At 16.0% G+C, this 67,255-nt stretch overlaps 13 protein-coding genes across 13 annotated transcripts in view, besides 121 other annotated features; 8 read left to right on the top strand and 5 right to left on the bottom strand. All coding sequences in view use genetic code 6, as the record gives it.

Annotated features, from left to right (window-relative positions):
- Positions 1-747: 747 nt before the first annotated feature.
- Positions 748-828: a microsatellite.
- Positions 829-891: 63 nt separating this feature from the next.
- Positions 892-949: a microsatellite.
- Positions 950-1,085: 136 nt separating this feature from the next.
- Positions 1,086-1,121: a microsatellite.
- Positions 1,108-1,152: a microsatellite.
- Positions 1,115-1,182: a microsatellite.
- Positions 1,183-4,174: 2,992 nt separating this feature from the next.
- Positions 4,175-4,207: a microsatellite.
- Positions 4,208-4,599: 392 nt separating this feature from the next.
- IMG5_020770 (hypothetical protein) lies at positions 4,600-5,241 on the bottom strand (the record flags this gene model as incomplete). The annotated part of the gene is made up of 2 exons (XM_004039469.1): positions 4,600-5,052; positions 5,104-5,241. Coding segments are annotated over 2 exons (591 nt in total), but the record flags the coding sequence as incomplete, so codon positions are not given.
- Positions 5,230-5,261: a microsatellite.
- A 981-nt stretch (positions 5,262-6,242) lies between these two features.
- Positions 6,243-6,302: a microsatellite.
- A 232-nt stretch (positions 6,303-6,534) lies between these two features.
- Positions 6,535-6,582: a microsatellite.
- A 1,144-nt stretch (positions 6,583-7,726) lies between these two features.
- Positions 7,727-7,761: a microsatellite.
- Positions 7,762-7,801: 40 nt separating this feature from the next.
- Positions 7,802-7,849: a microsatellite.
- Positions 7,804-7,853: a microsatellite.
- Positions 7,812-7,855: a microsatellite.
- A 247-nt stretch (positions 7,856-8,102) lies between these two features.
- Positions 8,103-9,154, bottom strand: IMG5_020760 (hypothetical protein). The gene is made up of 2 exons (XM_004039468.1): positions 8,470-9,154; positions 8,103-8,376 (listed from the first exon to the last, which is right to left on the bottom strand). The coding sequence occupies exons 1-2, from the start codon at positions 9,113-9,115 to the stop codon at positions 8,120-8,122; spliced, it is 903 nt and encodes a 300-aa protein (XP_004039516.1). The 5' UTR covers positions 9,116-9,154; the 3' UTR covers positions 8,103-8,119.
- Positions 8,388-8,438: a microsatellite.
- Positions 9,155-9,200: 46 nt separating the features above from the next.
- Positions 9,201-9,256: a microsatellite.
- Positions 9,257-10,271: 1,015 nt separating this feature from the next.
- Positions 10,272-10,320: a microsatellite.
- A 513-nt stretch (positions 10,321-10,833) lies between these two features.
- Positions 10,834-10,869: a microsatellite.
- A 210-nt stretch (positions 10,870-11,079) lies between these two features.
- Positions 11,080-11,112: a microsatellite.
- A 539-nt stretch (positions 11,113-11,651) lies between these two features.
- On the bottom strand, positions 11,652-13,696 carry IMG5_020750 (ubiquitin specific peptidase 8, putative; the record flags this gene model as incomplete). The annotated part of the gene is made up of 5 exons (XM_004039467.1): positions 11,652-12,086; positions 12,282-12,395; positions 12,451-13,262; positions 13,354-13,483; positions 13,542-13,696. Coding segments are annotated over 5 exons (1,644 nt in total), but the record flags the coding sequence as incomplete, so codon positions are not given.
- Positions 12,111-12,193: a microsatellite.
- Positions 13,291-13,335: a microsatellite.
- Positions 13,598-13,651: a microsatellite.
- Positions 13,697-14,246: 550 nt separating the features above from the next.
- Positions 14,247-14,290: a microsatellite.
- Positions 14,291-15,605: 1,315 nt separating this feature from the next.
- Positions 15,606-15,630: a microsatellite.
- A 951-nt stretch (positions 15,631-16,581) lies between these two features.
- IMG5_020740 (protein-l-isoaspartate, D-aspartate o-methyltransferase, putative) lies at positions 16,582-17,877 on the top strand (the record flags this gene model as incomplete). The annotated part of the gene is made up of 4 exons (XM_004039466.1): positions 16,582-17,051; positions 17,189-17,380; positions 17,501-17,565; positions 17,771-17,877. 4 exons carry the CDS (start codon positions 16,582-16,584, stop codon positions 17,875-17,877), a joined length of 834 nt encoding a protein of 277 aa, XP_004039514.1.
- Positions 17,433-17,730: a microsatellite.
- A 22-nt stretch (positions 17,878-17,899) lies between the features above and the next one.
- Positions 17,900-17,967: a microsatellite.
- A 1,558-nt stretch (positions 17,968-19,525) lies between these two features.
- Positions 19,526-19,568: a microsatellite.
- A 2,947-nt stretch (positions 19,569-22,515) lies between these two features.
- Positions 22,516-22,565: a microsatellite.
- Positions 22,566-22,680: 115 nt separating this feature from the next.
- Positions 22,681-22,725: a microsatellite.
- An 18-nt stretch (positions 22,726-22,743) lies between these two features.
- Positions 22,744-22,798: a microsatellite.
- Positions 22,799-23,959: 1,161 nt separating this feature from the next.
- Positions 23,960-24,007: a microsatellite.
- Positions 24,008-24,350: 343 nt separating this feature from the next.
- Positions 24,351-24,428: a microsatellite.
- Positions 24,360-24,428: a microsatellite.
- Positions 24,429-24,487: 59 nt separating this feature from the next.
- Positions 24,488-24,546: a microsatellite.
- A 108-nt stretch (positions 24,547-24,654) lies between these two features.
- Positions 24,655-24,695: a microsatellite.
- Positions 24,696-25,513: 818 nt separating this feature from the next.
- Positions 25,514-25,550: a microsatellite.
- Positions 25,551-26,425: 875 nt separating this feature from the next.
- Positions 26,426-26,476: a microsatellite.
- Positions 26,441-26,541: a microsatellite.
- Positions 26,470-26,514: a microsatellite.
- Positions 26,513-26,579: a microsatellite.
- Positions 26,580-26,844: 265 nt separating this feature from the next.
- IMG5_020730 (hypothetical protein) lies at positions 26,845-27,605 on the bottom strand (the record flags this gene model as incomplete). Its single annotated transcript, XM_004039465.1, has 2 exons — positions 26,845-27,493; positions 27,534-27,605. 2 exons carry the CDS (start codon positions 27,603-27,605, stop codon positions 26,894-26,896), a joined length of 672 nt encoding a protein of 223 aa, XP_004039513.1. The 3' UTR covers positions 26,845-26,893.
- Positions 27,606-27,919: 314 nt separating this feature from the next.
- Positions 27,920-27,967: a microsatellite.
- Positions 27,955-27,989: a microsatellite.
- A 287-nt stretch (positions 27,990-28,276) lies between these two features.
- Positions 28,277-28,325: a microsatellite.
- Positions 28,326-28,371: 46 nt separating this feature from the next.
- Positions 28,372-28,442: a microsatellite.
- A 116-nt stretch (positions 28,443-28,558) lies between these two features.
- Positions 28,559-28,617: a microsatellite.
- Positions 28,618-28,661: 44 nt separating this feature from the next.
- Positions 28,662-28,707: a microsatellite.
- A 55-nt stretch (positions 28,708-28,762) lies between these two features.
- Positions 28,763-28,788: a microsatellite.
- Positions 28,789-28,845: 57 nt separating this feature from the next.
- Positions 28,846-28,880: a microsatellite.
- Positions 28,881-29,055: 175 nt separating this feature from the next.
- Positions 29,056-36,440, top strand: IMG5_020720 (ubiquitin carboxyl-terminal hydrolase family protein, putative; the record flags this gene model as incomplete). Its single annotated transcript, XM_004039464.1, has 8 exons — positions 29,056-29,391; positions 29,439-29,663; positions 29,859-30,266; positions 30,335-32,084; positions 32,213-32,439; positions 32,566-33,010; positions 33,122-33,541; positions 33,646-36,440. 8 exons carry the CDS (start codon positions 29,056-29,058, stop codon positions 36,438-36,440), a joined length of 6,606 nt encoding a protein of 2,201 aa, XP_004039512.1.
- Positions 29,780-29,850: a microsatellite.
- Positions 32,060-32,138: a microsatellite.
- Positions 32,060-32,146: a microsatellite.
- Positions 32,087-32,173: a microsatellite.
- Positions 32,120-32,195: a microsatellite.
- Positions 32,447-32,550: a microsatellite.
- Positions 33,579-33,626: a microsatellite.
- Positions 36,289-36,341: a microsatellite.
- Positions 36,292-36,355: a microsatellite.
- A 266-nt stretch (positions 36,441-36,706) lies between the features above and the next one.
- Positions 36,707-36,792: a microsatellite.
- Positions 36,766-36,809: a microsatellite.
- A 948-nt stretch (positions 36,810-37,757) lies between these two features.
- Positions 37,758-37,813: a microsatellite.
- Positions 37,773-37,813: a microsatellite.
- Positions 37,806-37,861: a microsatellite.
- Positions 37,862-38,512: 651 nt separating this feature from the next.
- Positions 38,513-38,562: a microsatellite.
- Positions 38,551-39,222, top strand: IMG5_020710 (profilin family protein, putative). Its single transcript, XM_004039463.1, has 4 exons — positions 38,551-38,720; positions 38,784-38,853; positions 38,911-39,023; positions 39,081-39,222. Exons 1-4 carry the CDS (start codon positions 38,604-38,606, stop codon positions 39,219-39,221), a joined length of 441 nt encoding a protein of 146 aa, XP_004039511.1. The 5' UTR covers positions 38,551-38,603; the 3' UTR covers position 39,222.
- Positions 38,553-38,584: a microsatellite.
- A 783-nt stretch (positions 39,223-40,005) lies between the features above and the next one.
- Positions 40,006-40,061: a microsatellite.
- Positions 40,062-40,874: 813 nt separating this feature from the next.
- On the top strand, positions 40,875-43,163 carry IMG5_020700 (hypothetical protein; the record flags this gene model as incomplete). The annotated part of the gene is made up of 1 exon (XM_004039462.1): positions 40,875-43,163. One exon carries the CDS (start codon positions 40,875-40,877, stop codon positions 43,161-43,163), a length of 2,289 nt encoding a protein of 762 aa, XP_004039510.1.
- Positions 43,164-43,229: 66 nt separating this feature from the next.
- Positions 43,230-43,266: a microsatellite.
- Positions 43,252-43,326: a microsatellite.
- Positions 43,258-43,344: a microsatellite.
- Positions 43,279-43,344: a microsatellite.
- Positions 43,287-43,345: a microsatellite.
- Positions 43,346-44,327: 982 nt separating this feature from the next.
- Positions 44,328-44,379: a microsatellite.
- Positions 44,380-45,495: 1,116 nt separating this feature from the next.
- On the top strand, positions 45,496-51,915 carry IMG5_020690 (small GTP-binding protein, putative; the record flags this gene model as incomplete). The annotated part of the gene is made up of 8 exons (XM_004039461.1): positions 45,496-46,675; positions 47,105-47,841; positions 48,243-48,244; positions 48,376-48,742; positions 48,817-49,437; positions 51,160-51,301; positions 51,567-51,658; positions 51,856-51,915. The coding sequence occupies 8 exons, from the start codon at positions 45,496-45,498 to the stop codon at positions 51,913-51,915; spliced, it is 3,201 nt and encodes a 1,066-aa protein (XP_004039509.1).
- Positions 46,937-46,988: a microsatellite.
- Positions 48,760-48,790: a microsatellite.
- Positions 48,762-48,808: a microsatellite.
- Positions 49,815-49,840: a microsatellite.
- Positions 50,510-50,573: a microsatellite.
- Positions 50,523-50,584: a microsatellite.
- Positions 50,523-50,588: a microsatellite.
- Positions 50,524-50,590: a microsatellite.
- Positions 50,533-50,581: a microsatellite.
- Positions 50,826-50,867: a microsatellite.
- Positions 51,310-51,359: a microsatellite.
- Positions 51,531-51,565: a microsatellite.
- Positions 51,707-51,755: a microsatellite.
- Positions 51,762-51,840: a microsatellite.
- Positions 51,770-51,845: a microsatellite.
- Positions 51,778-51,844: a microsatellite.
- Positions 51,916-52,646: 731 nt separating the features above from the next.
- Positions 52,647-52,701: a microsatellite.
- Positions 52,678-52,715: a microsatellite.
- Positions 52,716-52,742: 27 nt separating this feature from the next.
- Positions 52,743-52,866: a microsatellite.
- A 176-nt stretch (positions 52,867-53,042) lies between these two features.
- Positions 53,043-53,081: a microsatellite.
- Positions 53,082-53,277: 196 nt separating this feature from the next.
- IMG5_020681 (Ras-related protein Rab-2) lies at positions 53,278-54,229 on the top strand (the record flags this gene model as incomplete). The annotated part of the gene is made up of 5 exons (XM_004039460.1): positions 53,278-53,323; positions 53,382-53,521; positions 53,589-53,655; positions 53,816-54,105; positions 54,155-54,229. 5 exons carry the CDS (start codon positions 53,278-53,280, stop codon positions 54,227-54,229), a joined length of 618 nt encoding a protein of 205 aa, XP_004039508.1.
- Positions 53,470-53,503: a microsatellite.
- Positions 53,539-53,578: a microsatellite.
- Positions 53,670-53,725: a microsatellite.
- Positions 53,721-53,813: a microsatellite.
- Positions 53,735-53,810: a microsatellite.
- A 124-nt stretch (positions 54,230-54,353) lies between the features above and the next one.
- Positions 54,354-54,431: a microsatellite.
- Positions 54,357-54,424: a microsatellite.
- Positions 54,432-54,670: 239 nt separating the features above from the next.
- Positions 54,671-54,705: a microsatellite.
- A 536-nt stretch (positions 54,706-55,241) lies between these two features.
- Positions 55,242-55,335: a microsatellite.
- Positions 55,336-55,388: 53 nt separating this feature from the next.
- Positions 55,389-55,463: a microsatellite.
- Positions 55,404-55,484: a microsatellite.
- Positions 55,485-55,550: 66 nt separating this feature from the next.
- Positions 55,551-55,582: a microsatellite.
- Positions 55,583-56,231: 649 nt separating this feature from the next.
- Positions 56,232-56,270: a microsatellite.
- Positions 56,232-56,271: a microsatellite.
- A 169-nt stretch (positions 56,272-56,440) lies between these two features.
- Positions 56,441-56,500: a microsatellite.
- Positions 56,501-57,192: 692 nt separating this feature from the next.
- Positions 57,193-59,614, top strand: IMG5_020680 (hypothetical protein; the record flags this gene model as incomplete). The annotated part of the gene is made up of 4 exons (XM_004039459.1): positions 57,193-57,917; positions 57,960-58,643; positions 58,891-59,253; positions 59,347-59,614. The coding sequence occupies 4 exons, from the start codon at positions 57,193-57,195 to the stop codon at positions 59,612-59,614; spliced, it is 2,040 nt and encodes a 679-aa protein (XP_004039507.1).
- Positions 58,469-58,493: a microsatellite.
- Positions 58,556-58,587: a microsatellite.
- Positions 59,615-60,003: 389 nt separating the features above from the next.
- Positions 60,004-60,049: a microsatellite.
- Positions 60,005-60,057: a microsatellite.
- Positions 60,058-60,592: 535 nt separating this feature from the next.
- Positions 60,593-60,632: a microsatellite.
- Positions 60,633-61,240: 608 nt separating this feature from the next.
- Positions 61,241-61,282: a microsatellite.
- Positions 61,283-61,845: 563 nt separating this feature from the next.
- On the top strand, positions 61,846-62,458 carry IMG5_020670 (hypothetical protein; the record flags this gene model as incomplete). Its single annotated transcript, XM_004039458.1, has 2 exons — positions 61,846-62,205; positions 62,255-62,458. 2 exons carry the CDS (start codon positions 61,846-61,848, stop codon positions 62,456-62,458), a joined length of 564 nt encoding a protein of 187 aa, XP_004039506.1.
- A 1,003-nt stretch (positions 62,459-63,461) lies between these two features.
- Positions 63,462-63,554: a microsatellite.
- Positions 63,463-63,551: a microsatellite.
- Positions 63,555-63,897: 343 nt separating the features above from the next.
- Positions 63,898-63,974: a microsatellite.
- Positions 63,975-65,272: 1,298 nt separating this feature from the next.
- Positions 65,273-65,332: a microsatellite.
- A 37-nt stretch (positions 65,333-65,369) lies between these two features.
- Positions 65,370-65,441: a microsatellite.
- Positions 65,395-65,422: a microsatellite.
- A 1,316-nt stretch (positions 65,442-66,757) lies between the features above and the next one.
- Positions 66,758-66,823: a microsatellite.
- Positions 66,771-66,822: a microsatellite.
- Positions 66,774-66,836: a microsatellite.
- Positions 66,776-66,823: a microsatellite.
- Positions 66,837-67,220: 384 nt separating the features above from the next.
- The window catches only part of IMG5_020560 (hypothetical protein), a gene marked incomplete at both ends in the record, with an annotated part of 673 nt that continues 638 nt past the window's right edge, over positions 67,221-67,255 (bottom strand). The window contains one exon of the mRNA XM_004039457.1: positions 67,221-67,255. This exon is cut by the window's right edge and continues 89 nt beyond it. Coding sequence (XP_004039505.1) covers positions 67,221-67,255 — 35 coding nt within the window.

The raw sequence follows: 67,255 nt of genomic DNA, 5'->3' as shown, positions 1-67,255 counted from the left end.
AAAAAAAAAAATACATATTAAAGAAATAAATCTTTAATATTTTTTTTTTAATATAAAATATGACAAAAATTAACATTTTATAAATTAATTGAGTAAATGACAGCTTTTTTTAATAATAGAATTATAAAAATTTATAAAAAAACTATATTTTTTATATATTTAAAAGCAAAAAAAATAACTTTTTAAATTTTATTTTATAAAATATTAAAAATTTTTAATAAAACAAAAGTTAAATAACAATTTTAAAATAATGTCATTAGATCATTTAGGAAACAACAAAGATTCAGATAAAATAACTAATGAATTTTAAGAATAATTAGATCTAATTTAAGAGTAATAAATAAATGATATTTATAACAAAGAAAAACACATAAATCCACATGATATAGCAGGATAAGTTGGAATTGTTTAAAAATAACAAATTGATGTTGAAAAGAAAAAAGTAGAAAATATAATTAATAAAAATTAAATAAATATAAAAAAGGTTTAATTTAGAATGGCAAATGAAAATTATATAAGAGAACACCCAGAACTTAATACAATAATTAGTGTTTTTTTATTTAGAGTATTAGAAGAAAAACCTGAAAATATATTAGCATATTCAGGAAGATATTTTGATAAGTAAAATAATATTTATTTATATTATTAGATTTAAAAATAAAATTATGAAAAGACCAAATTTGCAACAAATTATTGAAATAGAAAAAAACCATTATTTAGAAAGCAATAAAAATTGATAAAAATTTTTATATTATTAAATATAAAAATAACAATTTATATATATATATGATTCTAATATAAAAAATTAATATATATATATATAATATTTTTATTTGTTTAATATATTAATTTAATATTATAAATTATATAAAGAAATATAAGAGAAAGTTTAATATTATATTAAATATATATAATTACTATAATAAATATATATAATAAAATATTATAAACAATATTTTTATATTATATATTATTATATTTTATTAAAATGTTAATTTTATATATATTAATTTATTTTATAAAATTTAAATAATAGAAATCTAAACTATATTTAAATTATTAATAATGATAATTTTTACAAAACTTTTTAAAAATAAATATATTTTAATAAATTAATATATGATAATTATAAATTAAATATATATAATTATACTAATAAAATATTACATTAATTACTAATAATTTATAATTTAAAAACTATTAAAATATATTTAATATTAATAAAGACCTCAATAAACTTAAAAAAAAACAAAAAATTTAAAATATATTAATAATAAGAATAAAAGTTTATTCGTATTTTTATTTTAAATAATAAAGACATTAATTTAATAATTTTATTTATAATATATTTTTTTTTTTATTCAAAAACTTTTCAATAATATACGTAATTTCTCGATATTTTATTTAAATTACTAATCTTCCTATTAATAATATTAATATGAAAAAATAAAAAATCAATTACCTTTAAATATTGAGTTTAGTTTTTATTATTTAACATAAGTTAGCTATATTTAATATTCTATAAATTTTAATTATTAAATTTAATCTTATTTATACTTTTTTCAATATTAATTTTAGATTTGTTCTTGAACTTATTAATTTAAGGTTTAAAAGTGCATTCTTTTAATCCAATAGTTATTTCTTATTATCTTTATTAAATTAATTTATTATGCTTTTATTCTACCCAAACATCATTTCTTTAATAAAATTAATTATTTTCATAACTAATATATCTGTCGTTTTTCGAAATCATTTTTGGCTTAAAAGTACATTCTTTGTCTTATTCATTCTTTTTTTATTGATGCATTTCAACTTTTTTTTTAAGCAATTCTACTCCCTATTTTTATTTATATATTATTAATTTAAGTAAAATATTATTATTTTTTACTTTTTAATATAGATTATCCCATACTGTATTATTGTCTTATTGTTTAAAAGAATAATCTAGATATTAATTTGTACTTAATTTTGTTTTATTTTTTATATTATAATTTAGTTTTGGTGTTAATTATTAATCATCTTTCATTTAATAAGAATAATTACATAAATTATCGCTTTTATTCTAATCTTTATATACCCAGAAAATTTTCTTATTTTTATTTTTTTTAATTTAAAGAAAATATAATAATAATTAATATTATTTGAAAAAAATACTAATTTTATTCATACATCGTCTTCATCGTTATAAATATTCATTTTTTGTTAATTTATTTATTATTTTTATTTATAATAAAAAAATTTTTATTATTTATTTGTTTGTATGTTAAAAAATAATATTTTCTTTTATATATATATATAATAATAAAATATAGTTATTTAATAATAAATATAGAAGTAAATTTTATTTTATTTTATTAAAAATTTAAATAGTCTCTTTATATTAATTAAACATTATTATTAAATTATATAAATTAATAATATTAAAGAAATATATTTTAATATAATTAATATTTTGTTTTTTATTATAAATAAAAGAATTTAACTCTTAATCTAATTTTTTTTATAATTTAATAAAAATTAATACTTTAAATATTCAAAATATACATTATTTTTTATTTTATTTTTTAAAAAAAATATTTAATATTTATTTGTATTTTTTCCAATTATATAATAAATAATTTCATTAATTTTTTTTTATTTCGAAAATCAAAAATTACTCGAGATTTAATATTTTTTAATAAATTAACTTTATTTTTTTAAAAAAAGTTGATTTCATTTGAAATAAACATCATATAACTTTAAAATATTCTTTCTATTTTATCCATCTTTTATATTTTTCTTTCTATTTCTTTATCTTCATTTATTGATTATTTTGAAAATATTTCTTGAAATCTTCCTTTTTAATTTGATTATTTATAATTATTGTAATAAAAATTTATTTTAAGTCTAATATATGAATAACTTTTTTCTTTTTTTTTGAAATAAAAGCTAACAAAAATCTTCATTATTTTATCAAATACTAACATAATTTTCTAATTCAATATAATTTTATTTAATTTTTTTTTTCATCCATATATTAAAATCTTAGATAAGAATTCGTTTTCTTCGCCTTTTTACTTGTTAGTTTTTTCAAAATAAGTCTATAATAAGCTCCATTTATCGAAAATATAAATTATGTATTTAAAATGAATATATCTGCTTTCAATTTCAAAATTTAATAATTTCTTTCAGGATTAAATTATATATATAAAACATAAATTTTAAATTAAAGTATTTCTTGCTATTTTTATAATTTTGTTTAATTTTTCTTATTTTTACAATACTTGCTTTGTATTTTATTGAATTCGGTAATGGCAAATAGACTTCTATTTTTTTTACGGTTTTTTAATTTGAATTTTCTTTAGTTTAATAATATGCAATACATATAATTAAATATAAGAATTATTTCTAATTAATTTTGAAATTACTTTTAATTATTTAATAAAATTTATTTAGTATTTTTTTTTTTTGGGGGGGGGGGTATTTAATAGTTTAAATATTAAAAATTTAATATATATAAAAAAAATTTATATTTTTGTAAAAACTTATATGTATTTTTTTTATCTATTATCGAAGGCTATCATTTATTCAATTTTTTTATTTTTTTTTAAAGAAATTAATTTAAATAAAATATTTTTGTTATATTATGTATAATTTTCTTATATTTAATAATATTATATATTTTTCATTCTTTATTATATATAGATTTTTTTCTTATCATATTTTTTTAGAATTATTTATTTAGTTTGGCGACTAAATAATAATATTTTTTTACTATAATGAATTAATTTCTTAGTTAACTTAACTACTTTACAAAATAGTATTTTAATTATTATTTTAAAGAATATTGTAATTGCTTGTTTAAAAAGATTTGCTTTTATCATTTAACTAAGACTAATCATCTAATAGGCTTTATTAGTTATTACTAAATTCTTTTTTTTCAACATTAATTTCAAAAGACAATATTAAATTTTAAATTTTTTATACTTATTATTCTATTTATTATTATGAAATGTTATCGAATTAAGGAATTGTATAAACTAATTTATTTTCCCATTCTTTTTCATCTCTTAATTAATATAATTAATTTTAATTAGATGAATAAAAATCTAAAAATGCTATCTTTATAATTATTTTACATTTTTATATTTTAAATATTTTTACTTAGTCTTATTGGCTTTATTGCTTACTAACTAAATTCATAATTTTTTAAAATTCTAATTGTTTTTCATCTAAACTAAAGTTAATGTTTTCTATTTATTTTATATTTTATTAGTGAATTACATCACAAACTTAAATAAGTTCTTTTTCCTTTTCTTCAAGTTTAATTCGAACTTCCTAATATTTTTTTTTGTTTAATTTTTTTTATTTTTATTCACATTAAAACAAAACTATATTTGATTTTTTAGTGCTTTATTAATAGAAAATAATTATTATGTTATTGTATCTAATTATTATTTTCTTTAGTTTATATGCTTAATTTTATAACCCATATTCTATTAAAATTCGTCCATTTTTTACATCATTATAGGATAAGCTTTTTTAACTGTTTTAACATCATGAGTCTTATAATGTTTATTTTATTAAATTTTATATAAGAAAATATAATATAAAAGTTACTTAATGAGACCCATGTATAATACATTCCGGGCATATAGATTTAGATAAACATTAAAAACAATAATATGAAATATCTTCTTCTGGATGATCTTAGCATTTATATTTTTTAATCCTTTTATTTTATATTTTATATTTTTTATTTAAAAATAAATATGAAGAACACAATTTACTAATATAAAGGAGATAAAGGTGATTCTATAAATAAATTGTAATTTTCCTTAATTGGGAGTTTTTCTTTAATTATAGTATTTTTTTATTTTTAAGGAGATTTAAATTAGATATCTTCTAGTTGTTTTATATTTGAATTATATTTTGAATAATAAAAATTTTTTATTAGTCTGCCGATTATAATATTTTTGTTTGGATTTAATTATCAATATTTATTTTTTACAATTAATATACTGTTTATTTTTCTAATTATGTGCATTTGCCACATGTTAAACAGGTTATAATCTTTTTTTAATTTATATTTTTTGTTAAAAAAAAAAAATTAATTAATATTACTTTTGAATCAGGATTAATATTTTCAGATGTAAATATTAAAGATGCACAATTTAAACATAAATCATGTCTACATTATAACATTAATATATCTTCTGGAAGTTGTCTACAATTATTACAATATGATAATATATTTTTCATTTTTATATTTTTTATTTTTAAAAATGTAATTTTCTAACGATTTCCTATAAATGTTATTTTTTTATTTAAAATAATTTAATATATATAAGAATAAAATTGTTAAAATAGATTTTTATATTTTATTTGATATTAAATATATGTATATTTATTAAAAAGTACTAATATTATTATTAATGTAAGCAATTTTTAGAAAAAAATTAGTAATAATAAATAAGTAAATTAATATTAAATTTCCAATATAAAATAATAAATTTTATTTTTTAATTTAAATAATAATATTTTTTTGTTTTGTTTTGTTTAGCTATATTTAAATTTAAATAAAAAAATTATTTATAATTATTAAAAAAATAAAATAATAAATAATAAAGTTAGTTTTCAAATATGAGCCTTCCTTTATCAAATTATGAATCCATATAAAAAAATAAAGAATAAATAGAAAAACAAATAAAATTTAAAATTTAATAATAAGACTAATAAACATATCAAAATTAGTAAAGAAACAGTTAATCTTTAATAATTAATTAATAAACAGATTATCAACTATTAAATTAATTAAAAAAAAATGCTTAGTTATTAAGCAAAGCACATAATATAATAAATAAAATTGATACAGATGAATACTTAGATGTATTAACTTAATAAATTAATTAAAATATTAGTTTAAATATTCCTAAATATCCTATTACAAATAATAATGTCAATAACAGTTTTAAAGATTTAAATTATTAATAAAAAAAGATATAAATAATATTTTAAAAGAATCTAGTTTACAATCAAATAATTAAAGCTTTTAAACAAGAAGAAGAAATTAAAGTTTATGTGAAAATTGTAATTAAAACAATTACTAAAATAAACTATTATATAAAGCAGATGTATAGAAAATGATTAATAATATAATTTATGTAATAAATTATATGAAAGTAATAAGAATTTATAGGAAAATTTATTATAACTTAATTAAGCTAATTAATAAATAAAATTATTATAGGAATAAGAAATAAAATATAAAGAATAAATTAATTAATATTCAAAAAAATATAATAATATTAAAGATAAATTAAAAAACGTTATATAGAAATTATAAGTAAAATAATATCTAGTTTATATGTTTATTTATTTAAATTAAAAAAAAAGGAAAATAAAAATGTAATATATACTTATTATAAAAAATAATAATAAATCATTTATTTATTAAAAGTACGAAAATAATGAAAAATTATAATATACAATAAAATATAATGAAGATTTGATATTAAATAATACAAAATTAGTAAAATAAAATAAAATAAAGGAATATAAATATATATATATATATATATATATATATATATATATATTATAATAGAATAATCAATGTAACTTATTATAATCAAAAGTTCATGAATTTGAATAAGAAAACCTTTTTTTATAAAATTAAATTTTATAATTACGTTAATAAATAGAAGTCTTAAAAATAACTGAATTTAAAGTTGATAACTTAGAATAAAATATAGATAAAATTGAAGAAATTAGCAATATGACTGTTTCTGAATTACATTATAAAATTAAATAAGTTAAACAAGAATTCGATTAATAATTTGAAATTATAAATTATTCTACTTAATGTGTATAAAATTAATTCGAAAAAACAGTTGTTGGATTATAATAAATTTTAATCAATTCTGATTATAATCAAGTTTATTTTAAAAATTAATTATATTTTAAAGAACTAAAGGATATTTAAAAAAATATTATATAAAATCATATAAAAAACACTATTAAAAAACTTGATTGTAGTTAATATATCCAAAAAATTATGTAGTTTATATTCACTATAGCTGTAGCTGTAGCATAGGAAAGCATTTTTAATAAATTAAATCCAATTTTAATTATATTAGAAAAAAAGATTATTGTTTTAGAATAATTTATAAATAACTAAAAGAAATAAAAGTTTAATATATAGAATTCTTATAAAGAATACTCTATAAGTATTTTTATTTATTTATAATTATAATTTATTTTTTTATATAATAAGATTAAAATAAAATAAATATAAGAGTAGATAATAATAATAATTAAAATGATATTTTTTATAAAATTTAAAATTTTGTCAATTAATCATTAGGGTATATTATATATAATATATATATTAGAATTATATTTATATTACAAATATATAGAAAAATTAATTAAGTTTAAAATATATTGGATTAAACAATTAATAAATTTGAATCAATTAGTTTTGGTAATTATGATTAAAATAATTAAATTATTAATCTTTAATAAAAATACATAAATTTAGCTAAAAATATGTAAGTTATTGAAATTTATATGGTATTTATTTATAAATATTTAATTTATTAATTATTATTAGAAAAAAGAATTAGGGATTATAAAAACTGAATTAGAATATAATTATAAATTTTAAAAACATTCAGAATTACCAAAAATAATTTGAATATTAATAATAATAAAAAAATAAATTTAATATGTATATGTATATAAATATATTTATATATATTTTTATATATATATAAATTTACGTAATTTTACATATTTATTTAATTATTAAATAGTTTTTATATATTTTATATTTAAAAATATTATTATTTATTTAAAATATTTTTATTTATTTTTTTAAAATGAATAAACTTTTTGATATTTTTTTATAAAAATATACAATTTTATGTTTGTTTGTTTTTTTTTATTTATATATTTTTATAAATTACTAAAAAAAAAACATAAAAAAACATTTCTTATTTACTAATATTTAAAAAAAAAAAAAATATACATACTAAAAAAAAAAATATTAAAAAATAACATAAGAGGTGGGGAAAATTTAAATTTTCCTATATTTTTTTTATTTTCGAAAAAAAAAAAAAAAAGAGAAATATTTCCTTCATTTAGCTAAAGTAAAAAGCGCGCTAATTAAAAGAGAAGTACATCCCATATATAAATAATTATTTGAATATTTATTTAAATTCCAATACATTCTATCTCCTTATTAAAGAATTCCACTTCTAGTGAATATATAAGGATAATCTTCTCTATAATCACTATTAATATTTAAATGTTAACAATTTTTTTCATTAAGTTCTGTATTAGGATTAACTTATTCTAGTATAAAAGACTGACATTATTCTTAATTTTTGAATTCTTTTTTGTTTTATAAATATATATATATATATATATATATATATATATATATATATATATATTTTATAACAAAAATTCAAATAAAAATAGAACCTGTAAACTATGTTAATTATTTTAAATTTGCATATTCCCATTTGTTTTTTTCAAGATCATTTTTTGCAAAAATTCCTCCCTATTTTTATAAATGTTAAGAATCATTAACTACACAAGTAAATTCTTAAATTTCAACATTTTCTATTTTACATCTTTAAGAAATTTCAGCATATTCTTGAGGAATAAATCCTAAATTTAAAATAAATCCTTCTTAATGTGATTCATCTTCATTCTCAAATGTTACTAAAGGAACAAGATATTCATATCCATATAAACCGTATGATTTTACTGGAATCATCATTCCTTTTCTATGGATAGGTCTTCCTTTTATTTTTATTGTTCTATAAAGACTGTTTGGTCTAGTATTTTCGTCAAATAGTTGTTTTGCTTCTTTTATTTCTAATTATGGAAGGGCCATTTATTCTTTCATTTATTCGACTTTTTTATGGTTTCTTTTCGATTCTAATTTTGTTAAGAAACCCATACTTAATGAAAAAACTCCAAATATACCTAAATAAAGTGATCTTTTAGGAAATGCTCTTCCTGTATGACCTATTCTATTCCAGAAACGAGATGCTTAGGTCCTTAAAAATAAACTGTTAGGATCGTTTGTTTTTGTTATTGGTAATTCGACTTCGTTTTTCATTATTTTATATAATGGAGCTTAATTAAAAGAGGTGCTTTATGGATCAGTCGGTATTTGATTCATTTTATTTTTTTTCAATTATATATTTTTGTTTTGTTTTGTTTTGTTTTTTTCTTTTTTCTTTTCTTTTTTTTATTTTTTATATATATATATTTATATATAATTAATTTATTTTTTTCCTTATATTTTTTTATTTATTTTTATTAATTAAATAAATGTATTTTTATATGTTTTTAAAGTATTTTTTTTTCTTTTATTTACATATTTATTTAATTGAAAATAATTTACATATATATTTATTTATTTATTTCAAAATTAAAAATCTATTAAAAATGCATGTTTCAATATACAAATAATCTCATATATACTATGAAATATATATATGATTAATAATAAAATTATTTTATGGTTACAATTATATATTGTTTTATTAAAATTTAAATAAAAAAAATGAAAAATCAAATATAGAATTAAAAAATAATATATATATCAGTAAACGTTAATGCATATTTAAGCATATTTAATTTAGAATAAAAATAGAGTCAAAAATAAACAATATCTAAATAAGATAAATATAAGTTTATAAAAATTTAATTAGAATATAAATAGATTAAATTAATAATAATTATAATAAATATATATCAATGTACTATAATAATTATTATAGAAAATTAATTTAAATTATATATATACAATTAAGGCATTATTTATTTAGGAATCATATCATATAATAAAAATAATATTAGAATACTTCAATTTTACTAACAGTAATATTTATTAAGGGAATTATAGTTTATTGAACAGTAAAAGAATTGTTTTAAAAAATATAGTTTAATTTTATTTAAAAAAAATTAAAAGATTCTTTTTATGTCTTTGATTGTTATTTTTATAAATTTATTAGGAATTATGGATTATAAAAAAAATTATATATAAATTATTTAAGATAAATTAGTTGTTCTTAATAAAAATATTTATGCATTTTATAAAAGTTTTTTAGTTATAATATATTACTAAAATTATCGAATTTTGTTATAAATTATTAATAATTGTCTAATTTATAAAAATTATTAAAAAAAAAATTCATGATAAAAATGAAAATAAATGAGTTTACTTCAAATTAAAAGTATTAAAAAAATTATTAATTAAAAAACATTTTTATATATATATATATAAATATATAAATATATATATATATTTATAAATATTTTTTTTAATTTTTATATTTATAATAAAAAAAATCAATTTATTTTTAAGATTATTATATTAAATACTTGTATAAAATATGATAAATATATAATAATTTAAGTTTGAGAAAATATTAAACAACAATACATATAATAATTAATTGGCTTTATTAGGATATTTTGATGATGTTGAAAAAAAAGCTTTACTTTTAGTATAAAAGTGTTGTTTTTAAGAAAAATATAATAATAATTTATTTTTAATAGAATAAATATAATAATATTTTTAAGTATCATTTTTTTTTTTTTTATTGAAAAATATTTTTAAAAAGAATGATATATTTTATAAATATCTTATTAATTTAACAAATAACTAATGGAATTAAATCGATTTATAAGTTATTTATCCTGCTTCTACGAAACTTATTAATAAATATTAAAAATCTGAATTGGTAATAATAAAAGAGAGTCCTTAATTATATAATAATGTATAATTTATAAATAAAAAAATATAATTTAACTTTTATATATTAAAAAAAAAAAAAAATATTAAAAAAAAAGATTATTAAAAAACATATTTTAAATATCGAATATGATAGTCTATAATGGGTTTATAATATTTTAGATGGATAATCAGAATAAGATTAAATATTATATTCTGATAAAGACGAAAATAATGGATTTGTGATTTTAAAAGATTATAAATTTTAGAATATTGAAAATATAGATAATTTACATTTAATTGCTATAGTTAGAAGAAAAGATATAAGATCATTGAGAGATTTAGATTATTAAAAATTAGAATTATTATAAAATATTTAAAATAAAGGAGTATATTATATATTTTATAATATTTTTATTTTAAACAAATATAAAAGATTAATGTTATTTAAGATAAGTTTGGAGTTAGAAAAAATTAATTAAAAAACTATATTCATTATTAACCTACTTTTTATCATTTTCATATACATTTTACACATATAAATTTAATAAATGATTCTATGAATTGCGATAGGGCACATAATTTAAATTAAGTCATAGATAATATTAAAAATTATCCTAATTATTATCAAAATGCTACTATAGAATATTCATTATAAACAAATAATTAATTATATAAATAAATATAAATGTATAATGAATTATAAGATTGATTTTTTTTTTATAAAAAAAATTAAAAATATTAAAAAAATTAATAAACAAAATTAATAATTAATTTTTTACATGACATAACAATATTTTATTATGAAAATTAAAGATTAGAAAAAATATGATTGAGAAAAAAATATATATGTGATAAATAATTATTAATCTTTAAAAAAAATTAATTTTATATTATATAAATGCAAATGCAATCACTTATTTCTATTTATTTATATAACGGAGGATTTTATATAATTATTAAAGTTTCTAAAATCATTAACTTTATTATTATCTTACGAAGGAGTGATATCAAAATTAGCTTGATATAAATCATATTATTATTAATAATTTGATTATTTAACCTCATTTATTTCCTTATTAAATTAATTATTTTAGACTAACTCATTATTAAGTTATATAATAGTCTAACTTTTTTTCTAACTGATTATATTTTATAGTTTACTATCATATTATTCAAACTTGTCATGTTTAAAATTATAAGTAAATTTTTTTTTTATTATTTAGGTTTCTTAGACTTCTTTTTTAAAAAAATGGGGCCAACTTTCAGGAGTTGACAAAGTTTATCTAAAAAACTCATCTACAGTAGTTTTTGAATAAAATAAGACATAAGCTTTTTCACTTTTAATCTTTTTTAAATTAATAATTATAATTATATATAGATATATATGTAAATAAAATATATATATATATATATATATATATATATATATATTTAATTATATGAATATATATAATTTTTTTAAAAAATAAAACATTATCTTTATATTTTTTTTTCTCAAAATAAATATAAAAATTAAATTATAAAAATATATATTATTTACCTATTCTTTTAGACATTATTAAACATTACAATCGTCAAATAAATACCAATTTTAATTTGCTCTATTTTTCGCATAAGCAGTATAATGTCCAGAACTAAGGTTACCTTCATGATTCTATTTTGTTTTTGTTTTTTTGTTAATATACATTTATTTTGAAATAATTCAATACTGATATTGCAAAAAGATCATATATAGGTTAATCTCTTTATCTTCCTATAGTATAAGGTTATAGATCAAAATTTTGAATAGGAAAATCAACAAAGTTTTTAATTTTGGCTTTAATATTTTTATCAAATCTGAATCTTTTTAAATGAATAATTAAAATATTAGGTAATTTCCATAAATCGATTTATTTGGTTGATTTTCTATTTTTTTTACATTTAAAGCAATACCACCATTCATTTTAGTCTAAATATTCTTCCTTTGTGAATTCTTAAATACATTCACTTAAATTAATGATTTCATTATGAGATTTATTTGCAGGAACAGGTACTGAAAGAAATTAAAAAGCCTCAAATTTATGTGAAACGGAACCACAAACTAAACATTTTAAAGTGGATTTTGTTTAACCTTAAAATAGATCAACAATTATAGATTTATTCCTCATTAAGTATTCTTTCCAGGATTCTTTGGAGTATTCTTCATGCTTTTCACAATTATAGTCTTTTTCTTTTATATAAGGCTTCTTTATTACTCTATTTAAATCTTCGTGTAATATATCTAGGAGAAAAGCAAGAAATTCATGTGAGTCTTATTGTGTTCCGTCGGCAAATTGTTCCGCAAATTGGCCTATTTCATTTATAAAATCTATTGGTTCTATAAAGTTTTAGTCTGTTTACCATAGATCGAGTATTAATTTCCCGAATTAGGATGTTATTTATCCATTAGAACCTAAAAATGCATTTGGATTTATTTCTTTTTCATGAAGTTGGCTCAAAAAATAATCGCATAATGGAGGTGTATTTGATAAACATTATAAGGCTGATATTTTATTTTTTTTAATGTAAGTTTTTTTACTGATTTTTATTGATTTTTAATAATTTTTTTTGTTTTTGTTTTTTATTTTTTTTACCTGCATTAATATAACATGTGTTTCCTAAATTATATAATCCTACTAATCCATATATTTATAGATTTTATGAATTTTAGAATAATCGTGATTCTTGTTTGTGGATTTTATTTGGAATTTTTTTGTAGTTTATCTTTTTTTTTTTTTTTATATATATATATATAAAAAATATGATTTTTTTTTTTTTTTACACTTAATTTTCTTTTTCTATCTATTTCGTTTGATTGTTTTACTGTTTATTAGGAAATTTACTTTTTTGAATCTTTTTCTTTTTTATTTGTAAGCTTTTTTTATTTTATTTTTTACTTAAAATTGAACTAGAGGAAATACAAGAACCCATTTTTATACTTATTTTTATTTTATTTTTTGAAATTAATCCAATATAATTTATTAAAGAAATTAAAATTATAAAAAAAATTAATTATTATGTGAATTTTCTAACTTAAATAATTAATTTTTAAATTAATTTTTTTATTAATAAATATAAAATTAAAAAAAAAAAAAAGGGTAAAAGAAATAAAGATTTAAATTTTATTTAAATAATTATAAAATTTTATAAAAATCTTAAAAGACATTAGAAAAATATATAAAAAAATTAAAAATTATTAAACTTATATTTTTGTTTTTGTTTAAAAATGTTTCTATTCATTTAATTAGATGTTAGTTGTACTTTATTTGTAAGATATTTTATTATTAATTGCTATTTATTCTATAAATAATCTTATAAAAGCTAAAAAAAAAAAAATTAATTTATATTTATTAATTATTAAAAAATAATAATAATATAAACATTTATAATAAACTAATATTTATTAATATAAAATTATATTATCTTTTATGATTTTATATATCAATCATAAATTTATTTGTATTAAAATAAACAAATGATAAAATATAAATTAATTTTTTATTAAAATTATATTTTCTTAAAATTATTTTTATTTTTTTGTTAAAAACTAAAAATTCTGAATATATCTCATTTAAATTTAAAAATAAAAATTTATTTAATTTTTATGTTATTTACAATATATTTATTAATACATTATACCATTTTCATATAGTAATTTTAAAATGTCGTTTATAATTAATATTTATTAAATATTGCCTATTAAAATTTTTGTAATTTAAAATGTTTATCATATATATACAAAATAACTTTATTCAAACAACAGTGCTTTTCATGTACTTCATGCAACTTTTTATATAGTTTATCTTGCCAAACTACATGTTCGGCTAGTAAATAACTAAATTCAAAGGCTCAAATATGCGAAGATTGTAATTTTTGACTTTAAGAATACACTAATTATAACCCAAATAATTGCTCAAAATGTGAAAAGGATGTTTGTTTTTATAAACCGGAATTTCTATTTGTTATTATGTATAGATTTTTCTATATAACGGATTTGGTGATAGTTTAGATAATATAATTAAGGCTTATTGTGGAAATTTAAATATATGTATAAACTTGTTTTATTTCAATATAAATAATTGCTATTTAAAATATTTTAATGCAATCTATTATTAATTTCACGCAGATTATATATGTAAATAAATTTTATTCATTAATCATATATATATATAATTGTAAAATTTAGTTAATTTTTAGTATTTTTTATTAATAATTTCAATCAATTTAAACTTTATGTATAACAAAAATATTTTTAGTTTTTATTTTTTTAATTTAAATAATTCATTAAATATAAAAATAATTATTAAACTATGTATTTATGTAAGAAAAAAAGGTTTTTTTTATGATATAAGATATTCGTTTAGGACTATAAAATAATTAACGCAATATAAGGCGTTTATTTTTATGGTATAAATAATAATATGTTTATAATTGCATTTAAATTAAATATTTTGAAAATTCAACTGTTTAATAATGAACTATGGGACTTATTTTCAAAATTAAAAATGCATTATAAGTACTCTTTATATTATTTTTATTTGATATTATTATTTTAAATAATAAAAATATAAAAGAAAATTACTTTTCTAAAACTAAATATGTTTATAATAATTAATTTATAAAAATAAACATTAAGATTTTAAAGTATTTTAATGTTTTTTTTTTAAAAAAAAAAATTGATTAAATAAATTCAAAATAGTATATTTTTTTTATTAAAACTTATTAATAATATTAAAAAAATTTAAATAGATTATTCAAATTAAATAAATAGAAACTTAATTTAATTATTACAAAGAAAATTAAAATTATGAAAAGTAATAATAAATATTTAATAATAATATATAAAATACTATTATATATACTATTATATAATTTATTTATAGTTCTATATCAAATTATCATACTATTTAATTTAAAAAGAATGATATACTACTAAAATCAAAATTCAAAAAAATACCTTAATACAAAGATTGTTATTATAATAATATATATAATATTAGTTTTTGTTTTGTTTATAATAAACATACCTTATATTTACTTAATTATAAAAAACAAAAAATTATAGTAATATTTTTATAATTATTTATTATAAATATTCAAAAATATTAAAATACTTATATATATTTATTTATTTTTTGCAGATAAAAAAAATAATAATAATAATATAACAAAAAATTTAAAATAAACAAAAATGAAAGTATAATAAAACGAAGAAGAAGAAGAGAATAATATCTTAAGAAAATATCGAAAAGGCCGCGAACAAAATGCACTAAAAGTGCGCTAAATCTAAAAAAGTGCCAAGAACATCCAAGAGAACTTCCAAATAACTAAAAAAAACATGATAAATTATTTAGAATAAATCGAATTTCTCCTCCAAGATCGTGTCGAGGAAATAACAATTAAAATCTCTGAATTTGAACAATAATGCATTATTCCTGACCTGGAAAAAATGGATAAAAATTTAGATGAAAATCTTTTAATTGAAGATGAAAAAAACGTCATAAATAAAATAAAAATAGAAAAAAATCTTACAGGTGATTTTTCATACTTATAAAATCAAAAAACAGAAGAATATAAAGAATATTTAAACTAGGCATCTTAAAATATATTAAAAATAAACCAAATTGCATAATCTGATGAATATTCTTTACTAACCTAATTAAAACATATATAAGATATTAAATATTCTAAACTATTAAAAAAACTTTATGAAAAAAGTTATCTTAAAACTCCAGAAATAGAATAAATTATGTTAAAAGTTGATCGTAAAGATTTTACATAAAATCCGTAATTTTTTTATTTTATTTTTTTAATTAAAAAAAATGTATATATAAAGATATGAAGATATAGCATAAAATATAGGCTTTAATACTACTATAAGTGCCCCTCATATGCATGCTTTTACTTTAGAATTAATAAAAGGATATACCAAAACAGCTGTAAAAGCACTCGATATAGGAGTAGGTAGTGGTTGGATTACTGTTGCTTTATCAGAATTAATGGAAAACAAAGATTCTATAGTATACGGAATTGATCATTTATAAGGAGTTTTGAATATAGCTAAGAAGAATATTATTAAAAGCCATAAAGATAAACTTGAGAAAGGAAAAATAGTACTCTGTTTAGGAGATGGAAGACATGGATTGGAGGATTTTGCACCTTTTGATATTATTCATTTAGGTGCAGCTGCTACTATGAAAGCTGTAAATAGGTTTATTCATTAATTAGCACACGGAGGAGTATTAGTTGGTCCTATTATTGTAGGAAGAGAAAGCTTTAATTAAGAATTCATGTTAATCAAAAAAGATTAGAATGGGGAAATTCATAAAGAGTTAAAATACATTATTAATATTTATTTTTTTAAATATAAAAAATTATATAAAGGAGTATTATTTAGGTTTCTTATGGCGTTTTACAAAAAAAATAAAGATAATTCAGAGAAGAAGATGAATAAGAATATTTCGAAAATGAAAATGACCATATTACAGTAGAACAATAAAATATTAATTTAGGAGAAAGTGAAGAATAAAGTGATGAAGAATATGAAGAAAGTGAAGATAATTTATATGATTTATTAGATGGAAATTCAGTTCAAATATCATTATTATAAAGACATAATTAGTATTTTAGAATACCTATTACGACCTTTATTTTTAGAGGAAATCCAAATATAAATAATAATAATAATAATAACAATAATAACAATAATAACAATAATAATAATATTAATAATGATAATAGTAATAATAGAAATAATAATAATAATGGTAATGTTAATAGTAATATTGATAATAATAATAATAATGGTAATATAATTAGTATTATTGTTAATAATGATAATAATAGTAATAATAATAGTAATAATAATAGTAATAATAATAGTAATAATAATAGTAATAATAATAATAATAATAATAATAATAATAATATTTATGAAATTAATAATAAGAAATAATAATTAATAATAATAAGAATTATATCTATAGCAATATCAATAAGTATAATAATAAGGTGAATAATAATAATAGAGAGAATAATTATAAAACGATTTAAATAATAATGATGTTTAAGATTAATCTAATGGAAGTATAAGAGAAGAAGAAATTCAATAATAATGAATATATGTTTCTATAATTAATTAAAAATTAATATTAATTTTAATATATAAAAAAAAATTATATTATTTTTTAATTTTTTAAAAAAATTATTACTACTAAAAAATATAATTTATAATTGTTTTTTATTAATATTTTTTTTTAAAATGAAATTTTTTAAAAAAATTATATTTTAAATATATTAAAAATAGATAAAAAAAAAAAAATTAAATTAGTTAATTTATTATTATTGAGATAGCTATTTAAGACAAAATATAAAAATGTTTATATTAAAATAAAAATTTCATTTATGCATATAATATATTTATTTATTTTTTAAAAAAAAAAATTGATGTAAATTAATTTCAAAAAAATTAAAAAAAGATATTATAATTTTTATTTTTTATATTAATTAATATGCTATATTTGAAAGTAAAAATTTAAATTTTAATATGAAGTCTTAAATTAATATCAAACCAAAAATCAACAAATATTATTTATAAAAATTAAAAAGAAAAAAAATAATAATTAAACTTATAAAAATTTGTACAAAAATTATAATTTTCTCCATATAGTAAAAACATTATAATATATAAATATAAATCTAGTCATTTAAAAATTTATACAAAAATATAAACTAAAACAAATACTAATCCTAATCCAACAAGTTTTTAATCCCAGTTTTTGAATGCATCACACATTTAATTACTAGCATCAGTAAAAATTCTAATTATTATCCTTATATAGCTTATTTATGATTCTACATTTCGATTCATACAAAATTTCCAACTTTAACAATCTTAAATAAATTTTTTATTTACAGCACAATTTTCAGCCCCTATTTAAATTGGATTTATACAAACATTTTCATTAAGCCTTCCTTCACAATCATTATTTTAATAATTTATTTTGCATTGATGTTAATTCATAGAGATTAATTCAACATCTGAGTTAATTTATTTTTTAAAATCTAAAAAGTACAAAGAAATAAATATTATAATAAAAAAAGTAGCAAACAGAGTTTTCATGAATTGACTTGCTTTGTTTACACTCAACTTTATGATTTTTTGTTACAATTGTTCAATCACTTATAATTAATTTTATTATTACTATTATTATTATTATATTACTAATTAATTTTAATTTTTTGGATTATCCATTTTTTTTTCTTTTTTTTCTTATAATATATTTTTATTTTGTGAATTTCTTTTTATAAAAAAATTAAAATAATCATAATTTCTCGTTTTTTTTAAATATATTTTATTAAAAATAATGCAATTTTTTTATAATAATTAAAAATAATAAACACATTTAATTTTTAAAATTTATATTAAATTATAAATATAAAACTAAAAATTTATAATTTTTTTTTTTAATTTAAAAATATAATATTATTTATTATAGATTAAATATTAATTATATAATTTTTAAGAAAAATTATGAACTTTATTAAATAATATTTTTTTTTCTTAAAAAAAAAAAAAGAATAATTTTGTAAATTAAATTATTTAGTTTTTATAAAAAAATATTTTTAAATTTTTTTTTATATATAAAATTATATAATAAAAACGCCTTTATAAAGTAAATAAAAATAAAATATTATAAGAAGAAAAATATTTTGATTAGAAATGGAGAAAAATTATATAACTTTAGAAACAATAATAGAAGTAAAATATATAAATATATAATATATATATATATATATATATATATATTTTTTTTTTAAATTTATTTTAATATTATATAGGTATATTCTTATATAAATTTATTTAATCCTTTAATAGTATTTTATAATACTCACAAAACAAAAATATTAATCAAATTTAACCTAATGTTTTTATGGCAACATTTTTAATGAACTTATCATGGTTAGTATTAGGATATTTATATTAAAATGACATACTTATAAATGTTTGTAATAAAAACTGTTTAGTTATGTTTTTTTATTTTTTATTTGTGTCATGATTAAAAAAGAATTTAAAAAACTTTTATTAGTACTTATCTTAGCGCCTATAGAATTTTTAATTTTACTCTAATTTCCTAAAGATATAATAGGATTAACATGTACTATAGTATAATTAATTTCCGAAAGTTCGTAATGGGAACCAATAGTAAGAAACAATTAAATATTAATTATATAAAAAAATTATTAATAATTTTTTAATTTTTTTTGTTTATGAAAAAAAAGCTTAAAGGATATAAATAATGGGATAAATCTTTTTTTAATTTAAATTAGTTAATAATGAATTTATTTAACAGTTGTTTATGGGTTTTATAAGGATTAAAAGACTAAAATATATTTTTACTTATTCCAAATATTTATTGCAGTTTATTATATTAAATTTAAATAATATTAGTATTCTTAATAATAAAAGATAAAAAATAAAAGTAGTTATGAATTTCTAAAAAAATAGAAATATATATTAATATTAAGTTTTTTATTTTGTTTTTTTTTTAACAATTAATAATTAAATAATATCTCAAAATAATTTTTTTTTTTTTTTTTTCATTGATCTTTAAATTATCCATTTATTTATTCATTTTCTGTATCTACTTTATCTACAATAGTCATTGTACCTGATTATTTAAAATTTTACTAAATTTAATTATTATTACTATTATTGTTGACTTAATATTAACTATCTTAAAAGTCCTAACTTTTAATTTTTTGAGTACGAATTTCTATTTAATTTTAATAATCAATGTCTTTTTATTTATCTTTATTAAAAAAATTATTTATTTTTTTCTTTTTAATTTAAAATTTCTCATCTTTTTCCTATTTTTTAACTTCTTATTTATTATTATTTTTAACATAAATAACTTATGAATCTTATTATTATGATTTTAAAAAAAATTATTAATCCGTTTTTTATGTATTTAAATTTTCTAATATTTTTTCTGTTTAAATTTCTTCAAATTTGTCGGCATTTTCAATTAACTCTTAAATTTCTTAAATCAAAATAAAATTCTAATTATTTTTTTAATCATATATATTTTCAAAAGTTTATTATTTAAAACATTATCTGCAATATGGACAAGACTTTTTTGTTTTTATTATTATTATTATTTTTTTTTTTAAAAAAAAAAATATATTTTACTTCCTGTTTTTTTAACCATTCTTTAATACATTTACTATGAAAAACATGCTTACAATAAGTAATATTTATAGCATCTTGATTTTCAAAAGTATTTAAACAAATAATACATTCCTTTATATATAAGTTTTTTATTTTCGAGGTTATTTTTATAATTTATTCATATTTAAATTCTGGCATGTATTTTTCTAAATATTCAAGGTTTTTGTTTTGTTAATTTATTATTTAAGTTTAAATATTTTAATTTGAGTTTATGTTTTGTATTTAATTACTCCTAATTTTTGTTATCCTATCTTTTTTTGCAGTACATAAAATATAAATAAATAAATATATTTATTACATTCAATATAACAAAGAAATATACATAAAATAACTAATAATATACAGCCTACAAATACTAAAATTATCCAAATTTACCATTTATCGTTAGCTTAATTACTTAAAAATTTAATTTAAAATTAGTTATTTTATGGAGTTTAATTTTTAATATTTATTACAATTCTATTATCTGTTGAATTTTCTGATTAAATCTTTACACTACTAATATTATTAATTTAATTAAGAAAACTTTAATATTAATTATTAAATATTGTAGGAGGTAATAATTAATCATTATTTATAAAACTAATAAAAACATCAAAATCAAATTAAATCCTTTCAAATTATAAAATAATTGTTTCATCTAATTCTAAACTTAATTCGAAATAAAAGTTTTAATTTGGTAATATTTACTAAATTATGTTTTTATTTCTTTATAGTTATGTTAATTAAATACTACAATCAGGACCAATATACTTATCTTTACAAGCACATTTACCATGACCTGTACATTTCCCTTTATTTTATTCATATGAGCAATTATTTAAGCAAACATATTATTTTTTAGGTTAAACCTTAATATTATATTTTACTTAGCTTTTTTTAAAATTAAATATGTAGAAATACCTAATTTTTTTATATAAAAAAACTTTTAGAATTTTTTTTAATTTTAAATTATTACAATTTAGAGTATAGTTAAAATTCTGAAGTATTTATAAATAACTATTAAGTTAACTTTTATTAAGTAAATGCTATTTTATAAGAAAAATATGTTTATTTGAAAATAAAAAAAAATAGATATTACAAAATATATCTAATGTTATTTATTAATTAAGTTGTTATAAAATCTGTTCATTAAACATATAATAATTATTAATAGTGTTTCCGTAGCCTAATATTATTTTATTTAATTATGTTTGATCATAAGTTATTTAAACTATCAAATATATATTATCTTTATCTATTTTTGAAAGATCAAAAGCAAATATTTATTGTAAGGATTACTTTTATTTTTTTTATACTATTTTATAATTTGGTTTTACTTGCTTGACATTATATAATTTGTTTAAAATTAGTTCTTTGAAAGATTATGATAAAATATAGTGAATTTAAAAAAAATAAAACAAAAAAATTAACATTTTTAAAAAAAAATTATTTAATTTATAAATTTAAAATGAAAAAAAATATATAATAATAATGTAATTGTTTATAATGATAAAAATATAAATATATGAATACAATTGTAATAATATATATTTATATAAATAATTTAAATATATATATATATATATATTATATTAATTTGTATTTTTTTATATATTTTATAAAATATATTAATGATTCAAATTTCATTATTTAATTTTTTTTAAGAAAAAATATAAAAAATTAATCAAAAATATATATTAATATGCGTTATAATTTTTAAAATAAATTAATATAAATTTTAAAGATATAATTATATTTTTTTTTTATTTATTTTATATATATTAAAATCACATATTTATATATTATTACAATATAAATATTTATATTTATATAATATCATAAATTAATTATTAGTATATCTTTAAATATTTATTTTATCTTTAAATATATAATAATAATTATTAGATTTAATGTTTTAATTTTTTCATTTATTTATAATAAATATTATATTATTTTATTGAAACTTTATTTATACTTTTTAAAATATTTATTTTAAAAAATCATAAATTACTATAAAAATTATTTATATTATATTTAATTTATACTTATTTATTATAATTTCATATAAATATAAATTTTATATATTAATTTAAAATTATACCAAAAATGTATCTATTTTTCCTATTAATAAAAATCAAATATTTTTATTCTTTTTTATATATATATATATTAAATTTTTAATTTTTATAATTTTTTAAATATTTCATATATATAATTTATATTTTTTTTTCTTATATTTAATATTATTAATTTTTATTTATAATATATTTATTCTTTTATTTATTATTTTTTTTTTCAAATGATATTAATTTTATTTTTCAAAAATTTCAAAATAAAAAATAAAATAATTACTTTTATAATATTTTTATTATTTAATATAATTTTATTATTAGATAAAAAAAAAAAAAATCTGTGTTTATTAAAAAAAATTATTAATATATTAGTATTATATATAATTATATGTTTATATTTATATATATTCTTTAAATTTATATATTAAAATTATTTTTTTATAATTTTATTCATTTTATAATGTTATTTGGCATTTTTTTAACAAGTTCTTCAATTTATATATTAGTTTTATTAACTTATTATTATAAATGAATTTCGTTTTCGTCTGTTTATCTTAAATTTTTCCATTTTTTTCTTTTCTTTTTGAATTCATTACTATTATTAATTTAATATTTTTTATCCTTTTGGATTTATTTATTTTTAATTTAAATAAATTTAAGATCATTAAAATTATTTTAATTTTTTTAAACTTCTAACACTTTATCAATTTTTTTTTATATTTATCCATTAATAATTTATTTACATTAATTTAACTCTTCACAAACCGATTCTAGTTTATATTTCAAATATTGAAATTAAAATAAAATTTGGTTTTAATCTTCCTCTATTGTAATTGTTTGTGTACTTTAATCTTTATTTCTTTTTTCAAATTCTATTTTATCATCATATTCTTACTTTACAATCTATTTTTGGTCTATAATTTATTCTTCATTTAGAATTTATTCTTAATTTATAATTTATTCAGTTTTTATTAAAAAATTTTCAATTTATTCTATATGTTCATATTATTCTTAATCTTAATTTATTTATTATTCTTAATTTGTTTAAAGATGATAATCATTTATTTATTTGTTTCCCATTTATTGATTTTTAAATAATTTTTGTTTTTTTATTGTAACAACTAAAGAAAAAAATTCAAATTTATATGAAAATAAAAAAAAGTGTTTAAAAGATATATTTTAAATTAATAAATATTTAAATAAATTTATATATCAAAACAAAAATTAAAAAATATATATAGTTTTATAACTTTTTATTATTATTAATTTATTTTTCATATGTATTAATAATATTTAAATTTGAATTTTTAATATAATAAAAAAATATATATTTATTATAAAAAAAACTCATATAAATTATAAAAAAAATATTTGTATTATAAAATTCTAATTTAAAAATAATAATGAAAAAATTAATATGTTATAAAATATCTTAAAATTTATTATATATATATATATATATATATATATATATATATATATATATATATCTATATAAATATTTTTTATATTTATTAAATAAATATTATATATTTACAAAAACACAATTACTAAAAAAATGTTTTAAAGATATTTTAATAAGTAATAATAAGATTTAAATAAAGAAAATGTTAAAATAAAATTTAATAATAATAATATTAACTAATAATAAAATAACTTAATATACAATTCTTAATAATAGATGCAGTTTTAAAATTTTTAAAGTCTGTCAGCTCTTTAAAAATATCCTAATATTGATAACGAAGATTATAATATTACTAATATAAATATTGAAAAAGAAGAAAATGATTAAAATCGATTATATTGTCCTGAATGTATTCAAAATAATCATTTTAAAAAAACAGTAACATGTAAAAGAGTTTTAGATAGAAAAATTAAAAGCAATATATGACCTCCTTTAAGTTAAAATATATAAAAGGAGGCCGAAGCAAAAATATAATTATTAAAAGATGATCATTATATGTTAATAATAGAATAAAATTACAATTAAATGAAGTAAAAAATTTTAGATATAATCGAATAATAATAATAAAAAGATATTTCTTTTATTTAAAATATTATGATTATAGGAAAAGAACTTGAAAGCTATTTCTTAAAAATAACCTATTATGAGGAATTCGCTTAAATTTTGGAAAAAAACTCTAATGATTTAGATAATATGAATAAAGAATTAAATAAATATATTACATTTAAATACTAAAATCAATAAAAAGATGAAGAAACATTATAATAGATTATTAATTAATTGTAAAATGGTTTAAATACTTTTACTTAAGTTTATTTTGATTAAATTGATAATAATATATAAAATTTAATGAAATAAATTACACATAATTAGACATAAATACCAGCCTATATTTAAAATATTTAAAAATAATAATTACAATAAGAACTTTAATAATAATTAAGTTTATTATAAAAATAATGTATGGAATATCAATAATAAGATAATGAAAATAAATAGAAATAATAATAATACTAATTATAAATTACTTAATTATAATAAAAATGTTAAAAATGTAATAATAATATGATTATTAATTTATAGAAACTTAATAATATATATAGTAAGTTTAATAATTATAATAATAAAATTAAATTTTAGATAAAATCTTAAATAATAAAATTAGTTTTTAATTTAAGGCTTAAAATATTTTAGACTAATAAGAACAATAAAATAATATAATTATTGAAAAGTTATATGATTTATATAATAATATTAATACTAAATATTTACATATTGATTCTATATTTTAAATTAAATCATTAGGATTTGAATGTTCATAAAAATTCCCAAATATAGAATATGATAAGTTAACTAATTCATTTACAAAATTAATAAGGGAAGATAGAGATAAAGGAAGTCAAGCATACTCTAAATTTATTCTTAATAATAACTTAAAATATAAATTTACTTTTAATATTGGAAGAGCTAAATCTCAAGAAGATCATGTTGATTTAGATTTGATAACTATAGGCCTTATTTAATAAAATTGCGAAAATAATATTTTATGTCATATTAAAAAGTCTTTAAGTTATATAATATTGTTTAGTTAAAATTAAGCTTTAAATTTAGGAAGTTGTAATGTAATAGAATAAGGTGTTAATATTAATAGTCTTAATAAAAATAATTAAGAAATTATTATAGAAGTTAAGGTTTCTTAGAATATTTTAAGGTTTCATGAAATCGATTAATATAATAATGTTTCTATTAATAGAAATAATTAGGATAGTTAAAAACTAGATATTAATAAATAATATAGATTAGGTTAATTATATATTAATGAAAGATTAAAAAATATAGATAACTTAGTGTGAAATTTTAGTAAAATAAAAATATTTATTTATATATATTTTTTTTTATTTAAATAATTAGATATTATAAAAAAAAATTATTAATAATAAATAAATATTAAATTAATTAATAAATAATAATAATATATAAAATATAATTATATTTAAAAAATAATATTATATATATATAAATAAATATATATAAATCTATATATTTATATATATATATACATATATATATTATTTTTTATTATAATTTTTTTTTTAATTTATTTATATATTATTATAAATTTTAATATTTATTTTTTCAGATTAATTATATATATCTTAATTTATTTATATAAAATAGTTTTAATTTTTTTATATAAATATAATTTTTTAGATTTGTTAATTATATTTATAAATATATTAAAAAAATAACTTTGACTATATAAAAACTAAATTTATTAAATATTTTCTTATATAGTAAATAAATTTGAATTTTAAATATAAAAAAGGGAAAAAAATTAAATAAAAAAAATAACCATTTATATTAAAATATAAAATAAAAACATATCAAAATACAATTGATTATTTTTCAATTTTAATTCCAGCATTTCTTAAAGATCTAATAATTAATTCTTCATATTCTTCTATACAAACACTTCCATCTGAATTTGTATCTGCCATTTATAGCCACATTCTGACGTCTTCTTAACTAGGTGTGAAATTTTACATCCCCATTTCTTCATATGTAGCTTTTAAAAGTCCCGCAATTTCATCTTCTTGGAGATGTCCACTTCCGTCTCTGTCGAATCTTTTAAAAAGTCTTCTGGCTACGTCAAGTTTTCTTTCAACTTCGGGAGCATATTGTGGCTTAGCGGCTCTTTTAATTCTTTCATCTTGACCGGTTTATCTTTAGGTTGTTGTTTAGCCTACTCCTCCACATAAATAACGAACACATAAATCTTCTATGTCTTAATAGTTGACTACTCCGTCACCGTTTCTGTCTAAAATACGATGGTAAGATTTTATATCTTCACCAGAAGGTGAAAAAAATTAGTTAAATGATTTGTATGATTCCACTATCATGGGAACACAGTCTACATTGTCAAGTTTTCCTTTTCTTCCTTTGTCATAATTATCAAATAATCTTCTGGCTACTGCTTTTGCACCCTTTTTTATTTAATTTAATTCATTCTATATATATATTTACTTCTAAATCAGTAAGTCCAGATTGTGTGTGATAGCCGGATGAACGCAATGTTTAAGAATTATATTATTACATATTTTTTTTTTTTAAATAGTAAAAATATTATTTTAAATTTCGTTTTTTTTAAAAAAAAATAAAAAACAAAAATAATATTAATTATTTTTTTTTAGTTTATTTCTATTATATAAAAATATATATATTTTTAAAGTTATTATTTTTCATTTATTTAATATTAAGAAAATAAAAATATAAATATAATTAATTTTAAGAAACAAATATTTATTTTATGATATAAAAATATAAATGAATGTACGTACATACACTCATTTAAAAAAAATTATATGTTTAAGTAAATTTTCAATATACGATATATTTAATTTTAGATATTTTATATATATATATATATATAAAAATATATAAAATATATATATATATATTTTATATACTATTTATTTTATAATGTTTTTATATTCTTTTTTATTTATTATCTATAATATTTTTTTTTTAAATAATACAATTTTTAAATCCCTTTTTTATCTTATTTTATATTAATATATATCATAATCGGAATAACATATTTATATTATAAGTTATTATTAGTTTTTAAATTTACAATATTTAATAGTTTTCTTATTTAAATAATTGTGTTTACAATATACATATATAAATTACATTTATATATTTTTTATTTATTTCATATTTTAATGTTTATTATTAATATTTTATATTATCTTAATTATTTAATTAATATAAATTTTTTTCAAAAGTATATTAAATTTTTTTTAATGGAATATTTTTTTTTTATAAGTTAATGAAATCAAATATCTCATTTTAATTTTTAAATTATTATATATTTTTATTTAGATATAATTATTTATTTATTTTTATATAATTTAATTTTTGTTTGTTTTTTAAATTAATAAATTAAAATTTTCTTAATATTTAATTGATAATATTAAGCAATTTGTTTTTGAATAAAAAAGCATTTTATAAAATTTAATAAAAAATAAAATACTAAAAGAAATTATATATAAAAAATTTTTTAATAATATATTTAAATTTTTATAAATAATAAAAGAATTTTTATTTTAAATTAAACAAATTAATAATATAAAGATTAAAACAAAATTGATTTTGAATTTTTATAATTTTAATTTATTAAAATTTTAATTTTTATTAAACTCTAAAATTTCATTTTTATAAAAAAAGATGTTTATATATATAAATTTTTGATATATATATATATATATATATATATTTTAATATATTTTAATTTGTTAATAAATTTATATTCATTAAATATATTATTTCTATTTAAAAAAAAAAAAACAATAAAAAACAAAAAAACAAAGAAAATCTTTATACAAGAGAAATAGTGATAATAAGAAAAAAAATAAATAAAAATAATTAATTATTTTAAAATAAATAAAAAAAAAAAAAAAACAAATAAATGGCATAAATAAATAATAATAAGATTATTGAAGATTTACAAAAATATAATTAGGAATTAAAAACTAATTTTAATATGTAAAATTACATAAAGCTAAACTAATATTTAGATGTTATGGATAATTCTAATAATTGGTGTGTAGGAAAAATAATTTCAATTGAATAAAATTAATTATATATTAATTTTGATGGATGGAAAGAATCATTTAATGAAGTAAAACTTTTTATTTATTTATTTTTTCAAAAAAAAATAATATTTATATTTGTTTTGGAAATCAAAAAAAAGAAACATTTTGTAAATTCTAAAAAAATATTGCCTTTTAGATCAAAAACATAACCTTATACAGGGGCAAAAAAGTAATCTTAAAGAGATAATTTTATATTTGAGAATTAAAGAAATAATATAAATTAAGTTAGCAATAAATATATGTATTTATATATATATTTATATTTAAAAAGGAATTAGAAAAAATGATGAATCTTTAATAAAATAATTTCTAAATAGAAGACACTTATCAGTTTATTTAATATGTTCGTGGAAGTTTATTTATTTTAGGAGATTCAATATTGACTTATTAAAAAGCTTTAAATAAAGAAGACATGAAACTTTCTGTTGAATTTTTTTAAGTTTATATTTCTTTTTTCTGTAAATATCTTTAAACTATTCCCTAATATCTACATTAAGTAAAAAATCAACTATAAATATTTTAATATATTACTTATTCATAATTTTTTATTTATATTTTTATAAAATTTAATAAAAAATTATTTTCGCTCAATTTTGTATATTAATAAATCATTATATATAAATATATATATAAATATATATATATATAAATATATATATATATATATATATATATATATATATTTTAATAGTATATTGAAGCGAATAATTTGAATACAAATTTATATTTAATAGCCCCTTAAGTATGTTTGGTTAGTGCTTATAGTGAATTATTTGAATTGTTATTAAATATACTTGGCGAAAGAATCAGAGGAAGAAGATATTATAGTTAGAATTAATTTTGTTTGATTTAAGTATAGGAACCATTTGCAATTAGAAGTAAAGAATCATATAATAATTAAATGGATTAAATAATTAATTTTATTAATTGTTTTGGATCAAATAATGGGTTCGATCATTTAATTAATTTAATAAATTGGCAAGAAAATATATATAAGACGCCTTTAAATATCATTGTTTATATATAGGAGGTGATGAATAAATGTATTTAGCTAATGCCTTCAAGAATTTAGAGAATGTATTTAGATTTATATGAGAAAGTAATAAAAAATAATAAAAAAAAAAATTCTATTTTCGAAAAAAATAATAAGTATATTAAAAATATTAGAGTATTTTTCAAAGAATCAGCAAAATTTAAGATAAGGAAATGAAAGATATAGATATTCCAAAAGTAAGGAATGTTTTAAGGAATCTATTACCCAGAAGTACCTATATTCCTAATGAAAGGGAGATTTTCGAGGCTGTGGATAAAGCCGAGATTTAGTTTGCTTTAAAATTGTTGAAGTGTTAGTATTTAGAGAAGAAATTCGCAGGAATAGTCTAAATTAAGGAGATTATAGAGCATGTTTGTTAGTAATATGGTGGAAAAATTCTATAATAGTAGTAGTAAATATAAGAAAATATTCAGTCTTTTAAATATATGAATAAAGAAAGTCTAAAGATGATTTTAGAATAGGAAGGGCTTTTAGATTTTTTATTGGGAGAAAATTATTTCCATCCAGAAATATTTAAGAAGTCTTTACATATTTTTGTTTTTATGGCTGAAATAGGAGGTCTTTAGAAAAAACATATCGAAAATTTATGGAAAATCACTGAAAATAAACACGAGGCAGATCTAATGGCCATTTATGAGGTTATTATAAGCCTTAGTAAGGTGTTAAATGTGGAAAGTTTGGAGTATTTGTTTAAATAAATGAGTTTAATTAAATTCGAAAAATATACGGATTTAACAATTAATTTATTGAAGGATTTTAGTTAGAATGCCGGGTTAAATATGCAGTATTAGAATAAAAAATAAAAAATTTAGTCGGAATTCCCGAATTTCGGACTCGAATTTCTATGGGAAGCACTTTAAGACTAAAATAAGGTAAATCCGAAATTAATTCATAATATAGTAGATTGTTTATGCTTTTTATTGAAAAATAGTAACTTGAAAGAATAATATATTTAAATGAGCTTTGAAAATGTTAGAGATGGGAAAAGTGTTTGCTAGAGTATTTAGGTTATTATTTAATTACTCAAAAGCTATAAAAATTCGTCCGTTTTTAATAACTTTTTGGAGGATACTTAATAGAATATTGTGGTTAAATTTAATAAAGAATTCTATATTTTGGATTTATTAGTGAAGGAGTTCGAATGCTATTATTAAAGTGGGTAAGAATAGATGGGGGGAGGAATTTAGGGAAAATATACACATGAATAGAATGTGGATATTCGATTAGAACTTATTTAGATAGTAAGTAATGCACTTTAAGGGAAAAAATGGGAAATGAATATTGAATAGGTAAAAAAATTATGGGTAGTGGTCGAAAAAAAGAAGCTTTTGAAGTGGATTTTGGTAAAAAATGGATAGAAAAATGTAATTAATGAACATTTATATGTATAGTTTGTTGAAAAAATATTATTAGAAAAGGAGTTGATGAAAGATTATAATATTGATAAGGAAAGTTATGAGTTTGTGAGGCAGTTTTTGATAGAATGTAATATTAGGAATGGGAAAAGTATAGAAATTAATTAAAAAAATGTGATTTTTGTAATTAAACATGAGAATATTATTGGAAAAGAGTTTTTTTGGAATGTTTTACTATTTTGTGAAAATCAAGAAGTGTTAAATTTTAATAACTAGTTTATTCCAAATTTTTATGTCAGAAAAGCCTAGAAAAGCTCTGAGTAAAAAATAAAACTATGGAAACTTTTTATAAATAAATGTAAAGATATTCTTTAAATGTAAAACGTTTAGTTTAGAGTATAGTTTAATATTGTTAAAATGGTTAAATTCTTTTTGTAAGAATTAGAAGGGAAGATGTACTTTGATATAAAGAGTTAGAGCTTATAAATATACATTTAATTAGAAAAATGTAATATATATTTAAATAAATTAATAATTAAAAAAATATATATATTAAAATATATATATAATAATATATATATAAATATATATATATATATTTATATATATATATATATATGTTTTTTTATTTTTTAGAAACTAAAACTAGAATCATGCTTAATTTAGATAATAATATAAGTATATTGCATTTAAGAAAAATTATAGGCGAATAGTTTATTATTTAGAATAAAGATTTTGATTTATTTATAGAAGGTAAAAATTATATTATATGTAGATATTAAGAAGAAGAATATAATATATAAGCTTTGGTTTTTAATGATTTAAAATAAACTATTATATCAGCTATTAATATAAAAGATAATGTATTAAATATATATATATATATATATATATATATATATATATATATATATATATATATATATATATATATATATATATATATATATATATATACATATTATTATTTATATTTTTGAATTATATAGAATCAAGACTTAGTAGATTTAATTTAATTCAAATAAGAATTAGTAAATGATTCTTTTGGAGAATTATTATTTGAAATGTTATCATAGAACAATTAAGTTGAGTTGATTTAAAATATATTGGAAACATTAAATAATTTACCTAAAATTTAAAACATAGTTAAAAAGATAGAAAATTTAAACTAAGTTAATGAGCTTTTTTCATAAAATTGCTATTTAAAATTATAGTATTGTCTTTTAATTATTTAATAGTATTTTTTAGAATAAGAAAAATGGTGTAAGCTTTTTTTGAGCAAAAACGGAATAAAGCATCTCATTAATATTTATTAAAGTATACAAAACATCAACTCTTAACATTTCTTTAGTTAGCCCTTTAATTTATATTGCTTATAGACCCTTGCTGAGATCATTAACCATTTCATAATGCAAAATTATGCGAATTAATCAGGTTTTTTTGTGGAAAATAATGAGAACTTTTTATAAAGATTGGCTTAGAATGCCTTTTTTTTCATTGAATAAGTACTTTTATAAGAAAGTAATACTAAAGGTTAAAATAAAGGGTATTTATAGTAATTTTTAAAGAGTACAATGTAACTTATTATAAGAATTTTCGAAGAAAAAGAGGAAGTTGTGATAGAATATTTAAGCGAATGTAAAAAAATATTGGAGTTTATAGTGATATAGGGATTATTAAATGTTGATGATAAAGGTTCAAGAAAAGAGATTAAAAAAGGACTTCAATAAATAGTAGTATTAGAAGAAAGTAAAGAAGGATTAATTTTATTCGAAAATTTATTAAATTAATTAATTCTAAAAGAAAGTTTTGGAGATTTTTTAGGTATTTATAAGGAAAAATGTATTTAGTTTTTTGATTTTTATGAATTTTTATTAGATAAGATTTCATAGTATGAAAAATTAGGAGATTTAAAATAAAATAATTTGGTTTAAATTTCTTTGAAAATCATAGAAATTATTAAAAGTAAAAATGTTTTAGAAGAAAACAATAATGAAAGTAAATATATATATATATATATATATATATATATATATATATATATATATATTTTATTTATTTTTTTCAAGAAAATTAACTTTTAAGAGGAGCGTTTTAAATAGCCTTGAAATTATTAAATATATAGGAAAACTTATTCCAATATATAGAAAATGATGTATGTAAAAGTATTATTTAAGACTGTTTATTTAATATTCCTCCTAAATGTAAGTCTCTGAAAACCAGAAATGCAGCATTTAAGGTTTTAGTGAAGATCTAAAGCAAAAATATGTAAAAAAATCCTATTTCGGACCCTAATTAGTATATTGAATAGTTCTTAAAAAGTGGTTTTTGGCGATAAAAAAGTCGATAAGAATGGAATAAAAGGCAAGAAATTGAAAAAAACACAAAAGAATATGTCGGTTTGAAAAATTTAGGTTCTACATGTTATATGAACTCTTTATTCTAGCAACTTTTCATGATAAAAGAGTTTTCTCAGAATTTATTAAAAATAAGAAAAGAGGAAAATAATGACAATAATAATACTTTATTTTTTTTTAACTAAATAATGCAGGCTTTGAGTTTTTCATAAAGGCAATTTTATGACTGTAGAGAATTTTGTTTTTAATTCAAAGATTTTGACGGATAACCGACTAATGTAATGTAATAAATGGACGTCGATGAGTTTTTTAATACACTAATGGATAGATTAGAAACAGATCTAAAACCCCTTGGCTAAGAGTTTATTATAAAAGATATCTTCGAAGGATAATTAGCCAATGAATTAATTGGAAAAGGCTCAGGTTGTGAGCATTGTTCGGAAAGAAATGAATCTTTCATGGCTATTTCTTTACCCATAAAGAATAAAAAAAGCACTCTAGGGGAATGCTTGGATTCCTTTGTATAAGGAGAAATGCTAGATGGAGATAATTCGTATTTTTGTGAGAAATGTAACGCTAAAGTGCCAACTTTAAAGCAGTAAAGTATTAAAAAATTACCTAATCTGCTTATTATAGTATTGAAAAGGTTCCATTTTGATATCGAGAGTATGTAGAAGACTAAAATAAATGCATATTGTGAGTTTCCGTTTGATTTAGACATGAAATAATATACAAAATTGAATGAGGAGAATGAATAATATGGAAATGAATATTTTTAGTATAAATTAAGGGGAATTATTATACATCAAGGAACATCAGATTCTGGACATTATTATAGCATTATTTAAGAAAAAGAAGGGAATTGGATGGAATTCAATGATATGTAAATTTAGCCTTTTGATATTTAGGAAATCCAATAGGAAGGTTTTGGAGGTTTTGAGGAAAAAATAGATGGGAAATTTCAAAATTCCTAGTAAATTAATAAATTGTAATAATCTTAGTAATAGGGAAATAATTAAATTCATAAAAATAAAAACGCTTATATGCTTTTTTATGAAAGAGTTAAGTTCTTTAATTTTTAGAATGTTTCAAATTTATAAATGACAACCAAAAATAATCATTTAGATTTAAATGGGCTTTAGTATTCAGAAAATTATAAACTGCATTTAAATAAATACTTCTTTTCAAAAGATTTGTAAGAATATGTAGTCTAGTTAATTAAAATTGTCATAAATCAAAATTAAGAAAGCCTATAAACCTTGTAAATAAGTAAATTTGGATTCTTTTATTACTTCTTTGTGCTCATTAGGTCATATGATAAGTCTTAAATTACTTTCTTTAGACAATAATTGGCTCTTTTATTATAAAATAGTTATAGTTTATCCACTTGGCTAATTTAAAATGTCAATAACATCAATTTTATTAAAGAAATTTATGTCTAAAACCCTGTTGATGATATGAAGTGCATCACTAGTGGGCTTATTTTGTAAGGCTTAAAGACTGTTTGTGAAAAAGACGATGTTCTACAGTTTGAAGAGTTCGTTTAGAAAAGTTGTTTAGTTTAATTTGTAAATTTAGGCTTTTCAGTGTTAAATTTACATGTAAATGAGTCTAAATTACTTGATTAGTTTTTCCGTTTAATTTGCAAGGTTTAAGAAATGTCGAATAATGTAGGAATTTATATGTTTTAGAATAAAATTATTAATAGACTAAATGCGTTTTTTTAAGATCAGATTTTTGATAATAATAATGAGTTTTTGGGAAAGTTTACAGAATTCGAATTATAGAAAGGAAATTATTAAATTGTTAATAATTTAAATAATATAAAATCGATAGAAGAATTAATAGAATAAAGAGATTATTAAAATAAATTACAAAATATGTAGAAAAATTACGCTTCGTTAATAAAATTATGGTCTAATATTATTAGAATGAATAATTTTAATCCATCTATAGGAAAATAAAGCCCGTATTAAGCTGCCTTTTTATTAGAAAATAATCAAAATGTAGATATTGAATTGTATAAATAGTCAAATTTTTTGAAAAAAATAATCAGTTTATGTAATAATAAGTAGAGTAGAAAGTATTTTGCATTAGGAATAGGTCATATAAGCTTTTTAAATGTTAAATTTTAGGAAGGAATGTTAGATTGTTTAAAGGAAATTTATAAAGAAAGAAAATTTGATGATAAAGATGTAAAATTTTTAATGGTTTTATTAAGATATTTAGTTTAGGTTTGTGAAAATAATAATATTTAAATTTAAAAAATTGTTTTTTAAATAATGTAATTCTTCAGTAATAATCTTAAATATTATATATGTTCATCTATAGTGTTTGATGGTATAATAAAAGTAAATATATATATATATATATATATATATATTATATATATATTAATATATTTATATTTTTTTATATTTATTTATAATAGATTTATAGTTTAAGTAAGAATTTTTAGAAATGTTTAAATTCTTTACTAAATAATAATAAAGATATTGTTAAATTGATTGATAATTGGATATAAAATACATCTAATTTAGTTTAGAATTTAAATAATAGTTTATTACTTTTTAGAGATGAAAATAGGTAGTTTTAAATCGATTTTGGCTATTTAAATAAATAAAATATAGCAATTAAAGGTAAAGCAGAAGATAGATACAATTTATTTAAATTAATTAAAAAAAATGAAACTATTTAAACTTATGAATATGATTCAGATGAAGATTATTATGATAATATGAATATTAAATAAAATGATTTTATTGATTTTTTGTAATAATTATATATATTAATAAATATATAAATGAAAATATTAATATTTAGATATAAATATATAATAATATATATATTTTATAATATTAAATATATTTTAAATAAAAAATTTTAAATATACTTTTTAATATATTTATATATTTAAATATAAAAGATCTGGAGGAAAATATTAAACATATTAAGTAATAAATAGCGTAGGAGATATGTATTAATTATGTAATAATTAAAACGAAGAAAATAATAAAATTGTTAAATGGTACAGGTATGATGAAGATAGTTTTGGACCGGCTTATATAACTTCAAAATACTATTAAAATTATATTGATAAATTTCATTATGCATGAAGTTAGGTTAATATTTATATACCTAAATATATATATTTTAAAATATAAAAATATATATATATACATATATATAATTTTTTAATATTATTTTATTTTATTTAAAATAATATTATCAAATGATAAATATTGTATCTTTTATAAAATCTATTTAATATTTATATTTTTTTATATGTATAATTAGATTTTCTTCTTTTTTCTATATAAAAAATAAAATATTTACATATTATTAATTATATATTTTCTCTGTTTTTTATTTAAAATATTTTTATATAAATTTATTTTATATTTTCTTTTACTTTTATATATAATATTAATAATATTTTCTTATTAGATATTTATTTATTTTTTTTATTTTACTTCAAAAATTTAATCATTTTTTAATTTAATATGATATACATTTTTTTTTATATAAAATAATACATCATTATTAAGTAATTTTTGATATTAGTTTTATTTTGTATAACATTTTTTGTTATAAAAACGGATTAATTATTTTTAAGCTATTTTAAAAATTACATCTTTATATTTATATTTTTTTTTATAATTTTTTTAAAAAAATTTTAATTATAAATCTAATATCATTTTTACTTTTTAAGTTTTTAATTTTTATTATTAACAAATAAAACGAATCATGCTAAATATGAAATTTAAAAATTTATAAATATTTAATTTCAGTTGTTTTGTATATATAAATTTTTAATAAGTTTTATATTTATATTAAATAAAATATTTTTTTTATAAAAATATTTTATATATAACAAATAATATTAAAAAAAAATACTTAGAACAAAAAATACTAAAAAAGAAAAATAGGATATATTTTAGCTTAAATATCAAAATTTAGAAATTAAAATAACAAATATAAATCTAATAAATTATTGATAAATTATATATTAAAATTTTATTCTTAAAAATAGTTAATTAATTTATTATTAATTAAATATTTTAGTATATGATATTTATAATTAATTAAATTATTAAATTAACTGATTATAATTAATATATAAAAGATAAATACGTATTAATATTTTATATTTATTTAAATAAATTCTTAATAATTTTAAATATATTTTATCCACAATAAATTAAAGTCTATATTTTATAATTTTCAAAATCAAGTTTTTTAATTAAAAAAAAAAAAAAAAATATTATTTAAGATGAAAAATATTAACATTGTTAATTATATATATTTTGCATAACTAATGTTGTATAATTTAATAATATTATATTTTATATTAGAAAAAATTAAATCGTTATTTTCTTTTATAATTTGATGATAATATTTATAAATTAAACGAAACAATTGCAATCATATATTTATAATAAGATAATTTAAAAATATATATCTATTTTTAGAATTTAAATAATTTTTGGGATAAAAATTATTGTAAAATAATAAAAGAATAAAAAATATCTAAAAAGCAAAAAAGTTTTATTTAATATTAAATAAAAAATAATATAATTATATATATAAGAAAATAGATATATAAAATAAAATATAATAAAAATAAAAAAAACAAAAAAAACTAAAAAAATTAAATATATATAAGAAATATGTCAGGCTGGGATTAATACGTTGATTATCTTGTAAAAGACAAGATTTGTTAACATGGATATATAGTCGGAAAACAAGACGGTTTAATATGGGCTACTAATTCAGGACTTAAAACTGTAAACAAACTTTTTTAAATAAATATTAAAATTAATATTTATATTATATATATTTTATAATAGTTTAATACTTATGATGTTACTGTTGAAGATAAAAGCTATTCTTGTAATGAAGCTAAACTTTTAGTTGCAGGTTTTTTTTTTTTTTCTTTTATAATTAATTTTTGTTTATTTTTTATTAAAATTATAGCTTGCTAAAACAAAGGAGTTCCTACTGATCCTAATATTGGTATTAGAATAAATAACGAAAAATATTATACTGTTCATTTTGATTAAGATGCTGGTACTTGGTATCTCAAAAAGGTATTTATTTTACTTATATATATATATATATATAACTAATATTTAATTTTATTATAGGACAAAGGAGGTGCTTCTATTGCTATTACTAATTTAGCTTTAGTTATTGGTACTTTTTCCTTAGAATTAGGTTAAGTTCCCGGAAAGGTTAATGAAATTTGTGAAAAATTAGCTTAATCATTAAAAGCTAGTAATTATTGATAAAAGAAAAAAAAAAAAAGAATAAAAAATTAAATTATATTTACATATATAAAAATAAAATAATATAAAATATTTATAATTTAATTTGTTTTTTTTTTATTTATTAAATTAAACAAAATTTAAAGTAAATAAATTATCATATTTTTAATAAATTAAAATAATATAAAGATATATTAAATTAAATTTAAAATATTTATAATATAAAAAAAGAAGTTAAAACTTAAATTTTTTTTTTTTTTTTTTTTTGAAAAAAATAAAAAAATAAAATGTAAAACGAAATATAAATTAATACTTTAAATTTATCCGAAAACAAATCTGAGTAAAAATTTTAAAAAAAATAATAAACAAACACAAACAAACAAAAACAGATTTTAAATAAATTCACATAAGTCATATAGATTAAATAAAATTAATAACGAAGATATAATTTTATATGAAAAAACGTAAATTGAAGGACATATTTAATCTATTTAACCTTTTTATTAATCAAAAAATTAATAAAATCTATGCTACTTTTTATATATAATAACTTTAGGATTTGCCTATTTAATTTTTAAATGGAATATATAATGGAAAATAAAAATCTTATACAAAAAAGTTTCTATAGAATAAGCAGAGTGGTTATATATTAAAGGATCTGGTAAATAAATATTATATTTTAATATTTTTTAATAAAAATAAAAAATAAAAATAGGTGAACATACAGAATTAGTAAAATTAAATGAAGAATTAATAGATAACCAAAAACATAAAGTAAAAATAAAGAAAATAAAAAAAAAAATTAATATATATATATATATATATATATATTTATTTTATATATTTATATATATATATATAAGTTAGACAATAATATAAATTATATATTTATAATTTAAATTTATATAGAATTAATATTTATATATATATTATTAGGTTTTAAACTATCGATATTATAGATATTTTTTTGATGCAAATATATAAAAATTTATTCCTATTTGTCAATAAGTATCCTCATTTACCTATAAAGAGCTTTTATAATATCATCAATATGGATTATCTACATAATAATAATTAAAAACATTAAAAAAAGAAGGAGAAAATTCAACTTGGACTCCTCCTTTATCCAAAATTGGTATTATTTTAGGAGAAATATTGACTCCTTTTTATGTTTTTTAGATTTTTTGTATTATTTTGTGGTTTTATGAAGAATATAATATTTATGCTGTCATTATTCTTTTCGCAAGTATTTTTTCAATTACTATTGAATTACACGAGTAGAATTTAGACTACTAAAAATTAAAAAAACTAAAAGATTCCTCTAGTTTTCAGTAAACTTATAAAGTCTTAAGACCCGATATTTAAAATAAATATGAATATATAAGTCCTGAAAAGCTCGTTTTTGGTGATATTATTGAACTATAATAAAACACAGTAGCTCCATGTGACCTTATATTAATAAAAGGAAGTTGTATAGTCGACGAATAATCTTTACGTGGATAAGATTCTCCTGTTTTAAAGGCTGAAATTGAACCTATTTAATAATAATTTAGCGAAAACTAACACTAACATATAATTTTTTGCGGTAGTAAGATATTAAGAACATAAAAGGAAGTAAAAGGAAAAGTTATCCGAGTATAATTTGAAACTTTGAAAGGAAATTTAATACGAAGTATGCTTTTTCCTTGTAAACATAAGGAATTTTCATTTTAAAAAGACTCAACTATTTTCGTCTTTACTTTAACTTTTTTGGCTTTTTTTATGCTTTTTTTAACACTACCAACTTTTATGGATAACTATAGGAAAAATTATATAAATTTAACTGAAATTATTATAAGAAGTTTAGATATTATTGCTATTTGTATACCACCGGCTTTACCAACTTGTTTATCTTTTGGAATTTCTTTTTCGTTAAAAAGATTGAATGAAAAAAAGATTTTTTGCTCTAATATTCATAAAATTAGTGTTTGTGGGAAAATAAAGACTCTTTGTCTTGATAAAACAGGTTTGACATAAAATAAGCTTCGTTTGAGGAATTTGGTTCTTTTCTAAGATTAGAAATTCCAAGTTTAAGATGATTTTAATAAGGTTCCTGTTATTTTCTAGGCTTTAATTGCATCTTGTCATAATATTTTGAAAGTAGAAAATAACCGGTTGATAGGAGATAATTTAGATTTGGAAATGTTTAGGTTTTCCGGGGCTTAAATGATAAATGAAGGGTTGATAAAACTTAATAATAATGAAAAAACTCAAATTTAAATACTTGAAAGAACCCCTTTTTTATCTCAGAAATAAAAAATGTACGCAAAAGTGTAAATTAATGAAAATTAGTATATTTTTTAGAAAGGATCGCCTGAAAAAATACTAGAAAGTTATCAAAAATCGCCTTTTATTTAAATTTTTAATGAAAAATTTTAAGAATTAGTCAAATAAGGACATCGTGTACTATCATTTTCATATAAAATTATTAATAAAATATAAGAAAATAATAATAATTATGTATATGAAAATAACAATATTAATAATTCTTATATTTTTGGCGGTTTTTTAATTTTTGAGAATTCTTTGAAAAAAAATACTTTAAAAAATATATAAGAATTAAATTAAAGTAATATAAAATTATTAATGTTAACTGGTGATAATCCATTATCTAGTTTAAAATTGGCTTTTTAGACTTAAATTTTGAATACTGATTAGGCTTTTATTCTTGATTTTTAAATAAAAAATTAATAAACGCTTTTAAATGGCTAATAAGTTAATATTTAAGATTAGGAATTGATAAAAACTTTCGAATAAAAACCTTTAGTAATTACAGGCTCCTTTTTTTATGAGTATATGTCCTCTAAAAGGGATATATAGACCCGAAATAACCAATATCTCGTACAAACAATCCTTAAAAATGCTATTATATACGCTCGATTCACCCCTGATTAAAAATAATATCTAATCTCCCTCCTATAAAACTAAGATTAAGCCAATTATACATTCATAGGAATGATTGGCGATCCTTCTACAAACTCTGGAGCCTTAAAAGAGGCTGATATGGGTGTATCTTTAATAAATAAAGTTGATGAAAGTGGCTCTTTATGCCCTTAAGCAACCTTTACTAGTTCTTAATAAGATATATAATGTTTATATTAGATATTAAAGGAAGGAAGAGCATGTTTAGTAACGTCATTTGAATGTTTTAAGTATATGGCCTTGTATTCTATGATCGAATCTTATAGTTTGATTTTATTATATTTTAATACATCAATGCCTACGGACAATTAGTTTCTTTTTTGGGATTTATTTATTATTTTTCCTTTGACTTTCATATTAGGATTAACTGAAGGGGCCCCTAAATTAACTAAAAATGTACCAACAGGGAATTTGATTTCTCATGAAATTATAATTTCAGTAATTGGATAAGGTATTATTTAGCTTAGTTTTTAATTATGGGTTTTATTTCAATTGGAAAGGGAAAATTGGTATATTTCAGGAGTAAACATATATGAAAAATAGGGAATTTAGGAACTATATGATGTTAGTAGTTGTTATGAGGCTACTTCCTTGTTTTGGATTTCAAATCTTTAATATATTTTTGTTGTAGTGTCTTTTTCAATTGGGTCAGTGCATAAAAAACCGTTTTATTCGAATATTTATTATTGTCTTACGGTTGCTTTTTTAAGTTTGGTATCTTTTATTTTAATATTTAGTAAAATCGAAATTATTAGAGATTTCTTTAAACTTAAATATTAAGTAGAAGATGAGTTAGGAAATGTTATTTCAGAAATGCCAGATGATTGGAGAAATTTTGTGGGATTTTTAACAGTTTTAAATGGAATAGTAACGCTTTTTTATGAAAGAAAAGTTTTACCATTTTTAGTTAGATTTAGTCGAAAGTATTCAAAATGGTATATGTTTATTTTTAGAAAAATTAAGAAACATTAAGATATAGATGATTATATTTAATAATATTGAAATAAATGATAAAATATTATAACATATTTAAATTTATATTAGAATATATATATATAAAAATTATATATATATATATATATTTTTAAATATATAATTATTTTTAGTTAAATTTTCATATTATTATATATTTAGTTTTTTTTTCAATATTTTATTTTTAATTTTTATATTTAATTTTTTATTTATTTAAACTTTTTAAATTATTAATTTATTTTAAATTTATTATATATTTAATAACTATATAAATTTAAATATTTTGTTTATTTTAATATTATATACACACATGTTAAACAATTATTCTTTTCTTATATATAATTTAATTTAATAAATTCAAATTTTTTATTTATATTTATTATATATATTAGTTTTTTTTAATTTTTTTTTTTAATAATATATTTGTGTTTTTAAATAATTTTTTAATTAGTTTTTTTTATTTATTTTTCATAATAATATTAATATATATTTTTTTTATTTAATAAAATAAAAAATGGATGAAAAAAATTAAGAAGTTTATTTATGTATATACAATATTACGAAATTTAATAAAATCCTAAAATACATAGGATTGGGTATATATCATACTGCTGTCCAAATAAATAATATAGAATATAATTTCGGTGCCCATAGTGGTAATTTTTCTGGCATATGTGCTATAAATATATAAGAAGATTCATTCAGTAATTATGAATTCGATAGTAAAATATTAATAGGAATATGCAAATATTCTAATGATGAAATCGAAGATATTGTTGCTGATTTAGATTAAGAATTTAAAGGAAACGCTTATGATATTTTTAATAAAAATTGCAATCATTTTAGTTAAAAATTATGTATTTTATTAACCGATAAAGGAGTACCTTAATATATTTTTTATGCGTCGGATTGCTTTTCTATTTTTAGGTGTATTTTAAGTAAAAATATTGTAAAAGGTGGTATAATAAATTCCAAATAATCAGAAATTCAAATAGAATTAAAAGAAATAAAATGATTTTATGTTTATTTGATTTATTAAAAAAAAAAAGATTGTAAATATATGTTTTTTATGTAATTTTTATTTTTAAATTGTAAATATTTTCATTTTTATCTAAAATTTATATATATTACTTTAAACATTTTACTATTATAATATAAATGAATTAATTTAAAATGTAATATATATAATAAAAAATATAAATATATATATATATATATATATATATATATATATATATATATATATGTATTATTATTTTTATAAAATAAAAATATTATATTTTTCTTTTTTATTCACAATATAATTTATTATTTATTTTTTTTAATGAAAATGGGATAAAAATATATAATATATAAAAGTTACATAAATTCTTCTGTTTTTTTCCTATTACTATACTATTTTTAGCTTTAATTAATATTTTTTAACTTAGCAAATCTAAATTATTAAATTTATACATAATAACACATTTTATATAAAATAAAAAGTTAATATTTTTAAAATTTTAAGAGATTTAAATAGGAAAATAGTTTTATCTAAAGATTTTATTATTCCTATAATAGAAGATTAATATTATTAAATTTTATTTATAAAAAAGAAAAGGAATTTAAATTAAAATTTGAAAAAATCTAAAATAAATTACAATTAAATATTAAATCTACTTATATATATAATTTATCAAAATAAAAAATGTGTATTTTTTTTATAAATCAGAAATTTTTCTTTTTCCATTTACATATTACTTAAATAGTTTTTTGATATTTTTTTATTGAAATTAATTTAATTTTCCATAAATTTATTATCAAAACTTATAAAATATCATTATATAAATAATAAATATAAAGAATTTTTAAATAATAATAATTATATATGTTAATTTTTGATTTTTTTTTTTAAAAAAAAAATAATTAATGAATAATTAAATGGAGATTCTTTAAATTTAGTATTTTATTTTATTAAAATCAAATAAATAATAAATATATAATTTTTGTATAATAAATATTCACAATTTATTTAAATATTAATTAATTTTTAATGATTATATTTATACTAAAATCTTAAATTAATCATAAATTACTTTACTGAAATATTGATTTTAATAAATTTTGTTTGGGTGGAAAAAAAGAAGTAATTATATATAATATTCTTTATAAATATAAAACATTTACTATAATAAAGTTTAACTTTATAATATTTATTAAAATATTATATTTAATTAATAGAATTTATATATAATACATAAAACCCAACTATAAAAAAAATAAAAATATAAACAACATTACTTTTTTTAATTTTTTTTGAATATTTTCTTATAAAAAAAAAAAAAGCAAAAAAAAATAAATAAAGCTAAACACAAATAAATAAATGCCTCAATCAATCCTATCTCGAATATTTAAAAAATTCGATATATTTGGTAGCGAAATAGGTTTAACATTTTAAAAAAGCAGTGTTTTCCAAACTACATTTGGCGCTGGTATAAGTCTATTATTCCTTTCATTAATGATGGTATTTTTTTGGAATAATTTTCTCTAATTTTTCAATAAAGATGCCGTTACTGTAAAAATAGAAGATGAGTTTAAATCCGACCCTGAAGAAATCCAACTTGACTCATCTAAATTTATGTTTGCCATTCGCGCAGTAGAGGATAATTTTATAAACAATCCTTATTTCAATATAAGTTTTATTTAACGAAAAAGGTAATTTCATGAAAATGGAATAGTAATACCAGAAATAAATGAAATGATGTTAGAACCTTGTACTTTAAATCATTGGATTAATTTACCTTCTTATAATATTAGTTGGCCTGAAATATTCGATAAGAAATAACTTTATAATTACTTATGTCCGAGTTTAAACGATAAATATAGTGTCAGAGGAGCTTGGGGAATGGGTTAATATGATTAATTAATATTGAAAATAACTAAATGTGATACTATTAAGTTTTCAACAGAAAAATGGAGACCTAAATGCCGTACAGATAAAGAATGGGAAAAATATTTATAGGAAAAATATGTGGAATTAGAAATATATATACCCAATTATAGTGTTAATCCTAGTAAGTCTTCCGATTATATATAAAGTTATTTAAATACGGCAGATTTATATTATTATGCTTAGCCTTATAAATAGAAGAAAATAGTTGATATATTTATTTCGGAATTTAATATTAATACAGATATCAGTTTATTGCCTTATAATGATATTTAAAGTGAAAAATTCCCATATTTTAATTTAGATGGATTCCGTGAATAAAATCTTATTGGAGATTTCGAAGAATTCATAGAAATTTTTATTAGTAGAAGTTATTTTACAAAACTAATTGAAAGAAAATTTTAAAAAATAGATGAGATTATAGCATATGTGGGAGGATTTGCATAGGCTTTTTTAATTTTTTCGGCTTTTATGGTAAGTTATTATAATGAGTACATTTATGCGATAGAATTGGCTAATAAATTATATGATTTTGATAATCCTATAGATAAAAAAAAAAAGTTAATTAAAAAAGTAAATTATGAGAAAGATAAAAAAATGAATGTAGTTTAAAGTAAATCTTATAATTAAATTTAATCTAATTATAATGATGTCGATGAATCATTTTATAATAAAAAGTAAAAAAATATATTAGATAAAAAATATAAGGATTTAAATAGATAAAATTTAATTTTATCAGATGATAATGTTTTATAATAAAAAAATATTATTTTTTAAATTAAAAATAATCAAAAGCAAAAAGATGATATATAAAATTATGAAGATAAACATAATAAACCGATTATATCACCACATTTTTTTAAGTGGAGAGAAAAATAATAATAATAATAATAATAATAATAATAATAATAATAATAATAATAATATGAAGAATAATTTTTTTAAAAAACTATTGCTACTGATATTTTAAATTCCCCACGTTTAAGTACTTAAAGATATAGATATGATCTTTAAAGCCCTTAGTAATCTAAATAAGAAAAAGAATTTAATATAAAAAGTAATTTTAACTTAGACATGATTGATACTCCTAATAATGATAATATTGAACCATTATCGTCAAATTCAATTTAAAAAATAAACTCTTTTAGATTTTGTTCTTAAAATTCTAAAAGATTAAATCTTCATAAAAAAATTTCTTTATATAGCGAATAATATGAGTAATAGTTAAAAGATACCGAAAGTGAAAAAAATACTGAATATTAACATCAAAAAAGAGTACAGATATAAGAAAGAAAGCACTAGGAAGATTCTGATATCATTGATAATAACAAGAATAAATTCGTTAAATTTAATAAGACTGCTATAAAAGTAAAGAATAATAATATGAATAAATAAATAATGATTGAAGAAATACAAAGAAAAAAATTCTTAACTAAAGAATTCAAGTACATAATATAAAAAGATAAGACTATTTAAATGAGTTATGCGTATTTTATTAATTAAATTACTTGCGGTAAGTTTTGTAAAACAAGAAAAGTATAATTAATTTTAAAAGCCTAAGATTAAATAGAAAAAGATTTGGACATTTTTAATATTTTAGATAGACTGAAAGAAGTAGAGAAATTAAAAAAATTATTCCTTAATAAAGAATAGCTTATTTTATTTAATTTTTTCCCTAAACCAGTTATTGATATAAATAAAAACGAAGACGAATATATCCCACCTTCAAGGGCTATTTTATAAGAAGAGTCTACGCATAATCTCCCTTCAGTGAAAAAAGTGAAAAATAAAATGAAATCAAGAAAAACAAAAGGCCATTTATTAAATATAAACAAATTCCCAAGTATTATTATAAAGGCAGCTTAGAAATTCAAAAGTGGTTTGAAAAATTAAGATTAGATGGAATAAATTAAAATTTATTAGAAACTTTATGAAGCATATAACGGTGTTTGTGAATAAAATGATGCAGATATTAATAGTAAACTAATTAATATTCGTATAACTTCGTATAATGTATGGAATATTTTCGAAACATCAAAAAAAATTAACTTTAGGAAAAAAGCTTTACTCATTTAGACAAAAAAAGGTTGTGATAATATACAAAACAAAACTTTTAATAACCTTAATTTAATTAATAAATATTGAATTTAAATACAAAATTTATATAACAATAATATAAGATGTATATATATATATATGTGTGTGTATTTATATACATATATAATAATATATATTTTTCAAATAAAAAATTTATATTATATTTTTAATATTTAAATAAATAAAAAAATATTATAAATCTTATTAAAAATAAAGGAAAATGGAATTCGCAGAAACTCTTGTAAAATTGTCCGAAAATCCAGACTAAATTATGCCCATGTCTGAATTTTAATAAGTTCTAGAAAATAGTACAACAAAACTTTTGACAAGAAATCTAAAACTTGAAGAAGCCTAAAAATCATTATCATTATACATAAAATTCATTCCTTCTTTATAATAAGAATACTTCGAATAATGTACTGATCAATTTATTAATTTCGCCTTAAATATGACAGATAAACATATATACTAAGTTTTTAAAGTACAATATGAATCAAGTTTTGGTAAAATAAGTGAAAAACCTTATAATTTTAACGACTTATGTTTATATATATGTAAACGTATATTAGGAATTAAAAATAAAGTATAATACTATTATACAAATATAAATATAAATATAAATATATATATATATTTATATAATTATATAAAATAAAGTAATGGACACTATATTTCGTTGAATGTCGTTTAGATACCACTAAATAAATAGAAAGGAAACTTCTTTTATTAGAAATGTTAGCTGTTATAGCTCGCGAAATCTAAAGTAAAGAAATATATTACCCAAAAATTCTTCCAAATATTCTACGCGCAATGATGGACGGGATGAAAAAGTTCGAGAAATATACAGAAAAATTCAAAAGTGATTAATTAAACGCAGACGCAAAATAATTTTAGGAAAACTTTGAAAATTGGGTTATTGATTATTTGAATAGATTCATGACTTTTATGAAAAACCTTCCCGAAATAAAAAACATTAAAAAAATTTTGAGTCCAAACGAATTAATCGAAGTCGATTTTGAAACTGGACAAATTTTAAACAAAAACATTGACCCTAAAATCCTCATTAATACCTTTGTAGTTTTCTTCTATTTAGATGTAATGTAAGGAATCACAGAAGCCCTAGATGAAAGTGGTGTTTTTAACGAAAAAAACGTCAGGAATTTTTTAGATGTATCATAAAAACATTTCTTGGAAATAATACCGGGTCAGATTGAACTTGTGGAAATCTTCCTTTGTTAGTTAAGGTTTAATACTTTCTCGAATACTCAAATTCCAAAAGTTATTTAATAGTATTATCCTTAATTAACCTTTAATTTAATTGGTATTGGATTTTTTATAAAGTAGTTGTTTGAATAGAAGGTTTTTAAGATCTTTTATTCTTCCGTTTATAAATTGAGAGTACTTTTGCCGTTCTTATATTAGTATCTTGTTAAAGAAAATAAACCAGGTTTTATGAATAGTTTAGTAGATTAGTTTATTGAAAGTGTTAGTCTTTTGGAAATTTAAAAGGAAAGTTTAAATAATCATAATTATTTTAATGTACCTGTTAGCAAAGCTTTGCTTTGTATTTTAAATTCTTATACAGATAATGTGGTTTAGTAAAATATTATTAATTCTATAAAAATATTACTTTAATTTTTTGATAAAAATGTAATTTTTGTTTGTTTATTTTGTTTGTTTAAATTTTTATATATCATAGACTTAATTTGAAGTATTGGAAGATATTATATTAGAAAATAATAATTAGAATAATAATATTTATATAATTGATATTATGGAAAAAAGTATTAATGTATGTATTTCTAATAAAGAATATAATAATTTTACTTAACTTAAAAATATTGAAATTTTAATTAATGGAATGTTTAAAAAATATTAAAATTAAGAAAATAAAATTCCTTTATAAGTTTTGGAGAATTCATTATAAAATATTTATGAGAAAAAAGATTTTTACGATAAATTATAATTAAATGTATTTATTTAAAATATTAATGATTTAGTTAATTAGAATGAATGTAAATTTAAAGAAGGATTATAATTATTATATAAAGAAAATGAATGGTTGTCAAAAGAAACAAAGCCTGATTAGGAAAACATTATAGCAAATTAATAAAAAAATAATGCTTTTAAATTTGTTGAAGAAAAATATATTTATGTTAGAAATTTAATATAAAAATTATAAAATTGATTTTATATATTATAATTAATATTATAATATAAATTATTTAAAACATTTATAAATTTATAGAAAAATTAAATAATTAAAAAGATTATAGAAATATAAATATATAATAATTAAAAATTCTTTTTATAAAAATATAATAATATATATATAAAATAAAACATATACATATAATTATAGATTTATATATTTTATATATTTATTTATTTAATTATTATATTTTTATATATTTTAATTATTTTTTTATTACTTTCTATTAAGATTTTATTTATTTTTTAAATATCTTTAATTTTCTTATGTAATTAATTCATTAATTAATACGAAAATTTTATTTTAAATCTTTAAAAAATTGTTTTAATTTTAATAAAAATAAAATTATAAATTTTTAATATATTTAATTAATGAAAGATGAATATATTTTATATACAATAAATATTTATTTTAAATAATTGATATTATTTTATCTATTAATTATTATATATTTTTTATTTATATAATAATATTTAACTTAATAATAATAATTTATATTTTAGAAAAATTTAATTTTTTTTTTAAATATAAAATTAAATATATAGATATTTACTTATATCATATTTTTAAAAAAATAAATAAAAAAAATGTTCGGATTTAGAAAACAAAAAAAAGTCGAATAAAAGAAAAAATGGTAATTAGAATTAGATGGATAGAATAATACAAATTTAAATACAATAGATGATGAAAAGATATTAAATTAAATTTAGATACCTTAAGAAGACGAAAACGAATATGAATAAACAAAAAATAATGAAAATAATATTTAAGTTTAATATTAATCTTAGTATTAAAACAAAGAAGATGATGATAATTAATCAAAAGAAGATAATTATAAGGAACCTGAATATTTAGGGGAAGAGGAAGAAGGTAATAATAAAAAATACGATTGGATGGATAGTGAAGATGATGAAAACGAGATTGAAAAAAGTAAGTAGTTTTTTATAATTAATATAGATTTTTTTTTTAATTAAATAAATGTTTTTTTAATAATAATTTCATATAAAATTATGAAGATAAAAAATATCTAAAAAATGAAGAAAAAGAAAAATTAAATAATATAATAGAAGATGTATATTTTATTTTATATTTTTTTTTAAAAAAAAAAATAATATATATTTTTTTTTTATTTACAAAAAATATTAATTTTATTTTATTAATATATATATATATATATATATATTTATATTTATAGAGAGAAAAAAGAACTATTTTTGTTAGTAATTTAAATTTCGAACTTTCAGATAAGGAAATTAAGCAATTCTTTTCATAATTTGGTTAAATAGAGTATGTGAAAAATATTAATTTTTGATAAAATCATCCGTTTTTTTTAATTATTAATATAAAAATAATTAAATATTAAAAATATTATTATAAAAATATTTACTATTATAAATTTATATTTTTATATATTTTTATATATTTATATATATTTATATATATATATATATATATATATATATATATATATATTAAAATTTAAGGGATTTTATTGTACCAAGAAACGAAGGATAATTAGTTAATAAAGGAAAAGCTTTTATTGAATATAAAACAATAGCACAAGCTGCAATTGTATTTAATTAATTAAAAATATTCATTTTCTTAATATAAAAAAGGCTGCAACTCATAATAAAGATACTTTTAAAGGAAGACCTATAGAAATTACTTTAGGTTTACAAACAGGATTTAATATGAATAAAAGAATGTATAAAAGTTTTTTTTAATTATTTTATTTTTTTTAATTTATAGATTATACAATTTCAATAAAGATAATAGACATTAATCTAAATTAATGAAAAAAAGAATTTCTAAAAGTAGAAGCAGAAGTCATTCTAATGAAAATAATCATTAAAAGCATAATAAGCATAATAATAAATATAGAAATAAAAGAGGTTCTAATAGTTAAGATAGAAAAAAATATAGAAATAGATATAAAGATTGAAGAAATATATATATAAATTAATATAAAATTAAAAATATATTTAAGAATAAAACATTTATTTTATTAATTTTTTAAAAAAGATTATTTATATATTATTATTTTATATAAAATAAAAATATGATTTTTTGTTAAAAAAAGTTTATATTTATATAAAAAAAAGCTTTAAAAAATATTATTAATAATATAAAACTTAGATTATATATTTTTAAAATATTTATTTATAATAATTATTTTAAATTATATCTATTTACTTAAATATTATTATTAGCTTTATGATATTTTTAAGTAACTTTTATAATGTCATGAATGTGATATTTAATATTTAAACTTTAGTAAAAAAATTAAAATATTTAAACAAATATTTAAAAAATAAAAAAATTAAAAAAATAATAACTTAAAAAAGTATTTATTTAAAAAAAATTTTATGTGTAATAATAATAAAAATAATAATAATAAAATTAATAATAATGTAATAATAATAATAATAATAATATAATAAATAATAATAATAATCATGATAATAATAATAATAAAAAAAATAGTAATTATAATATTAAAATTAATTATAATTAATTTATACAAATATATATATTTTTTTTTAAATAATAAACTCATTTATTTAAAAAGTATTTAAAAAAATATAATATATAAAATAATTTAAAATTTAATATCAAAAAAAAAATATAATTATATATATATATATATTTTTTAGTTGACTTTTAACAAAGAATTTAATAAAAATATATATTATTTAAAAAAATATATATTGATATAAAAGAAAATATTAATAATAATCGTGATAATAATATAAAATTATTTATAATAAATAATATTATTATTTAAAAAAAAATATAAAATATTTAATACTTTTTATATATATTATTTTATTATTTTATACTGATATTTATTTAATTAAATTTAAATCTAAAAGAATAAAAAAATATAATAATATAATCTAAAAAAAATGAGCTACTTATATTTATTTAAATACATAATAATTGGAGATTCTAGTAAAATTAATAAAAAAATAATAATTAAATGAGTATGTAAATTAAAATATTCAAATAGGTGTTGGAAAATCAGCTATACTTTTATAATTTATGGAAAATAAATTTAAAAAAGAGCACGATACAACAATTGGTGTTGAATTTGGTTCAAAAATAATTAATATAAAAAATAAAAATATAAAACTATAAGTATGGGATACAGTAAAAATGAAAATATGAAATAAAAATATAAATAAATAAATATATAAAATAATAAATTTTATATTAGGCAGGATAAGAATCCTTTAAATCAATTACTCGTTCATATTACAGAGGTTCTATATGTGCGTTTTTAGGTTATTTACATTTTAATATATATAAAAAATAATTTAAAAATAAATATAAAAGTATATAAAAATAAATATAGATATATGAATATATGTATATATAATATATATATTTATATAAATTTATAAATATTTATATATATTTATTTATAATTTATATATATATAAGTTTATGATATCACTAATAGATAAAGTTTTTAAAATGTTGCTAATTGGTTAGATGAAATAAATAACTATTCAAATGAGAAAATAACTATTATACTTATTGGTAATAAAAGTGATCTTGGCAATAATAGATAAGTTTAATTTTAAGAAGGATAGTAATTTGCTGATTCTTTTAACATTTAGTTTATTGAAACTTCAGCAAAATAAGGTGAAAATATAGAATTAGTATTTAAAAAAAGTACTGAATTGGTTTTAAATAAAATTGAAAAAGGTGAAATTAATCCATCTAATGAAGTATATAAATAATTTTTATTATATATATTTATATTTTTTCTAAATTTAGTCAAATGGTGTTAAAGTAGGACCTTAATAAATAGATGAAAAAGTTAATTAGTAAGCTGAATCAAAATGTTGCTGATATAAAAATTTTACATATAATACTAATAAACATAATATTTATTGTTTTAGATAAAATTTTATGACTAAAATATTAAACAAAAAAATATATAATGCTATTTATATTTATAAAAAAATAAAAATAAATAATATTATATATAAATATATATATATATATATATATATAAATATTTTTATTTATATATATATTTATATAATTTATAAAAAAATTTTTCTACATTAATATTTATTGATTATTTTTAATAAAATATTTAAATAAAAAATTTAATTTATCTAAAATTTTATAAATAATAAAAGAATTTTATATAAATATATATATTTTATAAATCTTTATATAATTTTTTTTTTTCAAATTTGTTTAAAAAATAATTCTCACATTCTATAATCTAAAAATAAAATAAATTAATATATTTTAATTATAAAAATAAAAATACTTGGATTATATCCTTATTATCCATATCCTTATTATTCTTATCCGTACCCCATTTATTACATTTATTATCCATATATCATCTATTATCCCAAAGGCATTCCATATCCCATTGGTTATTAATTTACATATCCCATTTATTACTATCCATACATACCCATCGGAACTTATTATTATTATTATAAATAACCAGGATAAGCTTATTAATAACCAATATTTTATTAAGGGAAAGCCATTTAATGTTAAGGTTATTATTAAATAAAACCTGAATTTGAGGCTTTATACAGATTTGAGATGATATTTGCGGCATTTGTTTCATTATTTTCATTTAGAAAACCGAAATTTTAATTATTTTAGAGTGTGGCTTTCTAGTTTGCATTATTTTTTGCATCTTTTTCGATTTCAGATAAATTTATCAAATCAAATTCATCGTTTGTGTAATTTTTTTATTGCTTTTTTATATATTTATATAGTTTTTTTATATATTTTTTTACTTATTAATTATTATTATTAGAATTATTTTTATTTTTTTGTTAATTTCCTTGAAAATCTCCAAAAAGATCAAAATCATTTGTTGGTTTTTATTATTATTAAGGTTATTAAAATTATTATTAATTATTTTAAGTCTATTACTAAGGTTATTACAATTATTATTTGGGTTATTAAATTTATTATTATTATTAATTGTTTTAAGTAGGAGCATTAGACCAATCCCATTCATCATCATCTGTATATAATAAAAATAATATATATATATATATAATATTTAAAAATAAAAATATATAAATATAAAAATATATAATAATATATATATATATTATTATATTTAATACTTTAATTTTTTTTATTATTATTTTATTGCATATCAATTTCAAATAAATCAGTTACTTAATTTTAATTTTATTATTTTTAATTTTAATTATTCTAATTAGGTTATTATTATTAATTTTTAATTTATTCTCCTGGTTTTGGTAATGCAAATAAAGTTCCTTAAAAAGCTGGTTTTAGTTTATTATCTTAATTTGAAATAGAAGGTTATGAATATACTTTTTATGAATTATTATCTTTATTTTCAGAATCATTTTATTCTTCTTTTTTTCTGAATTTTTCAAGACCTTTAAATTCATTAGTATCATAATTATCTGTATTAACCCTTTAAGAGCTATTATTATTATTATTATTTTAGCCTAAAACAGGGGCATCTTTAGAACTATATCCAGCATATTTACTATCTTTATTATTCTTCTGAGGTTGTCCTTAATATTTACTAGAAACTGAACTTTAATTTTGCATTGATTGAGATCCTGAGGACAAAGAGTTCATATTTCCTAATTTTTCACGTAATTCTTTGGCTTATTGGCGTTCATGATCTAATTTATCTTCATCCTATAATAATTCAACAATTTGTGAAGCTTTTGAACGTACACTAGCACCTTTATCTTCACCTTCTTCAAAGTATTAATAATCTTAAAGCCTTTTTAATTTATTAATTTCATCTTTAAATTATCCAATACATCTTGTAGCCCCATTTTTTATTAAAAAATCAATTAAAAATAAAGTCTTAAATATATAGAAAATAGAAAAAAAAAAAAAAATGAAAAAATGAAAAAAAAAATATAAATATATTGATATAAATTATTATAATAAATACATATATACTCGTTTATATATAATTATGTATTTATAATATTTTTAAAATTACTTTAAATGTTATTCTCCAATTTTTTTCAGCATTTTTTATTTTATCCAATATAAACTTCATTATCATTCCAAAATCATCACTATATATTTTTTTTATATAATTATATATATATTTTTTTTTGATATATATTTTAATATATACTAGTTGTGTGACGCATCTGATATATATTAAAGATTTTTTGGATGAGCAGTCCAGTTTTCTTTACTTGTGGCCTCATTTAAATTTTTTTCTAATTAAGATTAGTTTGTGTACCTTTCTTTTCTTTTATTATTTAATTTTTTGAGTTAAGTTTGTTTTTTTATATTTTAATAATAATATTAATAAATTATTATTGTTTATCTTTATTTTTTATTACAATTCTTGAGCTGCTTTTTTGATAATATCCATTTTATTTTTATATATATATATATATTTTATTATATTTTTTCTTTAAAAATTTTGTTTTTTGTTTTACTTTTAAATTATTTATTTTTTTATATTATTTAAAATAAAAATAATTTTATTTATTTTTGAAACAAATTTATTAATGCTTTCTTATAATGAATATACATATATTTTTTAAAGTTTTTTTCTTTATTTATTTTGGCATAAAAATAATAAAATCAAACTAATAAAATTTAAATATTAAAAAAAAAAAAAAAAGAATATAAAATTAAATTATATATAATATAAAGAATAAATAATAAGAAGTAAATAAATATATTTCATTTATTATAAATATTTCAAATAGATTAACAATTTACAATTTATAAAAGCAAAAAAAACATAAAAATATATAAATTAAATAAACATAAATATAAATAAAAAAACCCCCAAAATTTCAAATAAAATAATGGCTTAAACAATATTATCTCGTGTTTTCCGTAAATTCGATATTTTTGGTAGTGAAGTAGGCTTAAATTTCTAAAAAAGTACTATTTTTCAGACTTAATTTGGCGCATTAATAAGTTTGATATTCACATCGTTAATGCTTTTATTTTTCTGGAACAATTTTCTCCAATTTTTCAACAAAGACACCGTAAACGTAAAAATCGATTAATCTTTTGACCATAACCCGTCAAAAATAAATTTAAACTAGAAAAATTTTATGTTTGCTGTTCGAGTAATATAGGATGATTTTATAAATAACCCTTATTTTAACATAAGTTTTTATTCTAGAAACCGAATATTTTCCGAAAAACATTAAAATAGCGAATAAATCATCGAAATGTTATTAGAACCTTGTACATTAGCCCATTGGGTTGACTTACAGGCCTATAATATAGACTGGAAGTAAGTTTTTGATGAAAAAGGCCTCGACTAATACCTTTGTCCACCTTTAAATGAATAATATTATGTCTAAGGGGCTTGGGGATTAGAAAGTTATGATTAATTGATGTTAAAAATAAAAAAGTGTACTACTATATAGTTTAAAAGTGAGAAGTGGAGACCTAAATGTAGAAAAAAGGAAGAATTAGAAAAGATTTTTATAGAAGACTAAAATAAATACTTTGAAGTTGAGATTTTTGTACCTAATTATGCTGTAAATCCTAATTTATCAAAAAATTATATAACTAGGTATTTTTGCATATATATATATTTTATTATTAATTATTTTAGTTATTTAAATACTGCAGATTTATTTTTTTATATATAACCGGGTAAGTTTTTAAAGAAAGTGGAACTCTTTCTTTCGGAATTCAATATTTTTACTGATGAAAGTCTAATGCCTTATGAGGATATTAATAATTAAAATTTCCCATATATACAATTAAGTGGGTTTAGAGAGAGCAATTTATTAGGGAATTATGATGAATATTTAGATATTTAAATTAATAGAAGTTATTATACGAACAATATTTATAGGAAATTTCAAAAAATAGATGAGATTATAGCTTATGTAGGTGGTTTTGCTTAGGCTTTTTTAATTTTTTCGGCTTTTTTGGTTAGTTATTATAATGAGTATATTTATATGATTGAATTGGCTAATAAATTATATGATTTTGATTTAGATGAAGGAAATAATGTTAAAAAATAAAATAAGAATTTTTTTAATATAAAAGAAAAATAATAATAATAATATATTTAAAGTATTAATTCTATAGTAAATGAAAAAAATAAAAATGTCGAAAATATAAATAAAAATATAAATAATTAATAAGAAAAAGAAGTTAAAATACTTACTTTAAAATAAAAAAAAATATAATTTTAGATAGAAAAAAAATACAAAAAAAAATAATACAAAAAATAAGTTAATATATTAATAAGAATAGAACACTTAAAATACAAAAAATAATATTAATAGTTAGTTTATTTAAAATAATAAATTTATAGAAAACAATTAAAGCAAATATATTAATTATAATTAAAACATTTTAAAAATAAATTAATAAATAAATAATAATATTCAAAATTAATAAAATAATAATAATATATAAGAAACTAATTAATATGAACCATTAAATTCGCCTTTAAGACCATATAATATGTATTCATAAATAGAAATATCAAAAAATATATAAGCAAAAACATCAGATTACATGATTTAAAGTTAATAACATTAGAATAATTAAAATGATAAAAAAGACAGGAAAAAATTTTTAGCCAAAGAATTCGAACATATAATATAAAGAAATAAGTCTTTATAAATTAATATTTTTTATTTTATAAATTAAATCACTTGTGGTAAGTTTTGTAGAACTAAAACTGTTTTGTTGATAGAAAAAGCCTAAGAATAGATAAAAAAAGATTTAGATATTTTTAATATTCTCAATAAAATTAAAGAAATAGAAAAATTTAAATAAATATTCTTGACATAATCTTAAATGATTTTATTTAATTTTTTCCCTAAAACAGTCATATAAGTAAAAGAAAATGATACCAAAGAGCTTTCTAGAGTATTTATAAGTGAAGAGTTATCATAAACAAATGAAGGAAAAAGTTAAAAAAAGTTTAAAAAAAATAAAATTAGGGTTAAATTTCCACACATGATGGTAAAAGTAGTAAGTAGATTTAAAGAATTAGCTAAAAAAAACACTACTTAATAGTAAAAAATGAGAGTTTATTTAAGATTATATGAAGCTTATGAAGAAATATGTTAAGAAAAGGAAAAAAATGAAATTAATAATAAACTAATTGACATGTTAGGCTTTGAAATGAGAAATATTTTTGAAAAATCAAAATTTATAAACTTTAAAAGAAATCCGATACTTGCATTAAAAATGAATTAATAATAATCTCCTAAAAAAAAGAATAATATCTAAATTATTAATTGAATAGAAAATAAATATATTTATATAAATGTATATATAATGAATTATTTATATATAATTACAAATATAGATTTATTTATAATTTTTCATTACATATTTTAGTAATTATAATAGTTATTTTCATCATTATTATTAGAAGATAAAATTAATTAAAATTAAGAAGATAATGTAGATATTTAAAAATCTTAAATTTTTGTAGAAATAATTGTTGATGGAAAATTTCTTGAATTTCTTAAACTATTAATATAACTATTTTAATTATGTGATTTATCATCTAAAGATGAATTAGATTATATATTTCTCTAATGACCTAATGAATTGCAATATAATTTTTATTATAAATCTGTATTTTATTAAACCATATAATCTTCTAAAAAACTCTATTAATATCAATATATAAATATATATATATATATATATATATATATATATTTATATTTATTTATGTTATTTTTTTTTGTGTTTATACTTTGTTTAATATATTTTAAGGCTTTTTGTACCAAAATACTAATAAAGTAGTAATTACTAATATAAAATATGACATTAATCTATATATAAATAAAATTAAACAATCTAAGTATAAATATAGTTTTTATTTATTTTCTTATCCCTAATATATAAATTCACAACTTTCATTTCCATTATAAAATAAATAAAATGTTCCAATTAAATAAAATATTTAAGCAATTATACTCCAGAAAATTAATATTCTATATAAATAAAAAATGATAATAAATATTTATATAAATATAATTTTATTTAATATTTTAAATACTATAGTTTAGATAATTATTTGTAATAAATATAACTTCTTTCTATTCCTGATAACGTTATGAAATCAACTCTTTTTTAAATATGTTTACCTTATATATTATTTAAAATTTGTAATAAAAAAATATAATTATTAAAAAATATACCAATAAAAAGAAAAATCAATGAAATAACGAAATTAGAAATTCTTGTATATACAAATATTTTATCTATATAATATATATATATATATATATATATATATATATATTATCTATTATTATATTTAATTTTTAATACTTTTGCATATATTATTTTCATTAAAATGTTTTATATTTGTATATATATTATAAATTAATGTTGAAGTATAGAATATTATTAAAATAAAAAGTACTATTCTTACGTGTATTAATTTTATAATTTTTAAGGTTATTATACTTTAATAATTTTCAAGCTGAAATAATAAACTAAATAAGAATAATATATATTCTATATCAAATAAAAAAAGTAAAAAAATATTATATTTATTTAAATATATTCCATAATTCAAAAACTTTTTTTTTTTATTATTTTTTTTATATTTTAATTTACATAAAGATTATAATAGTAATAAATAAAGGAGAATTAATTTTTTAGAATATTTATTTTAGTTTGCTTTTATTCTGTTTTTTATTTAATTAATAATGACTACAAATATTATAATGTTTGTAATTAAAAATATAGCCTATCTATTTTTTTAATTAGAATAATGATAAAATTTAATTGTTTATCACATTAAACAATATGGAAATATGAAATAATCGAAACATTATAGAATTAATTTTTTTTTATTAGTCATTTTTTTTTTCTTTTTCTTATTATTTTATTAATATTTAAAACTATATATATATTATAAAAATAATTATATAAATATTATATAAAATTTTAAATTTGTTATCTTTCATAAATATAATACTTATAATTATTATTTTTTTTATTAAAAAAAAATTCTAAAAAAAAGCAAACATTTTATATTATATTTTTTTTTTATTAAAAAAAAAATAAAAATGTTAGACGATAATATTATAATCCATACTACAATAGCACAATCCCTATTAAACTGGCAATAATAAATCACTTAAACATATACATCAGATTTCATAATATTAATCCAATAAATCTAAACAGCCTGTAAATATATATCATCTAAAGTAAAATAATCCGGTATAGCCCATTTAAATTCTAAATAAATTCATTTAAACTAAAACCAATAAGACATAAACACTATAGCAAATGATACATTTATAAACTGTTTAACCTAAAGTAAATAATGTGCAATTATATCCAGTATAGATGATGAAAAACCAATTTAAATAGATTAAAAAGATTAAGGAAAATTTGTCGTTTCATTTAGTGGTATTGATGGTAAAACTAATATTGAATCCAATATTTCTATAGGATCTATTTTTTGCATATGGTAGAGATAAAATGAATCAAAAATAACAATGGATGACATACTTTAAGATGGAAATAATATCTTCGCAGCTGGATATTGTCTATATGGCTCTTCTACGCATTTTATACTGGCCACAAGGGAAAATATTAATGGGTTTTCGTTAGATCCTTAAATCAAAGAGTTTATTTTAACACATGAAGATGTTAAAACTCCAGATAAAGGAACTGTTTATTCAATAAATGAAGGTAATTCAACTTTTTGGGATGATTCGATTAAAGAATATATAAATTCGAAGAAATTTTCGATTTCTCCTGAAAAATATTAATTGAGATATGTAGGATCTATGGTATGTGATATACATAGAACTCTTTTTTATGGAGGAATATATTTATATCCTGCTGATAAAAGAGTAAATATATATATATATTAAATATTTATATTTTTATTATTAATAATAGAGTCCGTTAGGAAAACTTAAAATTTTATTTGAATGTTTTCCTATTTCTTTTATTATTTAAAAAGCAGGAGGTAAAGCTATTACAGGAGATGGGGAGATACTCGATGTTAAACCAAAAAATTTACATTAAAGATCAGGACTAATTTGTGGATCAATACAGGATGTTTAAGAAATTGAATAAATTTATAAATCTCATAAAAATTGAATATTTTAAATATATATATATATATAAATTATATCTCAATTTTATTTATTATCATAAAGTTTTTCTTTTATATATTTATTTATTTCGAAATCATCCTATATATAAAAATAAAGTAAATTAAAATATATATATATATAAAAAATATTTATAATTATATATAATTTCTTTATATTTTTAGTTTTTTACTAATTCTAATTATTTTCTTATTTTAAAGTAATCTGATGTAGGATCATCTAATTTATTTTTTTATTAAAGATATTTATATTATTCTGATTTTTAAACATTTTAAATTATATTTTATTCTATTTCTTTATATTTCTAATACAATTTTTTTGCGAATTTCTTTTTAATTTATATCTATACATTATCAGTAAAAGAATTTTATTAAATAAATTTATTTAAAGGATCAAATAAATTAATTATAAAATTCGAAGCTTTTTTAGGAATATCTTTACTTACATTCATTCTATATTTGGCTAAAATACCATTAAAAGCCTTTATTTTTAATAATAATAAAATAATATATTTATTTATTGGTATAAATACTTCCATATTATCATAAGACTATTTTAGAGCTTAAATAGAAATAAAATCAAGCACAATTTCAAAATGTTCCTTTAAGATTTCTTTAATTTCTAAAGAAATTTAAATTATTATTTATTACTCTTCTTATAAACTAAATATTTATATAACTTAATTTTAATAAAATTAAATTAGATCTATAATTAATGCAGATAAATCATTTATAATAAATACAAAAGTATTAATATTTTCTAAAAAAAAAAATATATAATAAAGTCAATATATATATTAACCTTATTATTATTATTATTATTATTAATATTCAATAAATAATAAAATTTTTTAAGAAAATCTATAAATTAATTAAAGACTTAATTTAAGAAAATTAATTCCTACGTTTTTAATAAAAGTTGTATTATTATCAAAACATTTTTAAATAAAACTCATTAAAAATGTATATAACTACATTTATTAAATACTAAATTATAATTATTATTATTATTATTATTATTATTATTATTATTATTATTATTATTATTATATTTATTATCTTTATATTTATTATAATTATAATAAATTATCTATTTGCTATTCGAAATCCTTTACTAATTCAGCTTATTTTATATAAAAATATGTTTTAGTATTCCATCTTTCTAAATATTTATTTTCATTTATGAATATATATTTATTGGTAATATTATATTATTTTTTTAAATTATCCATTAATTACGCAAACATATTATAGTTTTATAAAAAAATATCACTTTAACCAACTGAATATAAAAAATTAAATTCATCTTTTTTTAAAAAACTATATATGCAATCCCATATTATTTTAATAAAATCATAACCATATAACTAATATTTATTATCCTAATTATTTAAAATATATATATATATATAAAAATACATGTATTTATATATATATATAAATATATAAATATATAAATATATAAATATATAAATATAAAAATATATAAATATATAAATATATTTATACTTATCCTTCCTTAAAATCAGTTAAAGAAATATACTAAATATAATTTTATTTTATAAATTCTTAAATTGAATTATCTAGTATATAAAATGGATTAAATTATGAATTCATATTTTTTTCTAAATATTCTTATTTAGTTGCTGATATATAATTTTTTTTGATATCAATGATTTTTTAAAAAACTTTTTCGAAATAAGGTTTCACAACCACATCATTTATTATTTTTTCTGCCATATCTTTCATATCTAAAATTAAAAAGCAATTTAAAAGTACGCATTAATGCCTTTTATTTGGTAAAAGCAGTTTTTTTCTTAATTTTTGATCAACAATATTGGCTATATTATGTTGTATTTCATTTATTTATTGCTATAGTTTATATTTATGAGCTATTTCTCTTGTTTATAGATTTGCTTCTATTTTCGTTTTAAGTTGATTTTTACAAGAATGTACATTTTTACAAAATAGAAGTAATTAGAAATAATTTTTTTACGAAATATCTGGAACTAATTTTTTCAAACCTATAAGAAATTCTACAAATTTTTTCATTTAAAAAAACTATTTTTCCTATTAACAAACAAACTAATAATTTTACAAAACCTCCTATATTTTTTCAATTTTCCTATTACAATTTAACTAACTTTTCTAAATATCTTCCGCTATATTATTATATATATTATCTGTTTTCCTAAAATAATCCTTCATATCATCAAATTTAGTACTTATTTTTACATATTTATCTATATTTAAGTCCACTGAAATAGCTATTTATTCACAAGTCTCCTTTTATAAATCATATATATGAGAAATACATTTATTCATCTTATTTATATCTAATTATTATAAAACATCAAGTGGATTTGGTAAAAAATTTGAACGAATAAATTAAGATACGCTAAAATTTTTATCGTCTATTTATTTTAGATCTACTTCGCTGTCTTGGTATTATTTTATACTTAATTTAGCCTCAAGTTAGTCTATTTATTTAAGGATATCCATTTTATTAAGTTATAAAAATAATATCTTTTTTTTATATATTTATATTTTAATTAGTAAAAATAATAATTAAAAGATATTATCATAAAAATATTTAATATACATTTATTTTAATAAATTAGATATTATTTTTCTATAAATAAAAAGAAAATTAATAAAAAAAAAAAAAAAAATTAAGTGTTAAAAATGAAATTATTATATTAAAAATAGTATATATATAAATTTAAATATAAATTATGATTTAAACAAATATAATATACAAATAAGGAATATTATATTTATTAAATTTATATTATATTATTAATATAATTTATAAAATAAATTATAATTAAAGTTTATAAAATATAATTTAATTATAAAATTTTTTTTTATTATAATTTATAACTATATATATAAATATATATGAATTAATATAATTTATATTTATTAATATATTAATATATTAATATATTTTTAAATATATTTATATAAAATAAAAATTATGTCCACTAAACCTTTTAATAATTTTTTTAAATTTTTATTTTCTAAATTATATAATATTTACTTTTTTATTTAATAAGTTTAATTTGCATAATTTTTTTTTTAAATAAATAAATATAATATATATTATATATATCAATATAATTTCATTAAAAAAATTTAATATTTAAAATTAGTTAATAATACAAATGAAATATCTTAAATAAATTTACAAATAAATAAAATCTATAAAATCAATATTTGCATCCTCTACTGCATTAATAATATCAATTTATTATTTCGGAAAAGCTGCTAAACCAGGGAAAGTAGATTCTTTAAAATTAAGCAATTTTTTAAAAGCTATTAAATATAATGTTATTTCTGAAGTATTTTTGTTATATATTTGAATAATAAATATGTTTTTGTTATTTATATATTTAAAAGATAGTTATTAATGGCAAAGATATATTATTTAAATTTATTTCTGGTGATTAATATTATAAAGCTAATGCTTCATTACTCTCTAATAATGTTTTAATTTAAATTTTATAGTAATTAAAACAACATTAATAATTTTATTTTATTTTTAATAATATTTAGAGAAAATCCACAAATCTAATATATTCATGCAAATCAAATTGAAAGTTATAAAGAATTAAAGACTGTTATGTTGTTAACTGGTGCTTTTTTAGTTTATAAAATTTATCAAAAGTATTTAGAAATTTCTAATATTTTTTTATATTTTTTATAGAGTATTTTAATAAGAAAAAACTATCGAATAATTAAATATGGAATGTAATTTTTTTGGATAAGAAGAAGCTAGAATTAAACTGGAGAACATATTATAAAAGGCAGGAAGTTAAGAGTATTTTTTGTTGGTGTTATTATTTTTATTAAATAAAATTTAAAAATAGTTTTAAAAAATTTAAAGTTAAATATAAAAATAAAATATTATTATATGGAGATGAAGGTATGTTTTTTATTAAAATTAAATAAAATTTATTTATTTAATTTTAAAAAAGGAAGTGGAAAAACAACATTGTTAAAAGAAATTTTTAAAAAGTTTAAATGTTAAATTATTGATTTTAAAAATTATTTAAAAGAAATCAAAAATTTACAGGAAGATATCATTTATATAATTTATGAAAAAAACAAAGTAGAATTTATAAATATTCTATTTTAAAAAGATGTATTCTAAAATAATAATGTTTTTGTAATTGTCGAAAGTAATTAACTTTTAGATAGTATTATTTTTAAATAATTTGATTTTTGTATAAATGTAAAATTACCAGATTCTAATTCGAGAAAAGAAATAATAAATTATCATTTAAATAATGTATTTAAATATATATATATATATAAATATAAATATAAATATATAATATTAAATATATTTTATTTATATATTTGTAATTTATTTTTTATATTTTTTTTATAGTTAAATTAAAATATTTCTAAAGAAATAATTCATTATATATCTAATTTATGCGAAGGATATTCTGGTTATGATTTGTAGTCTATTGTAAACTTGGCTGCTATTTATAGCGCTAAATAAGATCAAGAATATATTACTGATTAGGACTTTGTAGATGCTTTCGAAAGTTTTACTAAAGAAAATGATTTATTTATAAATTAATGATATACTTATTTTATTTTATTTTTATATTTTTTCGTTTTCGAGTGTGTAATAAAAATTATATATTTTTCAGATTATTTTCTTACATAAATATTTTTATTTTCTTTTTTCTTTTTATTTTAATTTTTTTATATTATTATAAATATAATTTAAGCTCATTCCCCCACTTTTTTTTTATTTAAAAAAATAA

The sequence above is a fragment of the Ichthyophthirius multifiliis genome (assembly GCF_000220395.1).
Source record: "Ichthyophthirius multifiliis unplaced genomic scaffold scaff_1120509249657, whole genome shotgun sequence".
Lineage (NCBI taxonomy): Eukaryota > Ciliophora > Oligohymenophorea > Hymenostomatida > Ichthyophthirius > Ichthyophthirius multifiliis.
The sequence above is the reverse complement of the archived record's forward strand: the minus strand, read 5'-3'. Positions and strand labels throughout refer to the sequence as shown.